Source organism: Theropithecus gelada, chromosome 7b (assembly GCF_003255815.1).
Source record: "Theropithecus gelada isolate Dixy chromosome 7b, Tgel_1.0, whole genome shotgun sequence".
In the NCBI taxonomy this organism is placed as follows: domain Eukaryota; kingdom Metazoa; phylum Chordata; class Mammalia; order Primates; family Cercopithecidae; genus Theropithecus; species Theropithecus gelada.
In genome coordinates this window covers 20487719-20559807 of record NC_037675.1, presented here as the reverse complement: position 1 = coordinate 20559807, position 72089 = coordinate 20487719, and the positions used below count along the sequence as shown (strand labels likewise).

Below are 72089 nucleotides of genomic sequence, written 5' to 3'. Positions count from 1 at the left end.
CTTTCAAAACTGCTACTTTCTCAACCACAGTGTTTTCAAAACTGGAAACATCAATCATTCCAGTAGGCTGATCTAATTGAAACCATGAATTGAGTCTTACTCATTTCTGTATCTCTAGCAGCTCATATAATTCCTGACACACAGAAGCTGCTCAATAAATATTTATTAGATAATTAACTTTTCCCTTTCTCTTGCTTCTCACATACAACTGACTCTTGATTTCTGCATATTATTCCCCTCTCAAAAATCTCTACATCTATTGAGCTAATATCCCTCTTCCAGACAGTATCTACTGTATAGTCATTCCTTCTATACCTGTGTATGGATTTAAATATTTGTCATTCCAATCTCAGGATCCTTCCGATTTCCCATTTTATCAGATGTTTTGGGCTCATTTCCTTTCCTACGGTTTGAACCACACGGTAGGTCAATCAAACTCCATTATTACCTTCGAGTCTATTTTTTCACTGATCATACAAAATAGGCAATCCTACATTTCAGGTATATGCTCCCACATGTAGCCACTGAGCCTGACTAGGAAATAATAGCAATCCATACACATGTGGTTTCTCATCTCAGTTGGGCCCTTAACAATGATCAAGAATAGTTTTCTTTGCAGTTGGCCCGCTGTTCATTTTACTCAGAAGCTGAGATATGCTGCTACTTTTTTGCACATCCCTCCCCTGCCTTTCTTGTTCAATAGATGGCCACCTGTACTAATGCTTTCAGAAATGTGAGGCTACTGGACACGAAAGCCATCAGCTCCTCCAAACTCAATCACCCACAAATTGCTAATTGAATATATGATAGTACTGCTTTTCCTTCCATTTTGAAAGGTGAGGTCGGTTCACTGGCAACCTCTCCTATATATTGTATATATATACATATATGTATGTGTGTGTATATATGTATATGTGTATATATAGTTTGCTCACTGCAACCTCTGCCTCCCAGTTCAAGCAATTCCCCTGCTTCAGCCTCCTGAGTAGCTAGGATTACAGGTGTGCATCACCACGCCCGGCTATTTTTTATATTTTTTGTAGAGATGGGGTTTCATCATGTTGGCCAGGCAGGTCTCAAACTCGTGACCTCAAGTGATCATCCCACCTCGGCCTCCCAAAGTGCTGGGATTACAGGCATGAGCCACCACGCCTGGCCTCCATTATATTTTTAATCCTTCCCACTCCCACAAATCCTCTTGCACTTTGTCAGTCATTTGTCTCTCCTGAGTCTTTAATGTCTCTTGTTCTAATGATGTTTTCCTCTTAGATCAAGTCATACTCAACATTCTCTGTCTGTCTCCCTTACTAAATCTACTGTGCTTAAGCCTTAAATACAAAGTGTTCCCAGATTTTCATCTTGTCTAATCTCTCCACACTTTAATTAGGTGATCTTGTCCCTCACCTACAACTCTCAAATCTTTATCTCCAGCTCTGACAATACCCATGAATCCCAGGGGCGTATACCTGATTGCCTGCTGGATAGTCACCCAAAGTTAAAAAAAAAAAAAAAAAAAAAGAATATTTATAATCGAAATTATTCCCACTCTTCTTTCATCCCACCCAAAACATGTGCATTTTCTTTGTTCCTTCTCCCTAGGACCATCTCCACTCTACAGCCGACAACTGAAGTCAGACGTTAGGGCACCATGGCTGACCGCTATCATTTTCTCATTGTCAATATCCTGAAAACCCTAAGTTCTGCTCAGTTAACTTCATAAGCCTTTCTCAAGTTCATCTTCCCATTTTATGTTACTACATAATCTTAGTTTATGCCTTTATTATTTCTTCCTAGGCTCTTGCCAGGGCGTCCTAATTGTCCTCCCTGCCATCTGTGTTTTTTTCCTGAACACAAGGTATTTCTGATAGGAATGTCTCTGCTTATGCAGTCCTACCTTATTACCTACGCCAAACTTCCAATGCCATTTGCACTATTCTAACACCTACTCATTGAAGATCAAGTTTCTATCACGTTTTTGGAATAACTCTCTGGGGCCTTACCTCCATCTCTCCACATCTTTTTGCTGCCTCTGTACTGTTGTAACATGTTCTACACACCTCTGCTATAGATGTAGTCTAATATATTAACATTATTACCTTGTGCCTTTGTCACTCTCATTACACTTTGAACTATTTGCAACCACACGCTTGTTTTATTTATTTTTATTCCTTATCTTTAAAGCGTTTCATAAACTGCTAGGAGCTCAATAATTGTTTTTTTGTAACACAAATAAGTATATTTTCAATGAAACGTTTTCAATAATAAAGTTAGTAAATATTCACAGGAACATAGTTGCTGATTTCATAACTTCTTATTTTTTTCTCTCTCCATTTTATCCTAAATCAGTAATTATAGAATGTCCTTATCTAAAGTGTTCATTTGGAAATATGGTTTGGATATCTGTCACCTCCAAGTCTCATGTTGAAATATGATCCACAATGTTGGACATGGTGCCTGGTGGGAGGTGTGTGGGTCACACAGGCAGAGCCCTCATGGTTGGTTTGGTGCCATCCCCTAAGCAATGAGTGTTTTCTCACTCTATGAGTTCGTGTGAGAGCTGATTGTTAAAAAGAGCCTGGGACATCCTCCCCTCCTTCTTGCTTGCTCTCACACCATGTGACATGCCTACTCCCACTTCGCCTTCCACCACGATTGCAGACTCCCTGAGTCCTCACCAGAAGCAGATGCCAGTGCCATGCTACTTGCACAGTCTGCAAGGGTGTGAGCCAAAATTAATCTCTTTTCTTTATAAGTTAACCAACCTCTGGTATTCCTTTATTGCAATGCAAAACAGACTAACACAGTTGCATATCTATTCTTTATTTATAACAAGGATCAGGACATCTATTTATTCAAGTGACTACTGGGTATAGAGGTATAGAGCTATCTGGAACAAATGTGAGAGAAAAAAATTATTGTGATGTGGTCAGATTGTTCCTTCTACTTTAGGAGGACTGAAATTCTCGGGATCACGTAGACCTGATACTCTTATGGATGAACCCCTATGCAGTTGGGCTTTTGAGCTGTTTTGGAACAGCTCAGAACAGTCTTCACAGAATGTTGTAAGCTTCCTGAAACCACCACAACTGAACCAGGAGCCAATATTCACTTTAAAAGACTTCTAAAGGATTCTAATATTACTGTTTTTCTTAGTACCATTCTTATCTACTATTTTTGAAGAATCCTATATCCTGGTACTATTGGAGAGTAAAAACATTTTGACATATACATTTAAAAATGATGCCTAAAAATAATTGACTTGTATTTTCTTTTACATCCTAGTAATCTTCTGAACATTATGGGTCCTGGACTGGCTGCATACCTCACTCTATGGCATAGTCTTCTTTGGTACTATTTACTGCAGACTTAAGTAAGTGTCTTGTGTGGTGAGTCTACATTATATTTTCATATCCACTCAAGTTTCCCATTTCCTAATCCTAGGGTGTCTTCCTGTATATGTTATGTAGCAAGGAAGAGTGAGACAACCTACGAGAAGAAACAGTTCGATTGATAACACAAACGAAATGAGCCTGCACACACAAAACTAAAATCTAGGCCATTTTTCCATCAACATTAATGGATGATATTGTGAATAGAGTCTTATTTGACAGGACGGTAACTTGTGGCCTGAATGAATAATTTTAATATGAAAATAACAGAATATTCAGTAAAATATTAATTTAATCAATAGGCTGCTACTACCCTTATAAAACAAAAGATTGATTAAAATATAAATCTTAAATAGGGTCATTAATAGTTCCTATGTGTACTTTTGGCAAATGAAGTGCTGTATTTTAGATATACATCAATCCAAAGTTATTTCAAGTTGAATTAAGTGTCTTAAAATTCCCTGAATGTATTTTACCAAACTCAGACTATTTTTAAATTTCATGTTCACTATTTTAAATCAAACATGCACTATCTCTGAATTGCCTGTGTCCATGAGCACAAACATTCACACATATAGTCATAAGTACACTTGGTTGACCAAAATAATGACGTTTCAATCTGTGTTCGTTTTCATTCCTGTGTAATCAATGCCTAGTGTTAACCTTTACTTTGCATATATATCCCTCCCCATAGATGGCCCATGACTCAGTTATCTTTTCAGACATTTCAAACTTTGTCTTTGTAAAGCCTTCGTTCACACCATATTTCCCACAGGATGTCAGTACTTTGTAAAATTCTCCAATGGGTGTATTTTGTTCTTATTGTCCAAAATAGAATCATCTTTTATCTCTAACAAAAGTTTCTGTTTCTTTCTGATATTTTCAATATTTTTAGGCTTTTCAGACCTTTTGAAAAACGTTCCTTAGAAGTTATATCATTTGAATCCCTCTTCTCCCAGACTGTCAGAATGCATTTATTTTTATATTTAAAATATTCATCCCCTTTTGGTCTTTATTCGTTTTCTATATTTGCTATTGAAGTAAGTCACAATAAAAAATAAGGGGATACTATAATATATATCATTTAACTTTCTCAAATTTCATCTGGACTGCTGGGTGCAGTGGCTCACACCAGTGTAATCCCAGCCCTTTGGGATGCCGAGGTGGGCAGATTACCTCAGGTCAGGAGTTTGAGACTAGCCTGGTCAACATGGCAAAACTCCATCTCTAATAAAAATACAAAAATTAGCTGTGTGTGGTGTCACACACATGTAGTCCCAGCTACGGGGGAGGATGAGACAGTAGAATCACTTGAACCAGGGAGGGAGAGGTTTCAGTGAGCAGAGATCGTGCCACTGCACTCCAGCCTGGGTGACAGAGCAAGACTATGTCTCAGAAAATTTACTTAGACAAATTAAATTAGTTTAATGGTTATATTGCTAGCAAACCATATTGTGTCTGTTATATAGTGAATATGATCTCCGTGAAGGATAATACAATAGGTCCCTCTGTGGAAACCCAGCTCTGTTCCTGTCTTGGATTAACCAAGTGTGACCTTTAGTAAGGTATTTAACACCTCTGGGCAATAGTTTTATCATTTCTAAATAAGGGGCTTGATAGTCTTAGAGATTTCTCTTAGCTTTAAATTTTTGTCACCCTGCAAAGGTATATAACCTTCAAGATATTTTTTTAACTTGTATAGTATCATATTTAAACCAAAATGAGATTATTTAAAGCACCATTATTTCCTGATATTACCAGATGTAATAAACTTGTAGAATCATTAAAGAAAAGGTCATCTTGAATATAAGCCATTTTTCCAGTTTTTTTTCCATTATGTATGTATTTTTCTCTTTACTAAGGTAGGTATGTTTTTAATCTTCTAGTGCATATGACCATAATTGACTGATAAAAACCTTTTCCTGAAGAAAAAGCATTCCATTGCAATGGGACTTGAAAAAGTATTTCATTACTTCCTCTGCTTTACCTCTTCTCGGTTCAAGTCATTTTTTTTCTTGAATGACTCAAGAAAAAAATTCATTTCTTAGTGGATGTTATGGTGATCTAAATTGTTTTTATCTGCCAGTGCTAACTTTAGGCTTACACATTAGACAGGTGTTGCCCGCTATGAGTAACCATGCTATAGTTATTACGCATTAAAAGTAGAACATTTACTAGTGCAGCAATGATGTCAACATTTCTTTCAATGAGGGCGAGGTCTACGTTCCCTGCCTTTGAATTTGGTTTGGCCTGAGACTACAGCATAGTGATGCTAACTGTACTCATTTTTTTAATCATAATTTCCAGAATTTTTCTCAACATTACTAGACAGAAGTACTACACATCCCTTTTCATTTTTCTCCAGTTTTCCAAGTTGTCTGTTTCATCCCTTTACCTTTCTCTTCAAATTTATGCTTGGCTGATCTTGAGAATCCTAATCATGTAAAGCTTGTTTTTGGAGGCACATCTTATCCTCCTTAGGACCTAGAGGTAGGTGTCACTGTTTGCTGCATCCAAACCATTTCTTTCTCCTACTTTTTCCAAACTCTGCCACTTTCTGAACACATAGTAACAGGCTTTTTCTCCTTTTTAATACAACCTACTCACCTCTTAGTCAGTTGTTTATGATTCACGTATTGATTGCATCTGTTTAGTTGATTTCTCCACTACTGTGCCTGTATTATTATTGGAGGCATAACATTCATATAAATAATTCACCTAGCACCTTGATCTCTGAGCTGCTTGACATCCTCTGTCTTCTCCTCCATACAACGTGAATCATGAACTCTTATCTCCAATTACAACACTAGCTCTGCCATTAGGATTTCAAGCATTTCACTCTCAGATCAATAATTCCTATTGTTCCATCTGACCCACTATAATATTCCCACGTTTCACATCTCATCAGAACCTTCAACCTATTGATGCTACCCCACTGTTCCGCTCGTAGGTGATAACTCTACTTCCTAATTCATAATCATATAAAACAACCTCCTCTTTTGTCTACCAAACTCATCCACGTAGCTATCTCTGTATCTAGATAGTCTGCCTTCTTCTCAGGCTACAATGAAGAACGTAACCTGATCTTCATCTGTGCTTCAAATCTCATCCTTTCTCACCTTCTCAGTGTCTTCATTTTTGCAGATATTCTATTTTTTTCTCCTGCATCATACATTCCTCCCATTCCTTGCTTCATTTCCATCAGCACATAAACATTCTTAGTATTAACTATCTTAAAACATTATCCCTTGTCTACTCATTCTCCTTCAACAACTGCTTAACTTCCCTTTATTCATCACAGTACATTTCGCAAAATAACAGTCCTTTGCTTTTTTTTTGTTTTTTTGTTTGTTTGTTTGTTTTTGAGATGGAGTCTGACTCTGTCGCCCAGACTGGAGTGCAATGGCTCAATCTCAGCTCACTGCAACCTCCCTCTCCCAGGTTCAAGCAATTCTCCTGCCTCAGCCTTCTGAGTAGCTGGGATTACCGGCACCTGCCACCACGCCCAGCTAATTTTTGTATTTTTAGTAGAGATGTGATTTCACCATGTTAGCCAGGCTGGTCTTGAACTCCTGACCTAGTGATCCACCCACCTTGGCCTCCCAAAATGCTGGGATTACAGGCATGAGCCACCACGCCCGGCCTATTCTATATCCACTTTCTCTAATAAGCTTACCTGGTTGCAAGTTTTAAACATCACCATCATACTAATGACTGCCAAATATTTATCTTTTTTCAGAGGATACTTCTAATCCCTGCAGAAGGGAAGGGAAGGGAAGGGAAGGGAAGGGAAGGGAAGGGAAGGGAAGGGAAGGGAAGGGAAGGGAAGNTCGCCCAGACTGGAGTGCAATGGCTCAATCTCAGCTCACTGCAACCTCCCTCTCCCAGGTTCAAGCAATTCTCCTGCCTCAGCCTTCTGAGTAGCTGGGATTACCGGCACCTGCCACCACGCCCAGCTAATTTTTGTATTTTTAGTAGAGATGTGATTTCACCATGTTAGCCAGGCTGGTCTTGAACTCCTGACCTAGTGATCCACCCACCTTGGCCTCCCAAAATGCTGGGATTACAGGCATGAGCCACCACGCCCGGCCTATTCTATATCCACTTTCTCTAATAAGCTTACCTGGTTGCAAGTTTTAAACATCACCATCATACTAATGACTGCCAAATATTTATCTTTTTTCAGAGGATACTTCTAATCCCTGCAGAAGGGAAGTGAAGGGAAGGGAAGGGGAGGGGAGGGGAGGGGAGGGGAGGGGACCCCATCTCTAAATACAATCACATTGGGGCTTTAACATGTACATTGTGAGAAAGACACAATTCAGCCCATTGCACCAAGTATGTATCCTTGATTCCTTCATTTTTGACAACTTCCTACAGTCTGCCAGCACTACTTACAAATGCATCACTGACACTATTTACAAATGTACTTTTCATCAACTCTTACCTCATCAGCAGTTCAAGCCACATAAATTATTTTATCTAGGACCCAGAAACAGCCTTTTAAACAGTCTTCCTTCTCCCTTCTATTTGAACAATAGTCCACTTCCAACTCACAGTCAGAGTGATCTGCTTGATCACTCTCATCAAGATCATGTTATCGTGTTAGCATGTTATTCCTCTGTTTAAACCTCTCCCATGGCTTTCCCGCAAGCTCTGCTCCTCACCATGGCTTCTGTCGTCTTCGCTCAATCTATTTCATCCCACCTCCATCTCCTTTACACCAACTTTGCTTCTAAATATTAATTATGCCAATGTTTTTCATATTTCAGAGCCTCTTCATTTGTTATTTAATCTTCCTGAAGTGCTTTTCCTATAGAGCCTTTTTGGTTACCTCAACTATGTAACCTAAATGTTACTTCTTCACAGAGACTTTTCTGATCACCACTTTAGCTTAAAAAATTCATATATTTAATGTCTCACGTTTAGCCATGTTGTCCTTTGTTATTTAGGTGTTACTTTCTTCTTTGTAATAATCATCACCTCAAATTATCTTTTATTTTATTTATTTATTTTTGTGCTTACCATTTGTGTTCAACTATTTGAAACTTTCTTGAGAGCAGGGAATGTTGTGTTTCTTGCTCATCATTTCATATCTAACACCTAGAAATGTGTCTGCACATAGGAAGTGGTTAATGTTTGTTGACTGATTGACACTTTGTGGTTTCCTTATGTTAGGATCATCTAAGATGCGGAATCTTAAAATATCAGTAGAATAATTGGTTTGGGAAAGAGAATAAAAATATATCTAAATTCCACATTTACCAGACAACTATTGCATAGTGCTCATCAGCATCAAAGATTACTAATCTAGAAATATTTACTGTGTCTGATGGTTTACTTCCCATGTTAGAAGTTACTATTTACTAGCAGATATAATTTTTGCATTTATATCATTGAAAAAACAAATGTAAAGCCATATAGTTTATCTGTGGTGATTTTTCTTTGCAAGCTTAATGCGGTTTACTGCTGGTGACTCCTTTTCACTCTTGTAACTTTGGTTCCCATTCTCCTTCATACACTTGTATTCTCTTTCATAAAGTTTGCTACACCAATTTACTAGCTATTTTCAGCAGACTTTTAAGAAACTTCTTTAAAAAGCCACCATTTCTGCTTTTCAAATTTTTCTGAATTTTGATTATCTTCCTAACCCAGTGATTCTCTACCTGTGACGTGGGCACTAATCATCTGGGAAGTCTAGCGAAGAGGCACAAAAATGTGATAAAAATGTAGATGCTGCTCTTGCGATAGTTTGCTGAGAATGATGGTTTCCAGCTGCATCCATGTCCCTACAAAGGACACGAATTCATCCTTTTTTATGGCTGCATAGTATTCCATGGTGTGCATGTGCCACATTTTCTTAATCCAGTCTGTCACTGATGGACATTTGGGTTGATTCCAAGTCTTTGCTATCGTGAATAGTGCCGCAATAAACATACGTGTGCATGTGTCTTTATAGCAGCATGATTTATAATCCTTTGGGTATATACCCAGTAATGGGATGGCTGGGTCAAATGGTATTTCTAGTTCTAGATCCTTGAGGAATTGCCACACTGTCTTCCACAATGGTTGAACTAGTTTTCAGTCCCACCAACAGTGTAAAAGTGTTCCTATTTCTCCACATCCTCTCTAGCACCTGTTGTTTCCTGACTTTTTAATGAATGCCGTTCTAACTGGTGTGAGATGGTATCTCATTGTGGTTTTGATGATGAGTTAATGGGTGCAGCACACCAACATGGCATATGTATACATATGTAACAAACCTGCACATTGTGCACATGTACCCTAGAACTTAAAGTATAATAAAAATAAATAAATAAATAAAGTTGTGAATAACAGTGAAAAAAAAAATGTAGATGCTGGCCCACTCCCACCCTGGCTCAGATATGTCTATTTCAAGTAAACACTTTAGATGATTCAGATGCAGGTGAGGCTGCATTTAATTCTCAAATAAGGTCATTGAGATTGACGTTGAAGAGCTTCCTTAGAACAACAATGTTTAAAAATAATGTTTCCGGCCGGGCGCGGTGGCTCAAGCCTGTAATCCCAGCACTTTGGGAGGCCGAGACGGGTGGATCACGAGGTCAGGAGATCGAGACCATCCTGGCTAATACGGTGAAACCCCGTCTCTATTAAGAAATACAAAAAACTAGCCGGGCGAGGTGGCGGGCGCCTGTAGTCCCAGCTACTCCGGAGGCTGAGGCAGGAGAATGGCGTGAACCCGGGAGGCGGAGCTTGCAGTGAGCTGAGATCTGGCCACTGCACTCCAGCCTGGGCGACAGAGCGAGACTCCGTCTCAAAAAAAAATAATAAATAATAATAATAATAATAATGTTTCCTCCAATACTGCAAGGAATGCATTATTTTGTTTTGAAAATTTGAGAAGTACCAAACAAATAGCTGATAAATATCACTTATAATCCTATGGCCTTCAGTGAAAACTATTAACTTTCACACATATACATTTCTTACTAGTTTTTTTCCCCCATTTTTCTAAATATGTGTTACATGCTGAGCATTCTAAACAGGATAGGTAAATGAGCAAGATAGAAAATATCCTCTTCTCAGGAAGCTATATAAGTACATTTTTTTCTTTATTGTTTTTTTCTAAAGTTTTTAATTGACTAAAAGTTGTATCTGTTTATTATGTACAACATGCTGTTCTGAAATAGTTACACATTGTGAAATGGCTAAATCAATCTAAATAATGTATGCATTACCTCACTACTTATCATTTCTTGTGATGGCAATACTTAAAATCTACTCTCTTAGCAATTTTCAAGCATATGATATCTTGTTATTAAATAGTCACTATGTTGTACAATAGATCTTTTAAATTTATTCATGCTGTCTAACTGAAGGTTCATATTCTTTGACCAACATCTCTTTGTAAAAAAAAAAAAAAAAAGAAATTAGTACTATGCCCCCAGTAATTCTTAATGATTACAAAATATTTCATTGCATAGCTAGACCTTAACTTTCTTACCTATCCATCTAGTGTTCAACATTTAGAATGTATAATACACATCTTTGCAAATAAATATACTTCTAAATTCTAGATTTTTTTAATATAACTTCTGAAAAGTAAAATTTCCAGAGAGGTTGATAGAAAACAAACAGCAAATGATTTGTAAAAATGGTGCTGACCATTTTTGCTTCAAGAAGCAATGATTTGGCAAGTTTCTTTTCCCTTTGGGGACAAGTAAATATTTAAATAAAGAAAATCTTTTGTGATTATAAAATGTGGATTTTATAAAAATCGAATGTATTATGTGGAAAAATATTTTTAAATTATTTGAAAATTAGTTTTAAATTAGTGATCTTAAGTACTTACAGTTAATATTTTATGCATTATTATTTCCATTTTCTACATCTGAGTAGTCATAAGAAGGTGCCAATATGCTTCCTGGAATATGAAACTTGAAGACTCTCTTCCATCTACTTTTTACTACTTGGGGAGGAAGTTAATGATTCTCTTTATAACATGGATAAAATATCACAATTATTTTAATTTTGAGTGGTTTTTCATGGAAGATATTTGTATATGAATTATTCTGTCAACATTTTAATTTTAATTTTGTCCCATAAATACTATAGATAGGAAGTGTTATCTTTTATGGTGAAAACCATATATTTAAATTCTCTTTTGACTTTAATTTTTCAACTCTTTTTTTTTTTTTTTTTTTTTTTTTGAGACGGAGTCTTGCTCTGTCACCCAGGCTGGAGTGCAGTGGCCGGATCTCAGCTCACTGCAAGCTCCGCCTCCCGGGTTCACGCCATTCTCCTGTCTCAGCCTCCCGAGTATATTTCAGTAGAGACGGGGTTTCATCGTGTTAGCCAGGATGGTCTCGATCTCCTGACCTCGTGATCCGCCCGTCTCGGCCTCCCAAAGTGCTGGGATTACAGGCTTGAGCCACCGCGCCCGGCAATTTTTCAACTCTTTTAATTTATGTAAGATATATTTGTTGTAATGCATGAAATTAATATCTAAAGTATTTTGTCCCCCAGCGCTAGCCAATAGTCCCTAAATCATTTATTTGCATTCCTGATTTATTCTTGCCTCACAGATTTAATATACAGTAAGCTTTTACATGTGGAGGGAAATTGTTTCTTCATCATTTCTTGAAGCCAAAGGTTTGCCAGACTTCTCCAAATATGTATATTTTTGTTTAATAGCATGATTTTACATTCAAAACGTGAATCGGTATGATTGATTAGTAATGGTTGGCCCTACAGACGCATTCTTAAATTCTACCCTGGAGTTTGGAATGAATAAAGTAGGTGTCAAGCCTTGTGCATGAGTTTTCCTATGGAAAACTCGTTTGGGCACACTTGGCATAAAATATACTCTGAACTAGAAAGAACTCTAAGCTGTTGTTACCAACTGATCATTGGTGTGCTTTGATGTTTCTTGTTATTCGAACTTAGTTTCTCTGAGTAAGACATATTTGAGCCAACAATGATCAGACACTCACTCGTCTGACTAGGTGCTTGCAGAAAATAAGCCAGTAAGAAAACTCACTGTCCTGAAAAATATGGACCAATCAGAAGCAAGCTGGCATCTGGATAATGAGGATTTATGGGTGGATACTATAAAAGGGCCAAGGTTCAGGAAGGAAGTGACTATAACACAGAGTAGGTCTTATTTGCTCACATGATGCTTTCAGAGCTAATTCAATTTGAATGATTTTCTTTGTCAAAGTGAAACAACCAAATGAAGATGCAGCTCAACTCAGCCAGGATATCATCAAAGACAGGAGAGTCTTATGATGACATCAGCACAGCCACATCCATTCTGATAGAGACCAGATGTCTGCCATAGGTTGGGGGCCAGGAATGAAGATATAAAGAGAAGATATTTGGAATCACTCCTATGTATTTATATATTTGTTGACCACAGTAGTAATAGTAATAGGACTCTTTCTCTTTTTTGTTGATTAATACTCAATAAAACATTTTGCTGACAATAATCAATAAAACATGCAAGTGGGAAACAAAAAATGATACAGGCTGTCCAAAAACTACTCAATAAGTCCATATTATTATTTTGTCTTGAACGTTGACTTAAATTTTTCCATCTATGTTTTGCTAAAACAATACAAATATATTTTAGTTACTTTTTGGTAAACACTTCTTCCTTACTTAATCTGCCATAAGTAGCATTTGTTAGCAACTAAGGAGCTAAATCAAAGTGAATTACTATCACTAATTTCGATCTTTGCATTTATTTTACGAATACTTCTAAAAGTAATTGGGCTAGGCATGCACATCAGGTTAATCAACTTCAAAGTATATCTCACAAGATTTCTTGATTCAGTGGAATCATCAGAAAAAGTAATATTCTTAAAGACATCCAGCAACAATTTCTTTAATGAATACTTCCTGAGCCTTGACCAGCCCTAAAAATATAAGAAGTTTAATCCTGTTGTTAGACATTTTTCTACAATTACTGTCAGAGACAATAGAGTCACCTGGCATGTTTTTATTCAAACTGCTGTCAAGCATCTTGTTCACTCTCTCCCTGTTCCTTCAATGCAGAGCCATTTGAGAATTTATATCCAAGCTAAGTTCCAATAACTATTATTATCCTCCTGAGGAATCTGTGCATTTCTTTTACTGGAAAATAAGATCATATAATGAATCATGTATCATTTTCCTGGGAGAGCTAGTTATCGCATATGTTATTTACCAGTCAACTGCAATACAATGGAGACCCAATTTGCAGAGGAGTTAGGTTTTAAAAACAGCACAAAAGCACAATACATAGTCAGATTCATCCCTGAAAATCTCCTTTTTAGCTTCCAACTTAGAAATCAACCTACTACATTCTGATAAATCAAACACAACCAGTGTCTTCTCCAATATTGAAAATGATTGTTCTTCCTTGGGTAAGCACTAGGTGAAATTGTTTTTTCAATAAATATTCAGACTTCACTTTCACACTCTTTAGAGCAAGACGTTCTTAACAGAAATAGGCAGCCAGGAAATGAGTGAGCCTATGTTATGGCCAGAAGAACAGATTCATCTCTCATCACAAGCCCATTATAGAAACTGATGGCTCAATTTCCTGCATGATTTAACTAGTTCTTTCTGTTTCTCCTTGTTCTCACAGGTCTATAGTTTAATACTCTACAGTGAGGAAGATAAGTCTATTGCACTTTTACGTGTTTATAACCTATGCTCTCTATGCATCCATGTTCTATTTTTTACTACTTTTTGCCCTCTATCCTCCTTTTGTAGTTTCTTAATTTTTAATTTTCATTTTTTTATTTGTATATAAAATTTTATGTAATCAAAGTGTAAGAGCTATACTGAGTAAAGCTAAACATATAAACAAATACATAAAAATAAGCCAGAAGAACCCTATAAAAAGGGAAAGATTCTCATTGCTCTTTTTCTTCCAATGAATGCTTTGATTATGATTTTGTTTTAAAATAAATATAATTTTACATCATAAAACTTATCCATGAAATTTTATCTAGTCTCCCATCTAAGGGTATATGGAACTTATAAAGAGACTGAAAAAAAGATGAGCACTATTTGAGAAATATTTTTCAAAATATGGAAAGCTGATTGAAATTTCTGAGAAAACCAGTACAGCAGAGGAGGTCACTGTCATAGAAAGTTGGCCAATCTTTTTTGTAGGATCTGCAAAGAGCAGGCTCAGAGTTGACTGCAGAAAGAGTAAGAATGAGAATCAAGATTCAACAGGGGTATTCACCATGGGTTATAACATAGAGAGACTTTCAGTGCTCTGTCCCACCTATACATATAGGACTGATGACCAGAGATACAATCATGGATATGGGGGAAGGAGAAGAGGGGTATTATCTAAATAAAATGAACAAACTCTGGGGAGAACTGAAGGTTCCATTGTGAGTCTTGGTATGTCAAAGTAAAGCCTTCCTAAATGTGGAATCCCAGAGGCCTTCAGTGTTTGGTGTTGTATTGTTTGTAACAGAAAAGTAGAATAAACCTAAATATCCATCAACAGATGAATGGTTAAATGTATGTTGATCTAATTTTAGAGAGCTATTAACAATACCAACACAACTGCAAATGTGCAAATATAATGATATTAGAAATAGTTTTAGATGAAAAAGCAAGGCATAGAATAGTTTGCATAACATACTAGTGTTTGAGTAAACTTAAAATGAAGATAATATATAAACTACAAAATAGCTTAAAAATATATATGTATTTGGAAGGGAGAAGCAGTGAACATGGGTGTCAGGGAAATGAACTGAACAATTATCTTTCCTAGTGAGGAGCCAACAGGCATTGTCTAAAGTTGATTAAAAAATAATAAAGGAATATTGCTTAGGATTATGGGTATAACCAAAAGAAGGAAGCCCAAAGATAATTTACTCTTACAAAGGTTGAACAGGAGAAGAGTGAAGGAAGGACATAGGCTGTGGAATCTGACTCTGCATTTAAAACTGGACAGCCACTCCTTAGCTGTTTAATTTTATCAAGTCACTTGTTTCCTCAGCTCTAAAGGGGTGATAAAAATAGAGTCTTTGTCAAAGGACTGTCATGGTGAATTTTTTTTTCAGATAAGGAATAAAAAGTCCTTAGTATAGTACCTGGCACATAGAAACCAATCAATAAATGTTAGAAACATTAGCTATTATTTTTATATAGGGTAGAGGTGGGAGGGGGTAGAGGTGGGAGAGGGTAGAGGTGGGAGAGGGTAGAGGTGGGAGATGGTAAACTTTTGCTATATCTAGAAACTATTTATATTTAACTTACCTATTTACATTTATATTTAACTTACATATTTTTCCAATCACGATTTACTAAGATACATATTTTAAAACATGTCTTTTATAAATAAAGATCTTTTACAGAGTGAGTTGTCCTGATACAAAGGAATAGAGAATTGAATAAAAAGGCATAAATGGAGATTGATTGATGGGCAACATGGGAAGGGCGGAGTCAGTAAATGAAATGTGAGAAACCAGAAACAGGAAATAACAACAAACAAAAATAGAAAACGCTGGTTGGAGACGCACTTTAGTGTAACAAAAGGCATCATTTTAGATGTGTTAAGCATGAGAAGATGTCAGCCTATCCAGACAGAAATACTCAACATCTACTTGCCCTTTGAAGCAGGAACTATGTCTTATTGATCTTTGAATCCCCACCACTTAGTTCAGGTGTCTGGTATATAGTCAGACTTAGTACATGTTGACTGAATGAATGAATGAATGAATGAATGAATGAATGAATGAATAGGTGGAGAGATGAATATTGATTTTGTGTCAACTACAGAAATGACAGTGAAGCCATCGGAGTATGTAAGCAAAGAAAGAGGAAGCAAGTCTTGAGGAATATTCATTTCTAAAATAAAAGTAATCAAAAAAAGTGAGACTAGTGAAAGAGAGACCCACGGAGTCAAAAATAAATACAGAGATCAAGTCATAAAGCTATGGAAGAACAGATGTAACTTATTAATAATACTGAAGTGTATTTGTGTGCTTTCTTCGCTTAAGAATATGATGAACCTTGCCTTTGAAAAGACAAATTGAACAGAAAATGTCTGTGTACCCAAAAAGATACACAGACATTTTGTTTCTAGAATAAAGATGAGGATACTTAAAATTCTTTGTTAATGATTTTAAAAATAAATAAATATTGTCTGTCATATTGAATGTTTATTTGTACATAGCTATCAAATAAATATTAATTGGATTAAATTAAATATCTTTGCTCAAAGGTAATAAAATAAATTATCTTTTAAAATACTACACGTTAATTAAAACAATTTTAAAAATATAGAAAATTGGAAAGAAGAATAAATACTTGGTTTTATTGTAATGTTTTGATTACTTTTGAGTTTCTATAGTTGTTATATTGCATTCATTTCTTAAGAAGCAATACCCCTAGAGGAATTTTCATATCATAGAAGAAATTTTAATTTGTTAAAGGCATGATCATTTCTAGGTTATATTAGGAAACACTCATACATTTCTCAAGGGAAAGGGCATTTGGTACATTTTAGTTTTTCATGTTTCAAATACTCTTCATCTTACACAAAACTTATTGATTGTTTTTACTAATTACACAATAATGCAGAGATATTAATTTGATATTTTACAACATGCTACACATGGAAATGTTCCCTTGGATATTCTGAATTAATGGTGGATGAATTTTTGTCTGTCTAATGCAGCTCTGATACTGTGTCTGGATAGTATGCATTAAATGCATACTGTCTGAGCAATCTTCTAGCAGCCAGTAATAGATCCTCAGGACATACCATTAACTCTTCTCTGGTTATACAATCAAACATGTAATTTCACTGCTAATGGTGCTCCTTAGGCTACAGAGATGTGAAATGGGTATTTTCAAAGTGAAGTTGCTAGGTAACATTAAGAAAATTGCTATGAAAGCAAAGTTAATGATCTCAGCCAGTACCATTTAGCTAAGGCATTTAAACTAATAGCAGCATCGGGGTGAATTTACTGTACATCTCCAGCTCCTTTTCTATGCTTTGCTGGAGATATCTTTATTCTCCAAACAACAATTAACAGTTAGTGATTTCATTCTTCCAATTGATTAATGAAATTAACAAATTAATACAACAGGCAGTTGTGGAATGGTTATTTTTCCCATTTCACTATTAGCAAAATAATAAGCAAAAAATATTATTTGATGGAAAATAAGAAATTAAACAAATTAGGAGAAACAGTCAAACACTGCAATTTGTTGATATTAGCAAGACAGTACCCCTAGCTCTGCTTCAAAAATTGTTTGCTATGCATACCTAATACTCAAGAAATTTTAAAAATATTTTCTCATTCTGAATTATATGTTTCCATTAGTGTTGCAGTGGACTGAATATTTGTTTCCCCAACAAATTCATGTGTTGAGACCGAATCTTCAATGTGATGGCATTTGGAGATAAGGCCTTTGGGAGATGATTAGCTCATGAGGGGTATTCATGAAGCACACCCCTCATGAATACATTAGTGCATTTATAAAGGAAACCTTAGAGAGCCCCTAGTCCTCTTTCTACTACACAGAAAATAGTCGTCTATGAACCAGCAAGCAGGACCTCGCTCTACACTCAATGTACTGGCACCTTCATCTTGGGCTTCTCTGCCTTCAGAACTGCAAGAAATAAATTGCTGTTGTTTATAAGCTGTCTAGTCTATAACATTTTGTTATAACAGCCTAAAGGAATGATGAAAGAATAATTAATGCAAAATAGAGAATTCTCAAAATAGAAGTAGGTGACCCAGCCCCGTTAACTAGCTTTGATGATATGACTCATGTTGTTGCCATGTGGCAAATTTTTTTAAAGTAATCAAATAGCTTGTGTAAAATACCATTTGGTCTTAGAAATTATTTTTTTAAATGGCCACTTTTTTTTTCCTCTAGAATTAGTGCCTGCAGTCACTGGGGTTGTCACTTTTCTGGAGGGTTCACTAAAAGACTAGTGAGAACCAGCCTTATATGTAGAATCCACCCTTGCCTAATACGGGAAGAAGACAGGTGAACAGTGGGGAGAACCAAGACAGCATAAGAAAGGCTAATCTGACCTCGGGTCATGACTATGATGGGGCAATACTTTTCTTTAAGAGTGTGTGTGTGTGTGTGTGTGTGTGTGTGTGTGTGTGTGGTGATGGGTGGTGCTTACAGAAAGATCTCATAAAATTTGAGGGTACAGGTCACACTGTAGGAAATTGACCTCTTGTTTTGGACTGGAAGCCTGCTGAGCCACAGAAGCCACAGGTTCACCCTGGTGCAGAAAGATCTTGGAAGAATATTCTGAAAACATTTGCCTAAAGTATATTTTACTTACTTAGAGTACATCTTCCATTAAGAAGGAAAGAGGGAGACATTTTACATTAATCCCCTGAGGTTTATAGGGGTCTTTTAGACAAACTAAAGTTCTCTTCAGTTTTAGACTTCTGAAGGCAGGAGTATTTGGAATGGTGTATTTGGAAGGGAAGCAGGGCTTGAAAAAATGGTGGTAGGATTTGTTTGGGAAGGATATTAAGCAATATCTAGTCTGTGTCCCAGAATCTCCACAGCCTTGCAGAGACAAATAAATGCATCTCCTCACTTAGTTTTACAGTTCCAGTGATGATGCCTGGAGTACTGGGTTAGTAGAGTGGCGGAAAGTGTGTGGCCTCCAGGAAGTCAAATACTGAGAAGGGTCTGAGATATGTATTCCAAGCTGGACCAAGAGAGACAGTGCTGTTCTCGTGATAGCATTCTTACTAGATCTGGTTGTTTAAAAGTGTATAGCACCTGCCCCACTCACCTTCCTCCTGCTCTGCCCGTATGAAGATGTTGGCTCCGGCTTTGCCTTCCGCTATGATAAAAGCTCCCTGAGGCCTCCTCAGCCATGCTTCCAGCAGAGCCATGAGCCAATTAAACATATTTTCTTTATAAATTATCCAGTCTCCGGCATTTCTTTATAGCAATGTGAGAATGAATTAATACAGTGTCTCTCTTTCTCCTGCCTGATCGACGACACAGAGTCACAGTCTATGTTCCCTTTTCTCCACTCCAAGCAGTCAGCACCACAGCTTGGGAGAAGCAAGAGGTACATTTTGAATTGCTTGTTGTGACGTCTTTAATACCAACAGTACTCTATCTTATATTTAGAAAAGAGATTGTGCTCTAAAATAGAAGAGCCAAGTTATGGAACTTGGCAATGATGTCATTAAAGCATATACTTCATAGAATAAAAAATAAATTTGATTGTACAGATGAAATGAATGGGGAAAACTATCAAACCATGTCTTGTTTATACGTTAGTGGTTTGGGACTTTTCACTAAACTGGTATCGTTCTATTTGTGGTTAGTTACCATCCTTTAGCAATGAGGAAATAAAAAGCTAGTGTTGCAGCACTATTCACAATAGCCAAAATTTGGAAACAACTTAAGTGTCCATCAACAAATGAATGGATAAAGAAAATGTAGTATATATATACAATGAAGTACTATTCAGTCATAAAAAACGAATGAAATCCTGTCATTTCCAACAACATGGATAGACCTGGAGGTCATTATGCTAAGTGAAATAAGTCAGACACAGAAAGACAAACATCTCATGTTCTCACCTATTTGTGGGATCTAAAAATCAAAATAATTGAATTCATGGAAATAGAGACTAGAAGGATGGTTACCAGAGGCTGAGAAGGGTAGTAAGGGGGTGAGAGGGAGGGAGGGATGGTTAATGGATAAAAAAAAAAATACAGTTTGAGAGAATGAATAAGAGCTAGTATTTGATAGCACAACAGGGTGACTATAGTCAATAATAATTCAATTGTATATTTTAATATAGCTAAAAGAGTATAATTGGATTATTTCTAACACAAAGGATAAATGCTTGAGGGGATGGACACCTCATTTTGCAAGACGTGATTATTATGCATTGAATGCCTGTATCAAAACATCTCATGTACCCTGTAAAAATATACACCTACTATGTACCTATAAAAATTAAAATTAAAAATTAAAAAAAGAAAGAAAATTTCCAACATAATATTCTATAAGAAATTATCTTAGAAAAATATTTAAAATAATATTACCTATGTTTAGGTTGGATACTGAGTATACTTTGGCTTGAATGAATCAAAAATAATTTTGTGCTAAACAATGACATTTTCAGCAGAAAATAATACATTGATTTATAAAGTGTTATTTATAGGGTATATATCTAGAAGAACTTAAAATAGTTTAGCTAATAGACATTTGACTCCTAAGCCTCTGACTGGATTGGAGGAAATAGGTCAATAAGGGATGTAGATTTGAGGCTTGGAAACAAATTGAAGACAGATCATGCCCTGATTGAAAAGAACGAGGTGGAGAGAGGTGCGAAAAGAACTATACAAAGGTTTGAGTTTTGACGGGAGGTCAAAGGTAGAGCTTCGGGCTATTCATCCATCCCATTCAGACAATGACCTAGGGTGCAAAATGCTTTTAAAGGAGCCATGACCTTCCTGAAGGAAAGAATGCTCTGACCACCCAAAATAGAAGATTGGGAGATGGAGAAGAAAGAAAATGCGTGGGATCCCTTAGTTTTTCTTAAACTCAATACATTAATCTTCCCCTTTGAGTTATTTATGTGAAGAAGGGTTTATAAATGTTAAACCATGCTGGTGGGCTACGGAGAAATTTCAGTATGCTAGTCTAGAAACCATTTCCAATAATTGTCAAATATTGTCAGAATCAAATGACTATTTTTTTGAGTTCTGGTCAGAGAGTTTACGTACATAATATGAAATGTCAAGACAAACGTGAGTTCGACAGTATTCAATTCACTCTTCACTGAGGAAACTGTAGCTCAGAAATGACATTTAATAATATTTAACATTGGTCATTTCACCTAGAGTGTGAACACAGGATCACGATTAATCTGAAATTCTTACTCTGGTGATTTACCTTTTTCTGCTCTACAGAGTATTCCAGGAAGAAAGCACCATTTAAGAGAGAGTGAAGCATTATGAAAGGGAGAAAAAAATCACTTGCTATGGCCAGAATGAGCAATGCTGAAAAGTTTCTCAGCTGAAAAATACCGCTAGACTGTAGCTGTGGTCTAATGAAGGATGCAGCTTCTGTCTCATTGTCATGAAAGATTTGTCTTCCCACAGCGGTGACGGTCCCTTCGATGACCCAGGTGGCAGTCTTAATGATTTTTATGAGTAAACGAATTGCTGCAGCTTATATGCATAACTAGCCTTAAATGCTTCCCTGAGTGAAATTGACAGTTCATTTTATTTGGTTTGCACAGTCTTCTTGTCCCTTGCACAACTTTTAAGCAAAGTGAGAAGAAATTGATTAATTACTATTTACATTAGACAGGCAATGTTTACTCTCCAGGGCTGCAGATAGGCTCTGTTGAAGAGGTGGTAAGGTGGGTTGATATTTTCCTAGCAATCGTCTTATACTTTCTTCGGGCAAAAGTACTGTAGATAAACTTCTTTCCAACACCTATTTTTCTACCTGTTTCTCAAAATATTTCTGGTAACTCCCCTTTCTTCCTGTTCATCATACAAAAGCTGAACATGAAAGCAAAGTGATTAAAAGTTTAATTTTGATTTGCCCAATTTCCTTGCACACAAAACAATTACTGAGAGACTCAGACTAGAATGTACTTGGTTAGTCTTACCTAAATTTTAACATTATGCCATCAAACTAAAGATAATATTTTAAGACAAAAATTCATGAATATATATTATAACCCTGAACTTACAGAATATATAGTTTACACATTTAGGAATTTGATCGAGTTAGTGTTCTCAGAATCTCTAGTCTTTGTCCTTTCACTATATTGCATCTCTCCATTAACAAGCCCTCCCTTCCCTGTGAAGATTATTTAAAATCAACTCATTCTCCTTTTCCCTAAACTAGCTATTCCAAATCTTGTTAAGCCTCAATAATATGATCTCCCACCTCTGTGCTATCAACAAATAATCTGCTTTCTTTTTAAAAAATATAAGAGCTTTGTTAGAATATTATTCATATACCACATAATTCACACAATTAAAGTATTCGGTGATTTCCAGTAGCCTCACAAAGTTGTACAAGCACCACCACAATCAATGTTAGCATATTTTTTAACCCCAAAAAGAAATCCCATGCCCATTAGCAGTCACTCCTCATCTTTCCCACACCCCATCTATCCATTCCTGGCTTCTGGAAATCACCAGTCTATTTTCTTTCTCTATAAGTTCACCTATTCTAAAAATGTATATAAATAGAATCATACATTTGACCTTTTCTGTCTTTTTAACTTAGCATAATGTTTTCAAGGTTCATCCACGTTTAGCATGTATCTGTACTTTACCCATTTTTATGGTAGAATAATATTCCATTGTATGATTATATTACATTTTCTTTAGACATTCATTGCCTGATAGACATTTGGAGATTTTCTTCTATTGAGACCGGGTCTCACTCTGTCGCCCAAGCTAGAGTGCAGTGGTGCAATTTCAGCTAACTGCACCCTCGACCTACCAAGCTTATGAGATCCTCCCACGTCAGCCTCCCGAATAGCTGGGACTACAGGCATGCGCCACCACATCAGGCTAATTTTTGTATTTTTGGGGGGTGGGGGCAGGTAGAGATGGGATTTCTCCGTGTTGTCCAGGCTGGCCTCGAAATCCCAGGCTCAAGAGATCCAACCGCCTGTGCCTCCCAAAGTGGTGGGACTATAGCCATGAGCCACCATGCCAGCCTGGAATTTTTCTACCTGTTTAGCAATTACAAATAATGTTGCTATGAACATTTGTGCACAAGTTTTTGTATGAATATACACTTTAATTTTTGAGGCATATATACCTAGGAGTGGAATTGCTGGTGATATAACTTTAATGTTTTGAGGAACTACAAGACTGTTTTCCAAAAAAGCTACACCATTTTATATTTCCACCAGCAGTGTATGGAGGTTCTAATTTCCCTACATCCTCTCCCACACTTTATTATCTATCTTTTTTATTATAGTAACTTTAATCTATGTGAAGTGGTATCTCATCAGGGTGTTAATTTGCATTTCACTGACAGCTAATGATGTTGAACATATTTTCAAGTGTTTATTGGCCATTTGAGTATCATTTTTTGGAAAAATGTCTATTCAGGTCCTTTGCCTATGCAGATGGTCTGCAACTTAATTATAGTTTGACTTAAGATTTTTTGACTTTACTATGGTGCAAAAGTGATATGCATTCAGTGCACTCCTTGACTTACAATGGCATGACTTGCATGAAGTGTTCTTACTTAAATAGGGTTAAATACAGTGGAGTGTACCTACTGAAATGGGGTTATGTCCCAATAAACCATCATAAGTTGAAAATATCATAAGTCAAAGTGCATTTTTGACTTATAGTAACCGAAGTTTACGTCTGTATTTACATCTGTATGTAAATGCATCTGTATTTTTAATGGATTATTATTTTCTATTATTGATGTGTATAATTTCTTTGTATGTCCTACATATGAGTTTCTTATCAGATATATGTTTTAGAAATATTTTCTCCCACATTGTGAGTTGTTTTTTCACTCTTTTGATGGTATCTTTTGAAGCACAAAATTTTGGATTTTGATTAAGTCTAATTTCTCTATTTTTCATTTTGGAATTTGTGCTTTTGATGTCATATCTAATAAGGCTATGCCTAATCCTAAATTACAAACACTTATTCCTATATTTTTTCTAAGAGTTTAAAAGGTTTAGATATGACTTTATGTTTATGATACATCCTGGATTAATTTTTTGTATATGGTGTGACGTAGGGATTCAACTTAATCCTTTTGTATGTAAATATTCAGTTGTCCCAGCACCATTTGTTGAAAAGACTATTGTATCTCCACTGCTTTGTCTTATTTTATACAGCAAATTGAAGCATCAATTCTCACTATCAAATCTGCACAAGTTGGTAGAATGGCCTCTACCTACTTTGTTTTGACCTCATTCTAACACACTAACATGCCTCTTCCAATCTGTTTTCCAGATCCCTTCTTATACCTTAAACTATCCCTTCTTTCTTCAACATTGTAGGATGACCACGTATCATCTAAACCCACACACTCTGTGATGGGAAAAGTCATCATAAATAAGTTGGCAGTAACACCAGATGTCAGTCTAAATTTTTACACAAAACTAGGATATGATGCTATTTTAGTGAGGCTCCAACCACTTCTCTATTGAATGCCTCTTAGCAGTATTCAAATATATGTCTTCCAATATCTTCCATCTTAAAATGTTCCAAAGCTAAAATTACCTCCTTCAGTGTCACCACTTATCAAAATTCCTTTTCCTCACACAGCTACATTTCTTTAAAAAGCCATCTATATTTGTTTTCTTCATGTCTTCATCTGTAATTTATGCTTAAATGTGTCTTCAATCTGCATCCTTCCATAGAAATGTGTCTGGCAAATTCTCCAAAAACCTTCATGTCACTAAACCTAAGAGGTGTTTTTTCCGTGGTCATTTGCATGAACCCTCATCAGCATTTAAAATTGGTTCATCTTTCTTGATATGATCAAAGCCCCTCAGGGCATGCACCTAGATAGGTTCTCATCATCCAGTCTGTTCTGTGTAACTCACTACAATGGCTTATATTATCAGTCCTCTGCTATTACTTCTTACTTATTTGCCTCCAGTTGAGACCTTCCTCTCAGCATCAGACTCATATCTAATTGAAGACTCACTCTATATCCTGGCCTAGATATCCCACAGACACTTCAAGCTCAATATTTCAGAATGCTACTCATAATATTACCTGCAAAATCCTACTCCTCAGCCAGTGTTCTCTCTCAGTCAAGAGCGAATTCATGCATCCAGTCATAGAAGCTAGAATCGTTCCTACACTCCTTCAATTCCCATATCCAGTTTTGGACTAGATACATACAACTGTATTTTCTAAACATACCTCACACCTATCTACTTTTTCTTCGCTTGCCCATTGCTCCTTTATTTTAGCCTCCATTGGACCACATTAATTATTTTCTAACTGGTCTTTCACATGAATTCAAGGCTTCCTCCAATTCACTCCACTCTCTGGAGTGTTCCACTAAAAATCCTTTAAAAATAATGCTTCTGTTTAAAATCAATTAACTGAAGCTGCCAGAAAGATAAAACATATTAAATCATGAACATGTTTTCAAAGAGTATAGTCTCACTCCTGCCCAGCTCCCCAGCTTTATGTTTCTCCCCTCTCCCCCTTGCTACTCCACATTCCAGCTTCTCTTTCTTCCATTTCCTTCGGTTATTTGAACAGGTGCACTCTTCCTCTCCCAGCCTGAGAGCTTGTTTAAATATTTCTTTTTCTGATACATGCCAGCCCCATTTAGAAAGAAATCCCTTGATATGGTGTGAATGTCTATATCCCCCAAAATTTATATGTTGGAACTTAATCCCCAATGTGATAAGGATTACATGGGGCCTTGGGAGGTGACAAGGTCATAAGGGAAGAGGATTTACAAATGGGATTAAGAGGTCCCACACCCATTCCACCAAGTAGGACACAACTAGAAGGCATCATCTATGAACCAGAATGTGGGCCCTCAGTGGACATGAATCTACCACTGCCTTAACCTTGGACTTCCCAGCCTCCAGAATTGTCAGAAATAAATTTTTGTTGTTTATAAGTTGCTCAGTCTAAGGTAGTTTGTTATAACAACCCAAACAAACTCAGACACCCTTACTCATCTTGGATTTCTTAGCCTAAAAATTACACCCTGAAGCATCTGTCCCTGACTAGATCAATTCCCTGTTATATGCTCTCAAAGTACTCTGTACTTCTCCTTCATAAAAGTTTGATTTTTTTTTTTTTTTTTTGTTTGAGACAGAGTCTAGCTCTGTTGCCCAGGCTGGAGTACAGTGGCACAATCTTGGCTCACTGCAACCTCCGCCTCTCGGGTTCAAGTAATTCTCATGTCTCAGCCTCCTGAGTAGCTGGGATTACAGGCATGCGCCACCATGCCCAACTAATTTTTGTATTTTTAGTAGAGATGGGGTTTCACCATGTTTGCCAGGCTGGTCTTGAACTCCTGACCTCAGGCGATCAGCCCTCCTCAGCCTCCCAAAGTGCTGGGATTACAGGCGTGAGCCACTGTGCCCAGCCTGAAGAATTTAACTGGATGATTATGTAATAAGTGGTTTACTATCTGTCTCTGCAATAAAATGTGAGCTTAATGAGGAAAATGACCCTGACGGTCTATATTACTGCATTCTCCGATTAGCAAAGCATCTGACCTAATAAAAAGTACTTGAGAAATATTTTTGAATGAATGAGTAACCCTCTGATTCACTAATCATTTGATTTAACTTATAACTCCTAGTTATAGAATAAAATATGAAAAATTAGAAACAGAGTTAGAAAAACAGGATCATGAAAAATCAAAAATGGAAAATTTTGGTAGATTATATCATCCTTAGAACACACATAATAACAAACATATTTAATGCTTCTTAAAAATGAGGAGCCCTAAGTGTTCATCCTATTCTTTAAACTCTCGAATAAGCCTCATCTCAGCCTCCCTTCTCATCCTGCTTTTGCAAAGATAAACCTTCATGGACCTTGGATTACCTATACCCTTTACCTTGAAACAGCCTGTTTATCTGAGTTCTCTATTTTTATCTGAGCTCACAGCTCACTTTTCTCTGTGGTTATCAAAGCTGCAGTCCTTGATAAAGTCAATTCTGTTTTCCCTACCCTTGATCTTCATTTTGGTTAAACTTACAACCTCTTATCTGTCCCACTATTCTCTCACTCATTCCATCAATTCGTTCTAAAATTTGTTTTACAAAAATGAATGGTGAGTAACTGATATCCCTGAGTAAACATAAAAAAGCTTAGATGGAGTTTGATTTTTATCAAGCGTACACGTTGTTCATATGATAAAAGCAGTCTAAATCATTAAGTAGGGAACATGCCCATTTACAGAAACTGGCCAATAAAATAATCTTCATTTATTCATTTCATTCTGGATTTAGATGGTATTTCACACTATTTCAACCCAAATTGCTGATAACACTTAAATTTCAATGTTGCTTAATTGCTTAGCAGTGTTAAGGAGCTGTAAAACCAATGCTCAGTGTAATGCGTGGCTTAGAGTTAACTCTAGGGTAGAAGGAATAGCACTGGATTTAAAGTAAAGAGACCGAAATTTAATCAAGGTTCAACCACCCACCAGGTTTGCTCTGATCTTGGGCAAGTCACTCAAACCACCTGCATCTTTGTCTATAAAATGGAAATAGAAATACCTATTTCAGTGGGTTGCTTTGAGAACTTAGATAGTGTAGCCAAAGCATTTGGCACATAGGAATTCTATTATTGTTATTTCAATGCAAATCAAATTTTAATTCTGCATTTATCTGACAGTAATGTGTCTATTAATGAAGATACTTAGGAGATTTGACAGGCTGTCTTTAGGTTTCTTACCACCAACCACCCCAATGTTTAAATTTTAATTTGAAAAAGCTTTTAGCAAAATAATGTATCAATGAACTGAGATCTAAATATTAATGTAACTATCTATATAAACACATTAATATTTCGGTGGAGAGGTAAAGTATTACTAAGTTATTTAACTCAGGGGTTGGCAAACTTGTTTTGTAAAGGGCTAGAGAGTAAATAATTCAGGCTTTCCAGATCATATGGTCTGTTTCTCTCTCAACTACTCAACTCTTCTGTTGCACTGCAAAATCAGTTATAAACAATGCTTAAACCAATGGTCATGGCTGTTTCAACAAAACTTTATTTATGGAGACAGGAATTTTAATTTCACATAATTACCACATCACACAATCTTGTGAAGTTTTCCAACTGTTTAAGAATGTTAAAAAAAAAAAAAAAAAAAAAAACTTAGCTCAAGGGCCACACAGACACCAGTGGCAAGCCTGCCTTGGTCCACAGGTACTAGTTTCCTACTGAACACGCCATATCATTTACTGAATTGTTATGTTTATTTTTGTTGATCCTCCATACTTCCTAAAACATAAGATCCTCAAGTATAGGGTTCTTTGTCTGTTTTGCTCACTGATATATTCTGAATTCCTTGAACAGTGACTAGTGTAAGGTGACCTAGCCTCAGGTAGACAGTAAATATTTGTGAAAGAATGAATGAATACAATGTTCTTTTCTGCCGCGAACTTTTTAAAATAGGAATTTCTAGTACTGCAAGCATTTTGAAGTGTTTTTTTTTTCACATATTCTCAGTCTTAGAGGATTAAAGATGTCAAAAGGTAAATTTTGACTTAATGATTATTACTCCAAACTAGGGTGATAATTTGAATCATGGTAAGAAGAGAACCATATGTCAAAGGTTAATAATGTATTTGTGTGTGGGCGTAGAGAGTGTGCAATCATGGATAGCTACATAGAGATAGATATTTAGATTGGTGCAAAAGTAATTGTGATCTTGCCATTACTTTCAATACTTGTAATGGCTAAAATCGCAATTACTTTTACATCATCCTAATAGAAAGATAACAGTAGATAGATAAAAATATGCATAACTATTTTATAGACATACACAAGCTCTATTTTGATACCTATATTTGGCAGAGATAATTTATTATGGATTTATATACATCATTATGCACATATAAAGTAGTTCTTTGAGTATGATACTTGTTTAATTAGGGAAGCTAAATTGTAATGACACCAATTAATCAAAAACTGAAAAATTGTTAACTTTAGAAAAACTAACACTATTAAAATTACAGAGGTTGGGCTGGGCACAGTGGTTCACGCCTGTAATCCCAGCACTTTGGGAGGCCAAGGCTGGCGGATCACGAGGTCAGGAGATCGAGACCATCCTGGCTACCACAGTGAAACCCCATCTCCACTAAAAATACAAAAGATTAGCCAGGCGTGGTGGCAGGTGCCTGTAGTCCCAGCTACTCAGGAGGCTAAACAGGAGAATGGCATGAACCCGGGAGGCAGAACTTGCAGTGAGCTGAGATTGAGCCACTGCACTCCAGCCTGGGGGACAGAGCGAGACTCCATCTCAAAAAAAAAAAAAAAAAAAAAAAATTACAGAGATTAATTGGTTTTCTTTTAAAAGCACACATATTAGACCTAAAACCATAAAAACCCTAGAAGAAAACCAAGGCAATACCATTCAGGACATAGGCATGGGCAAGGACTTCATGTCTAAAACACCAAAAGCAATGGCAACAAAAGCCAAAATTGACAAATGGGATCTGATTAAAATAAAGAGCTTTTGCACAGCAAAAGAAACTACCATCAGAGTGAACAGGCAACCTACAGAATGGGAGAAAATTTTTGCAATCTACTCATCTGACAAAAGGCTAATATCCAGAACCTACAAAGAACTCAAACAAATTTACAAGAAAAAAACAGACAACTCCATCAAAAAGTGGGCAAAGGATATGAACAGACACTTCTCAAAAGAAGACATTTATGCAGCCAACAGACACATGAAAAAATGCTCATCATCACTGGCCATCAGAGAAATGCAAATCAAAACCACAATGAGATACCATCTCACACCAGTTAGAATGGCGATCATTAAAAAGTCAGGAAACAACAGGTGCTAGAGAGGATGTGGAGAAATAGGAACACTTTTACACTGTTGGTGGGACTGTAAACTAGTTCAACCATTGTGGAAGACAGTGTGGTGATTCCTCTAGGATCTAGAACTAGAAATACCATTTGATCCAGCCATCCCATTACTGGGTATATACCCAAAGGATTATAAATCATGCTGCTATAAAGACACATGCACACGTATGTTTATTGTGGCACTATTCACAATAGCAAAGACTTGGAACCAACCCAAATGTCCATCAATGACAGACTGGATTAAGGAAATGTGGCACATATACACCGTGGAATACTATGCAGCCATAAAAAAGGATGAGTTTGTGTCCTTTGTAGGGACATGGATGCAGCTGGAAACCATCATTCTCAGCAAACTATCACGAGAACAGAAAACCAAACACCACATGTTCTCACTCATAGGTGGGAATTGAACAATGAGAACACTTGGACACAGGAAGGGGAACATCACACACCAGGGCCTGTAGTGGGGTCGGGGGAGAGGGGAGGGATAACATTAGGAGATATACCTAATGTAATTGATGAGTTAATGGGTGCAGCACACCAACATGGCACATGTATACGTATGTAACAAACCTGCATGTTGTGCACATGTACCCTAGAACTTAAAGTATAATAAAAAAGAAAAATAAAATAAAATATCAAAAAAAAAAAAAAAAACCACACACATTGCAACATGATTATCTTAGGACAATGTCAAGTGTCCTGTTGAATCTATGTTTGTCCTTAATAAACATAAGGTCCAAATCATTTACCATAAATCAAAATTCCCATTGGTGGCAGAAAGGAAGAAAGTATGTTTCTTCACAATAATATTTACATGGAACAATTCCCAGTAAAATATAACAAAATATATAACAAAATATAACAAAATATATTTGTGAAGTTAGTCTTTACATTTTAACAAGTAATATTGTCTACAAATATTTTTGAATGGATATTTTCTATTATACATTATCATGCATAATGTTAGAGAAAACTTAGCATAATATCCCTATCTCAAGTATCCCAAGTAATCTGTGTTTTGTTTTTGTTTTGTTTTGTTTTTTTTGAGACAGAGTCTCACTATCTCGCCCAGGCTGGAGTGCAGTGGCGCTATCTGCAACCTCCGCCTCCCGAGTACAACCAATTCTCCTGCCTCAGCCTCCCAAGTAGCTAGGACTACAGGCACGCACCACCATGCCTCGCTAATTTTTGTATTTTCTTAGTAAAGGCAGGGTTTCACCATATTGGCCACACTGGTCTCAAACTCCTGACTTCAAGTGATCCATCTGTGTCAGCCTCCCAAAGTGCTGGGATTACAGGCATGAGACACCGTACCTGACCTCAAGTAATCTTTTGATAAGGATAGATGGAATATATTCTGCTGTCAGAACTGTAGCTCATCTTTAATAAATTCAGTACTAGAAAAAATAATAAGCAGTTCTTAAAATTATTATGCAATGGAGTCATTGCTGTGAGATTTATTTAAAGAGTATTAGCAAAACTCATAATTTAGAAGTTGCAAATCTACTGTTAGAGTTGCATGCTTGAGGAGAACAATGTAACCTTTTAACTCAAGTTAATTAAAATGATTTTATATTATATGCAACAAAAATCTTATGAACATTTTTGCACTCCTTTTGCATCACAACAGCTCTCAATCTTCGTCTTTTTGTGTTTCTGTTATCACAGCTAGAGAGCTTAGAAAATTCAGTACTTGTTTTTCCTTTGAACTGGAAAAAGGCATTAAGATGAATGGGTTAAATAAAGAAAATTATGTGCAATGCTTTGAACATATTTAAATGTAACATCTAGTTCCCTTACTGGTAGTAATGTTATCCTCAAATAAGTGAACAGGATAAGAATACCTGAGTCACACCAGGCATGCCTAGTAAATGGCACCTGCAAGTTAGGCAACAGATTGAAGTAATGCATGTAGATTAATTATTCCAAGGTTTACATTTTGAATCATAGAATCAGGGAGTATCTGTTCCCTTGGATACTGCACTACCTTTCATGGAGCCATTGTTAGATTATTGTCCAGCCCAAAAATGAATATGTTTGGGCCAGCAGCTATACAATACAGAAACCCTCTACATTGCTTCTCTGTACCTTTTATCCACTGGTGCTTATTTTGGCCTGAGCATTATACTGCAATGTTCTGAAAAAACATCAGTTATTAAAGAAAAAGTGTGTGTGTTCAACTAATACATGAATAATTATCGCAATATATTAAATAATATGAAATATGTCAAGGTAACTGGGAAGGCCCCTCTCTTCATGCATGCACAGGCACGTGCGTGCATACACACACACACACCCCTTATGTTTACATAAAAAGGAATGTACTTTGTGGATTCTTTCTTGTCTTTTCCTCCTCCTTAAAATCGTATCTTGACAGTTGCTCTGTGGCAGTATTTAAAGCTCTGTAGCATTTATTTTAAAGGCTGCACCATAAATGTATCTTAATTTATTAAAATATGTCCTTACTGATGGGAAATTAGGTTGTTTTCCATTTCATAGTATAGATAGTACAGAATGAACAATCCTGCAGTGAACATCTTGTGCTTACACCCTGGTTGTAATGTGTGACTGTTGCTCTAGGATAGATTCTTGGAAACAAAATCCTAGGTCAAAGGGGATGCACATATGAAATCTGAAAATAGGGCTAAATTTTCCTTCAAAAGTGCTTTAATTATACATTTTCTGCATGTTTCTATTTTATGCATTCTCCTTCACAACAGATACTAATCTTTTTGATGATGGTCAGTTATACAGATTAAAATGACACATTAGTGCATATTGAAGTTCTTTGAATATTAGTGTGGCATAGCACCTTTTCTTATAATTCTTGGAAAATTCTGTAATTCTTGCTCACTGAACTACCAACTACCAATTCTATTTATTTATTTATTTATTTATTTTTATTTTTTTGAGACGGAGTCTCGCTCTGTCGCCCAGACTAGAGTGCAGTGGCCTGATCTGCAACCTCCACCTCCCGGCTTCAAGCCATCCTCCTGCCTCAGCCTCCCAAGCAGCTGGGACCACAGGTGCCCGCCACCACGCCCGGCTAATTTTTTGTATTTTTAGTAGAGACGGGTTTTCACCGTGTTAGCCAGGATGGTCTTGATCTCCTGACCTCGTAATCCGCCCACCTCGGCCTCCCAAAGTGCTGAGATTATAGGTATGAGCCACTACGCCTGGCCCCAACTATCAATTCTTAATCTTCATTCATTTTTTCATTGGGTTTCTGCCATAGTTACCTTGGTAATGATTCTATGTCTACTGTATTTATTAAAAATATTTTCTTTTAATTGTTCTTTGTATCTTTATAATTACATTTTAGCATTGAAGGATATTTAATTTTTCTTTAATCAAATCTGTCAATATTGCCATTAAGGCTTCTGGGGTTTCATTCTTACCTAGAACGATCTTCCCTATCAAATATTATAAAATGATTTTCCACTAATATTTCTTATTTAATTTTAACTCTTGACAATCTGAAATGTACATATGATTCTATACTGTGTGAATGCGTGTAGTATAAGAAAAGGGTTGAAGTTTATTAAAATTATTTATTAATATTTCACTTAATTTATAAAGAGTATTCAAAACATCATTTATTGAACAAAACTTTGATAGTAATATTCCAGTTTTATCACAAGTTATATACCTGATGAAGACTGTTTGGTAATCTAACGTGTATTCCATAGATCCATTATTTTCATTCATGTATATGGCACACTGTTTCTTTTATTGCAGGTTAACATACTTCGGGGGGATTTTATAAGAGAATACCATCATCATTGTACTGGTTTTCAAAACTACCTTGGTTATTCTTTCATATATTTTTATCCATATGAAATATGCAATCAGTTCATATTTCATAAAAAATCTTTTGGCTGTTGATTGGTATCGCATTGAACATATAGAAAAACATGTGTGTGTGTTTATTTGTATATATAAATATACAGAAGGTGAACAGCAGGAGGTAAAACACTTTACCAGATGCCAATCACTTATTCGCTAGGCCTAAGATGCCATCCTGTCATTGCACAAATATAGATTGAATACAGAGACTTACTTAGAGATGACTTAAATATATAAAACATAATGCTAGTATTTTAAACTTCTCATGGAAAGGATAATTGAGTGAGTTAAGTCCTATTGTCTTCTACATATTATATTGTCTTAATATGTCGTAACAAGCTACAGGGGAACACAAATTGTAATAAAAAAGTTGATTGAGCATGAAATAAGAAGAAAGAAAGTCCATTACTTAATTCAAATATTTAATGGCATAATGGATCCAGCTACTCAATGGAAATTGACAAACCACTTGGCTTGGACAGATAAAGTCCCTGTGCCAAGTTACCCTCTCCTGTGAGAATTCTTGGAGGCCTGTTAACAATATTTAACTTTTTTCACTCTTGTATTTCTAAATGAGTGGACACAAGTTTTCTTATAGATATTTTGCAGCCGTGAAGAATGTGATTGACTCTGAGTAACTGAAATCCTGATGAAGAGCAGCATCAATGGCTACATAGTGAATGCAGCTAAGAGGAAAATAGCTAGAAATAGGCACAGCACCACCTAGCCCACAATATCTGCCACATAGGTTCATGGCTCATCAGGTAATAGTAAATCTCACCAGCCTGGAGGTCACCTCCTGGCTAAGATAACTGGGAATATCAATTCTATAGTGTTAAATGTTATTATGTCTAATCTACATTATTCCCAGGTTCTTGAGAAGGACTTCATTAGTTTTCTCATGGCATAGATATGTACTTATACTTTTTTCTTTCAAATTAGACTTCTTCAATTAATTAAAAAATAATTATCATATCTCCCATGGTATTATTTTATGTTTTGTGCACTTGTGTGTTTTTCAAATATTTTGATACATGATATGATGTCCAGACACACCTAGTTACTCTCTTTGGCTTGAACTTAAACAAGTTAGTGGACATCAAAAGCATGGAGTCCATAACTAGATACAGTGTCCCTAGTTAGCTAGTGTATTATTCTGTTTTCACACTGCTATAAAGAGCTCCCTAAGACTAGGTAATTTATAAAGAAAAGAGGTTTAATTGACTCTTAGTTCCACATGCCTGGAGAGGCCTCAGGAAAGTTACAATCACGGCAGAAGGCAAAGGAGAAGCAAGTACCTTCTTTACAAGGCAGCAGTAGAGAGAGAGAATGAGGGTGGAACTGCCTCACACTTTTAAACTACCAGATCTCATGAGAACTCGCTCACTATTATGTGAAGAGCATGGGGGAAACGACCCCCATGATCCAATCTCCTCCCACCAGGTTGCTCCCTCAACACATGTGGATTACAATTTGAGATGAGATTTGGATGGGGACACAAAGCCAAACCATACCAGCTAGAAGCGAGCTTGGTGTTAGTTAGCCAGCATGGGTCCCTACCCTTTACTTTGTCCACTCTATGCCCAGCCTATTCTCCTTTCTTTGACATAGTATGAAAAGAGCCCTGAAGCAAAACTTGGCTGGTATTGTTTGGGCCTAAATGTTCTTGTTCCTCCTAAATAATCCCATTGGCTGGTTATAGCTGAGTACACTGGTGAACACCTGGCTCAGGACACTTGCCTTAGAGAAATTAATTTCATGAATCCAAATTTATCCAAATTAAATTCATGAATCCAAACTTATCCAAATAGATTATTTTCAGAAATTTGGAGTTGAAAACTAAAAAGGCAGAGACAATTTGATTAATTCAATGGTAGAAATGAAACATCTTATAAAACTAGGCCTAGACAAAGTCACATTGATATGGTTTGGCTCGGTGTCCCCACTCAAATCTCATCTCAAATTGTAATCCCCACATGTGGAGGGAGGAGACTGGATCATGGGGGTGGTTTCCCCTTTGCTGTTCTTGTAATAATGAGTGAATTTTCACAAGATTGAGCTGTTTACTAAGTGTCCAGCACCTCCCCCACTCTCCTGCCACCATGTAAGACATGCCTTGTTCCCCCTTTGCCATCCACCATGATTGTAAGTTTCCTGAGGCCTCTCCAGCCATGCAGAACTGTGACTCAATTAAACTTGTTTGTTTTATAAATTACTGAGTCTCAGAGAGTATCTTTATAGCAGTGTGAGAACAAACTAATACACACATGTAATTCAAAGCTCTGGCTCTATGAAAAAGCCAAAGAAGGGAACAGAGTGGTTCTTCAGAGAAAAGCTGGAGAAGGAAAGAGACTTGAAGAAAGAGGAGCTATCTGCCTCTGAGGGCTGTGAGGTAGAGATGGAGCCTTGACTCCTGCCTTTTCATTTGGCCATGGACTAAAAGTATTTTGTGGCTTGGATAAAATGCAAATGTTTCGGGTTTTGTCCATGGAAAGCTACAAGCTTTGCCTTTGCCCCATCAATAAAATCCCTTCTTATTTGAACTGCCTTGATAGGACCTTTCTTCTTTATAATCACATTCTGAGTATATAAGTCAGGCATTATGAAAGTAGAGAAGGTAGCCACTGATTTTGCTTTGGAATATCACAGAATATTTCATTGAGAAATTAGCATTTGTACTGGTTCTTGAAGAGTAACACAAATTGATAAAACCATGAACGGAATAATTCCATGCAGGGAGAAATAATGAAAAACTCTGGAATAACTAGAGATTGGTAAAGAAAGAGCTGATCACATTAGTTTCCTTAGATAGCCAAAGCCAGTTAAATTCCTACTAGCATTGGACAATGAACATGAGGTTTTGTTCAAAGACCAGAAAAAATAAGGGTACAAGGCATATGGATATCTAGAGAAAAGCCCTCTAGCTACAGCGAATAGTATGAAGAGAGCCCTGAGGCAGAACTTGGCTGCTATGATTTGAGAACTACCAGAAATCGAGTGAACAGGGGGAAGCATGGTTGAAAATGAGATCAGACAGAGCCTGATAGCCAGAGCATATCAGTTCTGTAGTCCAGCCTAAGAACCTGGGCTTTATGATGATAAACTCAAGAAACCATGGAGAATTTTTGAGCAGAGAAATGATAGGATATGAATTTTAACAGAATAATTTTAAAATGCTCTTCAATGAATCATGAAATCATAATGACTACTTTAAATTTACCAAAGGCAGCTCCAAGTGTGTAATAATGATGCAATCTTACCATCTGGCTTAGCTGACACACAAGCTGCTGAATAATGAGATCAGTGGACATACTGGGTATCCTTCAAGGAATCCACATCCCTTTCTCTGTATAAAAATTTTAGTATCAATTTAGTAGCAAATAATATGACATTATATTCTATAGCAAAGACCTAAAGCAAAGAAAAAAATATGTATTTTTCAGATTAAGTAAAATCTAACACAAGTGAATCAAAGAATACAAGATAGACTGCCAGCCACAAAAAATGTACAAAATAATGCCTGTCTTATTATTATTAATGTAAAATATGAGCAAATTCATATATTTTGATAATAAAGCTACAGGTAAAGGATCACACTGATATTCTATTTTAAAAGGGCAGGAAGGTCGCCGAAGGCCAGGAGTTCAAGGTTACAGCATGCTACATTTGCATGACTGTATTCCAACCTAGGTGACAGAGTCAGACCTTGTTTCAAAAAATAAAATATTTAATTCTGTTTTCAGTTCTTAGTTCATATGTTTGTGTTTTACTGTTATTTGGTATAATAGGTATTAAATATTTAAATTAGGACATTAATTGCCACCATGTATGGTCTCTACACAGAAGGAGCAGACATCCTTTCAGAAATCAGTCAGACATGCACATTGACTCCAATTTTATTTTTCCAAAAATGATTACAAGCAAAATTCCCCCACTAAATAGCAATGAATTTATTTTTAGGGATGGCCATGTAGTTTAGTAAAAGCATCTTCATATAAAGTTTTGAAATTATTGTTTAGAAATTAGAATAATTAAGTAAAGGTTTAATATGTTTCTCTGAAAAATCATAAACAGAACAGAATCAAAAACTGAAGGACCTTCTTGTTTATCCAGCCAAGTTTATTTCATTTTATATAGCAGGGAATGAAAGCCTATAGAATCAAATGAATTGTGCACCTTCACAACGCATTACATAGAAAGGCATTTTTGCATTTTCTAAAGGGAACAGAAGAGTTCAAGATGTAAAGAAATAATTTTTCATCTCAGCATGTCCATAAAGTAAGCATATTTATAATTTACTCTCTGTGCCAGAATTCTGGGGGGAACTTAAATAAGGGCATTTCTAATAATAAAGCTCTGGGCAGATTCTTTAACTTGGTAGTGTTATTAAATCCTTCATCTGGTTTTCAATGTAAGCAATCATGTTAATATTCAAGACAATAATTAAGTTCAATTAATTATGAACCACATCAAGTGCTTTGCTAAGATCCATGAACATTACATTTGGGCTTTCTCTTTATAGACCAATCTTTTACTCACCTAAAATAAATTGATTGAAGTTAATTTTTTTCCTAAACTTCTATTACTTTTCAATAGTTATTATCTTTATCTTGTTCATTCATAGTTGCCTCTTTAAATTTATTATATAATAAAATCAGACTAATCAAATAATCATTACTGACATTTTTTATGTCTTCATGTTTTCTATCAGATTTCTCTCTACTTTTCCTCAAGTCTTTAAAAGAATTTTGTTTGAGAATAATTTGCATTTCCCAAATGCAGAGCAATGCTATGTACCAATTTGTGTAGCTACATGTTAGAAAAATGAGACATTATTTATTCAATTTTGTTGATGAATAATAGAGAAAAAGTTATTATGACACCTGTCTCAAGAAGTAGTACCAAAGGTTGTATCAAGAGAATAAACTCAGAAATTCTTACTATAAACTTGGATTTAGTACCTAAAAAGGAAATAAATAATGACTGTACATGAAATAATGACCTCTTTAATTTAACTTAGGAGTAGCTGGATTAATATCTCAAACACAAAATCACATTAGAAAACTATAGAGAATATCTTGTCAAGGCTACCAATGGGCCATTTTATCAATTAGTGATTAAAAACAACTTTGTTGGCTTCTCCTTTAAGGAAAGGAATGAAGTTATTCAAAGAGTTAAGTCATTAAAAGTAGTTTTATGATAAATCTTCCTCTTTCACACATAATTTGGATAGTATATCTTTAATAAATTTTTACTCTTGTATATCAGCCTAGAAACAGATGAAAGAAATGTTGATGAATTCAATTTTCTATGTCTCCCTGTTTCAAAGTGAGTCAAGAAAGAGCTGATTTAGCATCACACTCTCAGAAAAATAGCTTAATTCAGTTGCTTTGGGATATTTACCCATAAACTAAAATTGTATCTTATAGAGAATTTCAAGAGCATAATTTTTGCTCTTCAAATTTATTATTCAAACCCTAACTAGAAAATGGGCAGTGGAAGTTAATACTAATTAGATTTTTTAAAAATCTGCAAAGAGATGAATAATATTATAGCCAGTAAATGGTTCTCAGTGTCCAGTAATTGAGAAGTTGTCTCTATTAAAATTGTATTCTTCAAGAATATTTATCAGGAGACAGGAGGGTGAACTCTCTCCAATATGTGGCTGAATTTTATATTCACCTGACTGCTTATCATATTGAGTACTCTGAAATTTGTATGGCTTTATGTAGTGAGAATTATTAAGATACTTGTCTCTGAGATAAGAAAACACACAATTGACTGGGAAAACTATGACTTCGTTTGCTCATATACTTTTGAGTAAACATGATATGAGTTAACTCATACACTTTTATGCTGTGAGGGGGTCTCTTTGTGTTAGATTTTCCAACCAACTGACCTATCCAAATAACCAATTCCCACCCAAATGACCCACACACAGTGGAGCAGAGTACCTGGTTCATACTAAGTACACAAAGATCTTCATGAACTGTGAGACTCGGTGTCTTTGTTTTCCCAGTTGTAAAATGATCTCCAAGTTGATAGAGCTCCACATATATTTTGGCAGTGGAAGAAAAATTTCTCACTGCTCTAATAAATATAAAAAGGGTTGAAACAGGAAATTTAGGGGGAATTAATGATTTAGCATGACATTGTTTTGAAATAGATTAGGTAATGGGATTCAAAATTGGAGTTTCGCAAAAAATAGCAATGAATGCAAAGTTTAACTGTACATGCATCTCTCTTGGTGATTGCCTTGATTACAATGATCTTTTTCATCTTAATTATATACAATTAAAAAGACACCTTTATATGAAACAAAATCAAATTTATGGTAGAATAATTCACAGGCAAGTTAGTTCCCATTTGGGAAATGTAAAGTGGATTTGCATGGCATCAGTGCAGAACACAAAGGGTGAACAATAGGTTAAATAGAAATAATGAACTTACATATACAAATACTTCCTAAGTAAAGAGACCTGGTATATACTTTAGTCATAATCTATATAAATCTGTCTATTCTCTATCAATCTATTTTGTGTGTACACACTTAATTCCATCTGTTCTCTCTGACACTTGGAAGGATACCACAGAAGAATAAGGGAAGATAGGTCAAATCTAAAACACCAGAAATTTCCAGCCACCTTCCTTTTAACTATTTGCGCCCAACTTTCCAATAAATGTGTGATTACAAAGGGCATGTAAATGTAGACTCTTTTTTCGCAGTGGTTTAATAGACTTTATAAATACTTGACAGAGATATGAGAGTCTAGAGATTTTAAACACTAGTTTCATATTACTAATTTAATATCCCTATGAAAGATATGTATATATCTTTATATATATTATATATCTTATATATAATATATAAGATGTAATATGGAATATTAGGAGCTTTAAATACTTGCACAAGGACAAGATAGCTTTGAAAAGAATTCACTCTTTTTAATTTAAATCTAAATTTCACTTACCTGACTTTGCAGACTCAATGTTCACATTAAGGAAGATATGAAAATTCTGCATATTAAAAATGGGTTCTATCTTTACACTTACATGTACAGCAAGTCCTCCAATAGGGATGTTTCATTCAATGTTATTCAGTTATAACGATGATGACAAAAAAATGTTGATTCCCAGTTGGGTCCACTGCCTATGTTGTTTGCACTTCTCCCCATGTTTGCACGGGTTTTCTACATGTACTCTGGTTTCCTCCCACATTCCCACATTCCAAAGATGTGCACTTTAAGTTAATTAGTGTGTCTACATTGTCCCAGTTGTAGCGAGTGGAGGGAGTGTGTGAGTGTGCCCTCCGATGGATGGCATCCTCTCCAGGATTGTTTTTCACTTTGTGTCCTGAGCTGCTGGGATAGGCTCTGGCCACCCATGCGCCTGAACTGGATGGAATTAGCAGGTAAATAATTGTCTTGTTTTTATTATTCTTTCTTAAATGCATGTGTAGCTCACATTTATTTCAATGTTTAATTTTAGAAGTGTTTTGGTCTTTATTTAGAAGTGTAGTTATATTTTTGTAACCAGAAATATGCCATAGGAACTTAATTTGCCTATGGCAAAATCAGTTTCGTTATACATTGTTTTGCTTAAACTCCCAGTTTCCAAGAACCTATTGACAATGTTAAGTGAGGACTGCCTATACATTTACAGTATATTATCTACGATGTACTTTTAATGTACCACCTTAATAAAGAATTTAAGATGATCATACTTAGAGGTAATATATTTATCCCTATTCAGATAGCTTCTGTTGAGCTATCTTGGGGAAATGTTGGTTTAGTAGAAAAAACACCAGACTCTGTCAAAGATTGGGTTCAATTCCCAGTTCCAGTATGCCAAGACCCTGGGAAAGACATTCAGTTTAGGCCTCAGTTACTTTCTGTAAATTAGGAATAAGAATGTAATCCATTACCCAGTTGCTGTGAATGATTATTTATTAACCGAATATTTGTTCAAGGTCTTAATTCATATTGGAATTTAAAAATTAATAATTTTTTATTGTATAAATACAAGGAATATTATGCATTCCATTTGTGCAAGGCATTCTGCTGGGTACAGAGCTCAATTATCTTGCTTTTGTCCAATTTTGTTTGTGAAAATGAGCTTTGAATCATTGGGCAGATGGTCCTAAGACATTCTTCCTTCAATCGTTTTTCAGCAACTTTTTATTGAGCACTTCTGTGCTTGGCACTGTTTCTAGTTTCTGGTGACACAGAGGTCAACATGACTAACAATTTCCATGCTCTCAGGAACCCATTTATCTTTAATTGTTTGAAATTAACACTAAAACAATCAGAAAACATGAGTATAAATCAGAAGGCAAAAAATAAGATAACTAAAATAGGAGGATAAAGGGGGAAATATTAGCTATTCTGAAAACATATTTTCTGTTTAACTTCCTTTTTAGTAATTTCTAGTTGAAATCACTCACACTTCAAATATAAAGCAATTTATAGAACATTATGAATATAGGACAAGTTAATAACACAGTTAAATGAATAAACGTTTATTTGGAAAACACATATGTAATACCATACTGCTAACTAATTTGTTTTTGACCAACAGAGTTTCATATACCCTTTATTATTAAAAGAAAAATAAATATTTTTCCCAACAGAGAAAGTTGCTAATATATGTATTTGTGCTTGTTTCTTTTGAAGAAATTATTAGCTCTGTGAATAGTCCCTTTATCATTCAGCAAAATAATGTAAAATCAGCAATAATAAGAATGTTTATGATATCTCTATTAGCATTTGCATTATACTTTTACAGTTTATTGATAGGAATCTACATCTTCTCTTCTATTTACTCATTAAGAAGAAATGAATAAATATTGTATAATCATGTAACAATGACTCTAGAATGCCTTAACAAGGAGGTCCCCAACCTTTTTGGCACCAGGGACCAGTTTCACAGAAGACAATTTCTCCACAGACCATGTTGGGGGATGGTTTTGGGATAAAACTCTTCCACCTCAGATCACCAGGCATTAGTTAGATTCTCATAAGGAGCACACAACCTAGATCCCTCACATGCGCAGTTCACAATAGGGTTCGTGTTCCCATGAGAATCTAATGCCACTGCTGATCTGATAGGAGGCAAAGCTCAGGCAGTAATACTGGCTGGCTGCTTACCTCCTACCACGCGGATCAGTTCCTAACAGGCCATGGGCCACGGACCAGTTCCAGTTGTTGACCATGGCTTGGGGACCACTGGTTTAACATGCTAATGGGTTGCAAGTTGCTTTTATAGTACTTAATGCATAGTTTGAAAAACTACATATGTTTTAAATTACTTTAAGGTAGTTCATATAGCCATTAAATCCTTAAACATCCACCATTAATATTTCAGTGATTCAATACCATTTTTTTAGGCATCTTGTCTTAAACTTTGCAAACTTAATAGCATAGAAATGTGCTAGGCAAAGTTGAATATGAGAATATAGCACAGCACTTCTACATTGAAATAGAAAATTTGAGTCATAGCTACCATTGTCTATTGATTTGAAAATAATGAGTTAAAATTTGACATACTTAACATTCTCAGGTAATCATTCAAAAGATTTGAGAAGGCATGAGTAAATTATTCTTTAGAGAAAAACAAGCAGAGCTATGCTGCTGCAATGAGGAATAAATCTCAAAACTTGCATTAAGTTGAGTGGAGGAAAAGCATGAAGAGAGCTTCTATTCATCCTATGAGTCATCTGTGGCACAACTAAGATATTCCAAATGATCACAATTAACCCAAGGATAGATTTTAATTGACTTCAAAATTCTTACAGATTTCTCAAGAGCTTCTAACTGACTTTCACAAGAAGCTTTTTGGCTTCCACTTTGACTCAACCAGAAGCCTAACCAAATAGAAAATACAAAGACAAGCAAACACACACAAAAACAATAAGCTTTTATATTCTTGGATATTATACTGACAATCCTAAGGTACAAAAGGGTCAAGATCATAAAGAAAACAAAAAGCCAAAAATGTATATTACCATTATGTTATAAAATACTAATGTGGCTCAAAAATCTCTCAGAAACCTGTAGACTAGAAATGTGAAGAATGCTTAGATTCACATGTTGATTGCTTTGTAGAAAGAAAAAAAAAGGTTGTATCTCACTGCTTATTTACAAGTTTGTAATTATTGTTAGAAAACAATAAAAGTCAAGTGTATGCACGCTATTTAGTGATTTTGTTTGTCCAAACTGGCTGCTATTAATAAGTGATTGTTGATTTCAGTATTAAGGAGGTAGAATACAAATAAAATAATATTATCTAATACTGGCTAATTTAAATTCTGGCTACAGTCATATCTAGTCAAACAATTATGCTCACCAACTTCACATTTACTCAACAAAGTAGAAGGGGGATGTTATTCCCAGAAAAAAAGGATTAACTAGTTCAACTGCTTTCAATAGGGGCCTTCTGATGGCTTAGCAAAAGCGGTTAGATACTATTAAGAACTCTTTTTCTTTTAGCAAACAGAGCGTTCAAATTATTCTTCCTACAAACCTAGGGAGCCTGCCATTGTAAACCAAGCAAGATGTTATTTTAAACCATTTACTCTTGACACAGGAGGAGAGTATACAACCAGAGGTCAGTAGTTCAAGACTAGCCTGCCCAACATGGTGAAACCCCATCTCTACAAAATAGCTGGGATTACAGGCACCCACTACCATGTCTGGCTATTTTTTGTATTTTTAGTAGAGATGGGGTTTCACCATGTTGGGCAGGCTAGTCTTGAACTACTGACCTCAGGTGATCCGCCCACCTTGGCCTCCCAAAGTGCTGGGATTACAGGCATGAGCCACCATGCCTGGACTATTTAAGCTGATTCTTTAAGGGTGAGTACAAGTTTTTTCCAGGTGAATAAAACCTTGAAACATTACTCCAAGCAGAGGCCAGCAGGTGCAAAGACGCAGGGATATAGAGATGTTGAAGTTTACTAAACACTACTAGATTAAAAAAACAAAAAGGAAACAATCAAAATAAAAAATTGAAAATAAAAATCACCTGAAAAAAAAACAACTATAAATGGGCTTAGCAAGAGGTCACGTTGCAATTAACTATGACCACAGACTCTCAGTAATGGATGGAAATTTTAGGGAAAAAACATAACATTCTCAGGTTGTTGGCAGAGTGTCTAAAACAATTTAGAAATACAGGTATTGAATTCTGGGAATAATTACACTGTAGTGAAATCATTTCCTTCTCTGTGTATGAAGCATGTATGAAGCATGAACAGCACACTGTTCAAGGTGCTGAAAATCAGACTCTTCTCAAGGAGCTCATGAGCAATCAAGGGAGATGGATGGGTGAGCAACTGATTATCATGTGACAAGTGAGGTAATACAGATATGACTAAAATGATATCTAAAGAAGAGCAAAGGAATTATTCGTAACATAAGGAGCGCTGGGGAAAGATTTCTGAAATGAAGCCAGCCGGGCATGATGGCTCACACTTGTAATACCAGCACTTGGGGAGGTGGAAATGGGAGGATCCAGGAGGATCTAGGAGTTCAAGACCAGGCTGGTCAACAGAGCAAGACCCTGCCATCTCTATATTTGAAAAATAAATAAATAATTTTTTTTTTAATGAAGTGATATTTGAGCACTCTGGAGCACCATGCAAATATAGGACAGACTGAAGGAATTTATGCAGCTTAATTTAACGTTTTTTGAAAATTTATATTGCAGAAGTAGTACATATTTACTGTTGTGAAATTAGAAAGAATTGATAGGCAAGGAGCGTGGTCTACAAAGCACTCCATAGATCCACCATACTGAGACAATGCTTAATGCTTTGATAGATTTATTTATTTTATACTTTCTATACATATGCATGTATTGCATACATACATGCACATGGTTAAATAGAAATGGTTCTCCTTGGTATTCTGTTTATTCATTTATTGTTATGAAGTAAATCCCCAAAGAGTACATTTGCTTTGCCCGAGGGAGTCTTTTGCTACATGCTGCTGTACATAATGAAAACTAAAAAAGGGGCTAACTTTTCAGCCTTGCGACCTTGTGGTGATTCAAACAGAGGCTTCATGAAAGGCAGATTCAGAAATGAACTTGGTGTGTGTGGGTGGTTATGTTTGGCATTATTGTTTGTAATAGTATGATAGGGACGATTTCAGAGTCCGCCAACTGGGAACTGGTTAAGTAAAGGGTGGTACATCCAAACGATGCATGCTGTGAAGCTGAAAAGAAGAATGAGAAAGACCTCTGTAGTCATGCAGAAGAACTTGAACCTATAGTATGTGTTTTTTAAAAGGGAGAAGGAATGGTATCGTATGTATGGTGTGCTACTTTTTGTGTTGAGAGAGAAGAGTAGAATAAGAATATACATGTGTATTTGCAAAGATAAATTCTGAAAAGATATATAAGAAACCAATTAAAAGTGTTTGGCTGTGGAAGGAGAATAAGACTGTGAATGGAATTTTGCCACATACTTTTATAGTTAGATTTACAAATTTTCTGAACTTTGTATTTGTACACATGACCCTTTTAAAAATAAGTGAATGAAGGAATGAAGTAGGATTATGAGAAAGAGATAAGAAAAAAGGATCTAAGGGGCTGCCCATCTTTTTAGTACCCGGTGAATATTAATACACAACAATAGCAGCAAATATTGGAAGAGTACCCCTAGAAGGGTAGGGAGTCAGCCTTTCCTTTGTCTTTTCCTCAGTTTCATATATTTAAAAATATATATTCTGAGAACAATAAAACAATTTGAAATAAAAATGTCTCCAGATCTCTTAAAATGAAAGGAAGATGGAGCAGCTTTATGTAGTGCACTTCCCAAAAATGGACTGATTTCCCTCAAGAGACAGGGATTCTAGCCTACATGGGATACATATGGGAGAAAAAATAAGAAAAAGAAAAGAGATTTAAATATAAATGAAAATAACACTTCTCCCTGATTATAAAGGAAATCACATTCTTTTTATAATAATTTGGATGACAAATATTAAGAAAAATCTTTAATTTGTCACTCAAAACATTCTGGTTTGTTGCTTTGTATACTTTTTTATGCATGTAAACATTTTAAAAAGTGGAATCATAATAGGTAGTCTTTTGTCACTTACTATATTTTGGGCATATTTCTGTGGCAGTAAATATATCCTGGCATTATCATTTTTAATAGCTGGATGTATATTAAGTTAATCATTGTCACCCCAGAGGTGAATTTTCTTATATATATATTTTAATGGACTCGAGCAAGCATTTTTGGACTGAATTCACAGAAGTAGAATTTCTGGAGGGTAATAATTTTTAGAGTCTTTAATAGAAATTTTCAAATTATCCTCCAGGAAAAGTGGCTTAGTTTATATTCCCACCAAGAGGGACAGAGCTCCAGGTTCCCCCTTCCATTTTTCACCTTTGCTGCCTTTATACAGAAAATATCAGTGTTTTCATGACATTGCCTTGATTTCTAGTGCATTGAATCTTTTTTATAGATCTATGGGCCATTTTTATTTTTGTGAGAAGTGCCTGTTTCTCCATTGCGCATTTTCTGCTGCAAATCATTTGTTTTTTTTCTAAGTAATTTTAAAGATTTCTTTATAGGCTAAGGATACAAACCTTTTGTCATTGAGGTTTCAAAAACTTTTTCCCAGTAAGTGTTTGTTATTTCATTTTATTTTTTCTTTTCTTTCTTCCTTCCCTTCTCTTTCCTTCCCTTTCCTTTCCTTTTTTCCTTTCCTTTCTTTTTCTTTCCTTTCCTTTCTTTTCTTCTTTCTTTCTTTCCTTCCTTTTTTCCTTCCTTTCCTTCCTTTCTTTCCTTTTCCTTTCTTCCTTCCTTCTTCCTTCTTCCTTTCTTTTCCTTTTCCTTTTCCCCTTCCTTCCTTCCCTCCCTCCCTCTTCTCCTTCCTTCCTTTCTTCCTTCCTTCTCATTCCAAACTCCAAAGTCACATTTCACTTAATTTTTATCCTGCCAAATTTGAAAGCATTTTAACTTAGTGATTTTCGTGTAAACAGGAGCAGGAGAGAATGTCATTATCTAGGTCTTGCTCTGTCACCCAGACTGGAGTGCAGTGCCATAATCATAGCTACTGCAGCCTCAAACTCCTAGGCAGAAGCAATTTTCCTACCTCAGCCTGCTGAGTAGCTAGGACTACAGGTGTGTGCAACCACACCCAGCTATTTTTTAAATTTTTTTGTGGAGATGTGAATTCACTATGCTGCTGAGGCTACTCTTGAACTCCTGACTTCAAGTAATTCTCCCACCTTGGCTTGTCAAAGTCCTGGGATTACAGGTTTGAACTACTGCTCCCAGCCGAGAGTTTAGTTTTGTTTGCTAGTGGTGTTCTTGGTATCTTTTCATGCTTGAGGCTTTGGTGCTAGTGCTGAAATATTACACTCACCATCCAAGGTTTACAGGACTTTTGTTTTAACATGGAACAGATGGAACAGTTTAGTTCTGCATCTTTGCAGGTATACAAAATGTGCCTACCAGGACTCTGCCTATATCCATTGAAAGCAAGAAGTAATACAGTAAAACTGCCTGGCTAGAGGCTTTGAAGGAATGGAGTGTTCTGGTTGAATCCTATTAACTTGGAAGCATGAAGGTGAAAAAATTCAGAACTTAATTTTCCTTTCAATGCAATTTAGAAATATAGCCAGTGATTCCACTTTTCTTCTCTAGTAAGTTTGGACATTCTGATCTACTTGGTGTTTTATTATAGAACTCCTAGTGTGCCTGAGACTTACATTGTGAAGATAATTTTATAAAACTTTAGCTATAAGAGGATGTAAATAGTCTTGTATGATATCAGGCTGGATGAGAACTAATACTTGTAAATATACTTTTTAGACTAAACTTCTGATTGCCACTTGTTTTCTTATTGAACTCATAAAAATAAAACACATTGGATGGAGGGTGGGAATAGGAAGGAGAGTTATGTGTTTTAATTGTATGTCATTGTTTCATATCGAGATAGAACATATAGTAGCCTTGGCTTTGGACCTACAGAAGGAAACACATTTTTCTACCTGCTATATGGCAGACACTCTTAAATACCTGGAGGGATGACTGCAGCACAGATTGCTGAGCCCTACTCCAGAGTTTCTGATTCACCAGGTCCAGGCTAGGGCCTGAGAATTTGCACTAAAAAGTTCTCAGGTGCTTCTGGTGCTGCTAGTCCAGAGACTACATTACTGAGAACCACTCTTGTCTACTAACTGTAAATTGTAGAACTCTAGACAAAAGCTTAGTTTGGTCTGGGATAAGAAGCACACAGGTTATGGAGCAAATCATGAGAGTTTCAACCCTTGATCCCAGCTTTGTGTGAAATTCAAGTAACAAGCAGACAGTGACATAACACAATTCTTAGTTTTTATGATTGCAAGTCATAGCCAAGTATCAAGTGAGAAATTTAGTTTCATTTGCAAGGCTTAGAGAGGACAGGTGATGCTAGAAAAACGGGCCTTGTATTTGTTTTAAACCGGTAAAGAGCTTTGAGTGCTTATTAAATTGAAAGCTTTTAAAATTTATTTTGTATTTTATTTTATTTATTTTGAGATGGAGTCTCATGCTGTCTCCCAGACTGGAGTGCAGTGGCATGACCTTGGCTCACTGCAACCTCCATGTTCCAGGTTCAAGTGATTCTCCTGCCTCGGCTTCCTGAATAGCTGGGATTACAGACACCCACCACCATGCCTGGCTAGTTTTGTATTTTTGGTAGAGACAGGATTTCACCATGTTGGCCAGGCTGGTCTCAAACTCCTGACCTCAGGTGATCCACCTGCCTTAGGCTTGCAAAATGCTGGGATTACAGGCATGAGTCACCACATCTGGCCCAAAAGCTTTGTGTTTTTACAGATATTAGACATATTTCTTGTTTAAGAAAAAAAATCTTAACAATAACCTAGGAGAATAAGAGAAACATTTTTCTAAAAAAGAGAAATCATTGTGATTACTTTGTCTTATTAGAATATTAGATAATATAGTCTACTTCATTAATCATCAAGCATGCTATGGATTTTCCATTTTTATAGGATCTGTGTCTCAGTTAAGGTAATACTGGTAATTTTTGTGCTGTATTTGAAGATGAAAAATATAGGCCAAAATCATAGACCTTGCATAGAAGCTGGGTAATGAAGACAGTTCTGGAGGCACACATAGATACACACACAGAGACACACATATAGAGAGAGAAAGTATACATACATAAATTTTTTTAAGTTTTAAAGGTTTTAAAGCAAAAGCTGGCCCTTCCCCTCTCCCAGAGTGGGCGGGGACAGCGGTTGCATGGGTAGCTTTCCTTGTGAGCCACAGGTCCCTCTGGACACACTGTTGCCTGGCCACGCCCCCTTTCCCTTTCATCTTTCTCATTGATCAATGGGCTTGGAGCATTAAGGCCACGCCCCTATTCTGCATTCTACTGGGGCCCTGGTTACGCCTCCCCTGGCTCAGTCCCACAGCTGCCTGTTAGGCGACTGGAGGTGTTGATCAGTGCTCACTGGGATTTCACTGACGTGGCCCCAACCCTGCCTCCCTCTCCACCCAGCGGTGGCAGAAGAAACTCGAAAGAGCAGATTGGCTGCAGCAAAGGAAAAGGTAAAAATGCACCAGGTCATGGCCCCCCAACCCAGCCACAGATCCCCTCTGACGACCAGACTGCCAGGATCCATACCACTCCTGAGGCACACTGGACTGAGCCCCCCAACCCCGGCGCCTCTGGGATCCCCCCACCAAAGTCTTGTCAGTCAGCCCCACCCTTCAGCAAGCAGCCCAGTCCCTGACCTCGCGAATCACTCTATGGTGACTTTGAGTGGGTGACTCCTGGGGCTTCCTGCTCCATTACTGGGCCCTCACCTCCTGCTGCCCCAAACTCGACCTCCCTGGGCTCTTTGGGCTCACGTCTCCAAGGACCTGGGTTCCACAGCCCCAGGCCCCACTCTGGCCAGTTGTCCCTGGGAGACTTTGGGCTGGTGACTCCTGGGGCTCCCTACTGCAGACTCTGCCTTCCACTCCTGCTGCCTCAAGGTCGACCTCCCTGGGCTCTTTGCAGTGGCATCTCCAAGGACCTGGGTCCCAACCCGGTGTTTCCCTCCCCCATCGTAGAGTGGCAATGCGGACATCGTGCTGATGTGGTCCCTAACCCCGACCAGGAGGAGTGGAATGTAATGAGGTCACAATCTGCCTAGGAACTGTCATTACTGCAAGACCAGCCTTTGATCTTACAATCCAGTTCCCTAAGCGTTGTCACCCCATTTCTGGTTCCTCTGGTCACAGCACAAATTTCCAGCTGGAAGGGGAATGGAGACTATGGGACCCAGGAGCAAGAGGTTTCAGGCTGCCTCACTCCCTTCACATAGACACTGACAATGGGGAAAGCCTACACTTCCCCCGTGAGTGCAAAACATTAACAGTATCTCTGGGTGGCAATGGGGGATGGGTTTGGTTTGGTTTTTCTCCCAGGCTTCTACTTTCCAGGCTTCTACTTCTATTTTTTTCTGAGTTCTCCACCTCATATTCTGATTCTCCATGGTTCTGGGACCAGACTGCCTTTCATTCAGTGGTCTCTGAAGTGAGATTTGCTCATCTTCTGTGGAATAGATCTTGGGAAACTGAACTTGACAGCTGGAATCTTCCTCATATTATCTGAACCTGGGGTACTCTGAGTGCCACAGGATAAATGTGGGACATCTTTCTGAAGCATCAGTTTCCCTTGATTCTCTTGAGATCAAGAGAAAAAACATTAAGGTATTTAGGGATGACAGTCACATAGGTTTCTAAGAGTATACCAGACTTCTCTCTGAAATGAGGTTTAGGTTGTCTTCTTTCTGATAAATTCCCAGATTTAACAGAAAGGCTGCCTTCTGCCATGAGGACACATTGATATAAAAGTTTGAGGGGTACTGTCACACTTCTCCACACTAACAGACATGTGAGGATGTATGACTCTAAACCACATGACATACAATTCATGCCACTTAATGTTTACTTTTCTGCCTCTGCCTCTGGTTTTGGTCCCTGGCGGTTGCTGATTCTTGGCAAAACCCCAGAGCTTAGAGTCAGAAGACTTGAGTTTCAAAGTTTCACTATCGCCTTTTTCTTTTTTGTTTTTTTCTAGCCATGATACCAATCCCTCTCGGTCACTAAATGATTGTGACAACACCTTGTACAGTTGTTGGTGTCATTAAATCAGATGGTATATAAGAGTATTTTGTAAAAACTGTAAAGGAAGATGTGGCCGTAGGGGCTGATAGTTCTCATGAGTATTATTGCTCTTCTTTCCCACAGTTAAAAGAATATTGGCAGAGAAACAACCCTGGTGTTCCAGCAGGAACAAAGAGGAACAGGAAACAAATGGCAGTGGCCCTGAGACAGCCACTTCTGGTGGTTGCCACTCACCTGGGAATGGAGTCTTGGCTGGCCAGGCTCCTGGGGACAGGGGGCCCAAGGGGCAGTACAGGGTAATTGTTAAGATTGTGGATGGACTGTTGGGTACTGGTTAAGAATTCTGGGTTTGGCTGGGCATGATCGGCCACGCCTGTAATCCCACGACTTTGGGAGACCGAGGCAGGAGGATCATGAGGTCAGGAGATAGAGACCATCCTGGCTAACAAGGTGAAACCCCTTCTCTACTAAAAAATACAAAAAAAAGTTAGCTGGGCGTGGTGGTGGGCACCTGTAGTCCCAGCTACTCAGGAGGCTGAGGCAGGAGAATGACGTGAACCTGGGAGGTGGAGCTTGCAGTGAGCCGAGATTGCGCCACCACACTCCAGCCTGGGAGAAAAAGCAAGACTCTATCTTAAAAAAAAAAAAAAAAAAAAAGGAATTCTGGGTTTGAATCCTGCCTCTCCGACTGCTAGGGATATGATTTAGGGCAAGTTGCTTGAACTCTTTGGGTCTCTCTTTTTACATCTGTATAATAGAGGTGGTATTTTTTTACTTCCATTTGTGAAGTTTAAATGAGATTTGTTATTGTTGTTTTTATGTTAATCCATAGTACATGGCCTGCTGTAAACACCCAGGACACCCAGGATATGGTCATTGCTGTTTGATTTTCCCCATGCCCAGTCTCAAGGGGAAGCCAGGACAATGAGAACAGCCACTTGCCATCAGGACTCACTGAAAGGGTCCCAGGGTGGGATGGTGGGAGATAAGAACCATGAGAGAAGTTTGCACAAGAGTTATGGGACAAAGGGCCCAAGATAGGCAGAAAAGAAAATGTTGCCAGTTGATGGGGAAGAAAGGAAGTCAGAGGGCTTAGACATTGAGGGGGACAGAACATCTCCATGTGCACTCTCATCTCTTGCAGTCAGCAAGAGGTATCCACAGGGAGGGCCCTACATCATCTGCTACCCTGAAGGATCTGGAGGTAAGTGGCTCTGGGCAGAGGTGCAGTGACCCTGCAGGCCAGCCCTCCAGCCTCCTCCCTCTGCCAGCTGAGACAGCCCACACACACCCCAGCCCTAATGATTGTTCTATCTCTCCCCCCACTCCTCCTCCACCTCCTCCTCATTGCATGTGCCTCAGAGCCTGTGCCAAGAACTAGCAGTAGTCCTGGGCTCGAGGTCCGTAAAAATCAGTTAACTGAATAACACCATCAAATCTTTGGTAAGAATACAGTGGGGTCCCCTGATTCCACACTGCCAATCCTGGGCTCGTTTCCCCTTGGGGTCCTGAAGAAAGGGGCTGGGGGACCCTGGTTCCAAGTACAAAATGGGAACTGGGGCACCCAGGCCTCACCTAGAGGGACCCCAGAGCATGCAGCACGGCTCTTCTTTTACTGTCCTCTTTGCCGACTCTCTCCTCTCCAGACACCCCTGCTCCAGTCCTTGCTACACACGCCCTGGGGTTTTTGCCTCTCGGGGAAGTGCTGGCCTGACTGGTTGTCAGGGGCCCCATATTTCTGCTGTGACTTGGTCCCTAATTTGCTGTTTGATTCTGGACAAGCCACCTCTCCTTTTTGGGTTCGTGTTTCCAGAGGAGGTAGTGAGTATCAAAGGTCTCTGTTAACTCTGACAGCCTGAGATTTAAAGGCCCCCTTCAATGGAAATCTCAGCACCAAGGGCTCCTGTCTGTCCTTTTTCATCCTATATGTGCTGTGAAGAACCGTACCTGGTCCGTACGTGCTCAGTAAATGTTTATTGAATGAACGCACTTTTCTAAATCACAAGCTGGCAGAAGGGGCAGCCTTTCTCAAACTCCATCTCTAGAGGCTTATGTTACTCTCCTCTCAAGAGATTCCAGATTCAGACTGAGTTCTGTGGCTGTGGGCAAAAACCAACAAAGACCCAAATCCTCTGTCCTTGGGAGTTTCAGGAGAGCTTACTAGTTCGTGTTCCCATTATGTCTGAGAACTTTGCCTTTAAAATCCATTGCTGGCCCCTGCCTACTCTTCCTGGTCTGAGGAATAGAGCTGAGGGGGCCACCCTTCATCACCTTAATTTGACTCTCCCCAAAGAAACAACAGAAGAAACAAGTGGAACATCAGCTGGAAGTAGTAACGTGATGTCTTTGTTTCCTCGTGACATGACTGCTGGGTTTAGGGGGCACTCAGATGTAGAGGCCCCAGTCTCGTATCACCCACTCCCAGCCTGGGGAAGAAGGCTCACCCCTCAGATTCCACCCCATCCCCACAGGGTCCCTGATAACCTGGTTCCATGGGTGGGCCTGTCCTGGGGCATTGGTGGCATTCTGGGGGCATGTCTCTTGCTGTGCCATCTCTGCCTCCCCCTGGTAAGAGCTCTGTCTTCCTCTTCATGTAGGAAAAGAAGGCAAACAATGAGAAACAAAGCTGAACGGGAGCTAGAGGTGAGTGGAGGCTGTGCAGTTTCCTCCTGTCCTCCGGAGAATGTTTCTTTCCTTCTTTTTCAGCACTTGCTCGGCTTTTCTCCCAAAGGTTCAAATCCAGAGATTGAACATACAGAAAGGGAAACTAAATACAGACCTGTATCACATGAAACGTTCTCTCAGATACTATGAAGGTAGGAATCTGGGCACCCTGTCATCCTTCAATCTGGTACTTTGACATGTCTTTAGCGGGAGTCCTTTGGGCCCCATCTCAACTCTCTCATTACAGATGAGTCCAAGGATGTGGCCGGCTGCCTGCAACATTCATTGCAGCGTATAGCAGAGTTAGAGCAGGCTCTCTGCTGTCACCACCACACAGGAGAAGAAGGAGATCAGTGTGAGTTCAACCATTTGCCCTGTCCCCTGAGAGCCTGGCTTCGCAGATGGAGGAGTGAGCCTAAAGCTCCCTTTTGCAGGATGGAGTGTCCTGCCCAGAACGCAGCATGGCCTTTTCCCACTGCTTTTGTGTGTGGTTGTTAGAGACAGCCTGGGGCTGAGTCAGCTGCTATGGGTGAGTTGAGAGGCACTGTGGGGACTGAGCACTGGACGCAGAGCTTGGAGGCCAAGCTCTTACCCGGCTGTGGTCTTGGCCAAGTCCTAGATGGGGTATTGGGTACTTGTACTACAAAAGTACAGAAGAGTATCTTTAATATGTTACTATTTCTGTAGAGAGAGGAAACGTGTGTGTGTGTATGTGTGTGTGTGTGTGTACACACTATGATAATATACATAACACATGTCTGCAAGGGTTCATAAAAAATTCAGGAGAGAGCAACAGTGTGGCTGGGAGATACTTCCGTTCTGTACCTTCTGAGTTTTGGGCTATGCGAATGTATCATCCTTTCAAAAAGTGGACAAAAGATTAATCTTCCCCTTCCTTTCTGTGCCACCACCTCCAGCAAGAAAAATGGGCTTAGAGAATCAGATAGACCTGGGTGTTCAAATCCCAGCTCTGCCTAAGTGATCTTAGACAAGCACTTAACCTCAAATACTCCATGTTTTTTTCATCTACACAATAGAGGTAACCATAGTAACTGTCTCCTATGTTGGTTGCAAGGATTAAATGGGATTGCTAGCATGGTACCTGGTGAAGCACGCCATAAAGGTTCAAACAGTGGTAATAATAACAGTAATAACAATAGCAATATTATCTGATCTCTCTGGGCCTCCGTTAGCCAGTTGTAAATTCGATCTCTTTCCCTGTCCCTTCCAACTTGACTGAGTTCTTTGAAAAACCAGACCATGGGCTTGGAAATGTCTTGATCTTTACTGACCAAGTTGTATATTGAGCCTAGCCCTAGCCCTTTTTAGGGGGCAGTGTGTGGAATGGCCCAGGCTCCCCAGATCGAAACTTCTCACTCTTCACCATCCAGTTCTCGAGCCTCAGTAAAGCACTTATTGAGTGGCAGTTAAAGCAGTCCATACAGGAGAAGGCACGGTTGAAAGCACACCTGACATGGGTGAGGTTTTGCAGAGGGAGGGATGTGGAAGGAAGATAACCCCAGGTGGTGAGGAGCAGGTGAGGACCAGTGACAGCCCTTCTTAACTTCTCTGCCCATTCTTGCAGTTGAAGGAGTCGCTTAAACAAGTCCAGCTAGAGAGAGATGAATATGCTCAACATATAAAAGGAGAGCAGTGGCAGCAGAGGATGAGGAAAATGTCGCAGGAGGTGAGATCTGACCCTTCAGCTCCCCACCCTCCACCTTAGATAGGTCACTGGATCTTTCTGGGCATCTGTAAAGTGGGAATAGTACAGCCAGAGGTGGTCATGGGTCTGGGCTTTGTGGAGGTGGGGGCAGAGAGGGAGATGGTAGCCTGTCCAGCCACCAGCCCCTCTCTCCAGGGCCATTTTCCACTGTGCTTTGGGCAGGTTTGCACATTGAAGAAGGAGAAGAAGCATGATACATGTCCGGTAGAGAAGCGGGAGAGGAGCTTGTCCAAACTCAAAAACCAGAGGGGTAAGATGGGGCTGGAATGACCTAGGAGCAGGCCTGTCATCAGAGGGCCCTGGGGGTGGCTTAGAGTGCCCCAGGGAGGTGGGTGGATGGAAGGGCTTTGAGGCAGAGGGAAAGAGGTCTGTGCCAGGGGATGGCAAGTCTTGTCATCTCCATGAGCCTCAATGTCCCCATCAGCAAAGAGGGCCCAGTGTCAGCCACCCACAGTGCTCTGTATCTGAAAGTGGCTTGGAAGATTGGCTACCATCTGGGTGCAGGGAATCATTCACAGTGAGTCCAAGTTTGGGGAGCCTGAGAGGAGCTATGCACCAAGAGGAGGGTTTTTTGTTTTTTTGTTTTTTTTTTGGCAGGGGGGAGTCCAGAGTCCCTTATTGTCTGCTTCCTTTCTCAGCTGAACCCCTGCTCCCAGATCCCCCAGCAGTGCCCTCCGAGGTGGAGCTGCAGAACCTCAGGAAGCAACTGGAGAGAATGGCAGGAGAACTCCAAGCCCAGTTGGAAAACAATCAGCGCATAAGTGTCCTGAACTGGTGGCAAAAAGAGAGGTTTCAGGAGCAGGAGAAGAGGCTTCAGCAGCTGGCCGAGCCACAGAGTGGCTTCGAGGAGCTGGTGCATTGCCCCACCTGGGGAGCTTGCCCTCCTCCCTAGCCCTCCAGGCCTTTGTTTCCCCACCTGTAAAATGGGGCAGTGTAGCCCTCATGTGAAATGTTACTTCTAAAGGCACCTGTGAGCCAGAGCTCTGCTCTGGTGGTTGTGGGAGAGAGGAAATGATTTTTCTCACCTGCCTCCACCCTTCCCGGTGCCATGGGAGGCAGACACCAAGTTCTGGGGTCTCCAGCTGCAGTGGGTGGCTGCTGATTGCTTCTCTCTGTCCAGAACAATGAGAACAAGAGCACACTGCAGTTGGAGCAGCAGGTAAAGGAGCTGCAGGAGAAGCTGGGTGAGGTGAAGGAAACAGTAACCTCTGCCCCATCCAAGAAGGGCTGGGAAGCAAGCACCAGCCTCTGGGGAGGGGAGGTGCCAGGCCAGAGGCAGCTCCAGCCTGGGGGCAGGTGACGCCAGCACCCTCGAGGGCAGTCCTGTGACTGTTTCTTGCTTCCTGCCTTCTGACTTTTAGAGGTGGGTAGCCCTGGGCTCCTCCCAGGTCTGGACATCATCATCCCAGCTAGAGGCATGGAGCCCCCCAATCACAGGGGAAGAGACAGTGGTATAAGAGGCTCCTTATGCCAGACACGGTTGCTCGTGCCTATAATCCCAGCACTTTGGGAGGCTGAGGCAGAAGAATCACTTGAGGTCGGGAGTTTGAGATCAGCCAGGCCAACCTGGTAAAACCTCATCTCTACTAAAATTACAAAGAAAAAATAGCCGGGCGTAGTGGTGCATGCCTGTAATCCCACCTACTCAGGAGGCTGAGGCAAGAGAATCACCTGAGCCCAGGAGGTGGAGGTTGCAGTGAGCTGAGATTGCACCACTGCACTCCAGCCTGGGCCACAGAGTGACACTCTGTCTCCAAACAAAACAGAAAGACTCCTTAGATTAAAACTGGATTCCAGCCTTGGTTCCACTGGTCACCATTCAAGTACTTTGCATCTCTAAGTCTCTGTTTCTTTAACTTCGAAAGGAAGTTAGCATTCTCCTTACAGAGGTGCTGAGGATTAAATGACATAATACATGGCAAACACTAGGGATGTAGCACACTTAGCAGATGGTGGTTGGCTCCCACTGCTTTTCCACCAGTCTGTGGCCTACAGTTTAAATGGTGAGAAGAGGGTATGAGATTCGAGGCTGGGGAAGGAGGCATGGGGTTCTAGGAAAGGGAGGCCGTCACTTAGGCCTGGAGCAAGGGGCCAGGGGCCTGGGCAGGCGATAGAGCCCCAGGGTCCTCGCTACCCTATTAATGGGCCCAGAATCTGGAAGCCAGCCACCACATGCCCTCATGCCCAGGGTCTTCCTGCAGGTGGAGCTGAAGAGCCAAGAGGCTCAGAGTCTGCGGCAGCAGCCAGACCATTACCTGGGTCACCTGCAGCAGTACGTGGCCACCTATCAGCAGCAGGTGTCCGCCTATCAGCAGCAGACCTCTGAGAAGGAGGTGCTGCACAGGCAGTTACTGCAGTAGACCCAGCTAATGAACTACCTGCAGCAGCAGGAAGCTTGGGGCAAAGTGGTGGCCGAGACAGCCCACCAAAAGTTGCAGGACACCCAGGGCAGGGAGCTGCTGAGGACGGGCAGTGAGGGGGATGACCTGGCAAACTCCGTGCCTTCTCACTCTTTCCTGGGCCCTTAGGAGAATCTAGAAGCTGCTAGGCTGCAGAACCAGCAGCTAAAGGCCCAGTTGAGCCTCATGAGGGCTCTCCCTGGGGGAAGGCATGGGAGATTGCTCAGAGGAAGAGAAGAGAGCCCCAGGAGGAAGGGGGGACTGTTAGCAGCATAGGATTGAGGAGTTGGAAAAGACCTTTAGAACAGCTGGTCCTTATGCCGACTGGGTGCCCACACTAAGTTCGGCATCAATATGGTGACCACCTGGGAGCGGGGTCCACCAAGTTGCCTAAGGATGGCTGAACTGGCCCAGGTCAGAAAGGGAGCAGGTCAGAACTCCCACACCAACCAGTAGTGGGACTGTGCCTGGGCAGCATAGCAAGATCTTGGTTCTTTGAAGTAAGAGTAAAGAACAGCAGCTTATTCCTCTCTGGGTAGGGACTGGCTCAGGGTTACACAGTGATGGTGGAGGTAGAGGTGGGCCCACAGTACCTCCCTTGTTGGGTTGTCTGAGGACCCCTCTGGCCACCCCCCACAGGAGATGGAGGAGGACATCTGGACAGTGAGGAGGAGGAGGCACCTCAGCCCATGCCGACCGTCCCGGAGGACCTGGAGAGCTGGGAGGCCATGGTGAGCCTGACTCCCCCTGCACCCATTTTGCCATCTTCTTCTGTGGTCCCTCCAAGACCCCTTTATGCTCTTGGTTTCCCTGCCTTCTGATTTTTCCGGACCCTCACCCCTTCTGGGAGCCAGTGGTCAGACACCATTTCACCTGTGACCAACAGGTGCACTTTCTGAGGCCCCAAGGGAAGGGGCTGCGCTCCACCTCTCTGCCCGTTTGTTCTATGTATGCCCCTACAAGAATGCTCACCTCTTGCCCTCAGGTGGCATTTTTCAAGTCCGCTGGAGCCAGTGCCCAGGAGGAGCAGGCACAGTTTCGAGAGCAGGTGAAAGAGCACAGAGTGTGCTGCCAGTGCCTGGCTCACCTGGTGGCCTCTGCCCAGCAGGAGCCAGAAGCAGTGATCCCAGCCCCAGTGACTGGTGGCGAGTCTGTGAGTGGGGAAATCCACCAGGCCCTGCAGGAGGTCATGGAGAAGCTGGAGGTGAGTGAGTCCTGGCATGGGCCAAGAAGGGCAGGGGTGGGGCAGGTCGCTGCCAAGATGTGACACCATTATTTTGGCTCCAGAGCGGCTTTATGGACCTCCTGGAGGAGAAGACGGACCTGAGTGAGCTGGGGGAGAAACAAGAACTTCGATTCATCTAGTACTGGAAAGACAGACACCGTCAGTGAGCAGGAGGCCAGGGCATGGCAGGGGGAGCTGCAGGGCCATCAGAGGGGCCTCAGCGTCTGAGCCCTGTCCTCCCACAGGAAAGTTCATCATCTTATAATAGAGCCAGGGGGTAGTGCCAAAGATGCGGCACCGGGAGGAGGACTTCATCAGGCTGGCCCAGGACAGCAAGGAGATGAAGGTAGGGTGTGCAACATCTCTGCGGGGGTGGGGGTTGGGGGTGGATGTGAGGGTGGGCACCGGCAGCAGCATGACAGCTGAGGACCCCTCCCTCCAGGTGAAGCTGCTGGAGCTGCAGGAGATGATGCTGTGGCTTGTGGTGACTACAACGAGGAGCACAGCAAATTCCTGGCCACTGCCCAGAACCCTGCTGATGAGCCCAGTCCAGGAGCCCCAGCCCCCCAGGAGCTTGGGGCTGCCAACAAGCATGGTGGTGAGTAGAGTCCTCAGGCAGGATGGGCAGGCAGGGGCAGGGGAGGCTCACACTGTGCTCAGATCCCCGCCTCCCTCTCCCCAAAGATCTTTGTGAGGTGAGCCTCACCGACAGCGTGGAGCCTGCGCAAGGAGAGGCCAGGGACATTTCTCCCCATGGCAACCGTACTTCACAGCCAATCGTGCAGGACCACCAGGAGCACCCAGGCTTGGGCTTTTGCTGGACTTGGCTGCTGAGAAGAAGGAGATAAACATCACCATCATCAAAGAGCTGGTCAAGAAATTTTACAAAAGGAAACAAAGTTATGGGGTTAATTCCCTATACCATTCATTTACTTCATTTGAATGTTAGAGACACTCATGATTATTTGTGTTTCTAATTTATAGTTTAAGTTTATTTGTAAAAAGTTAAAGGAGAGTGGGTCTCAGTGGCTTTCACTGATGTTCACTCTGGCATCCTTTAGCATTTTTCTTTTTTAATTTCATAATTGTAGGTCATTAGCATGCATATCGAGTTTGCCCTTACATGGTGGGAGGTCAAACACACAAAGACCCACTGTTTGCACAAAACTATTGTTGCTGGTTTGGAATAGCCTGCCATGCTTTTTTAATGTTATTGCAGCACGTATATTCATTACAGAATTTAATTTGCTTATGTTCTGCTATTGTTTGACCTAATCTTAGTCACAGTGAGCCCTTCATTAGCTCAATATGTGGTTTGCCCTCAAGTGTGCACTGTTTATTACTTTGTAATATGCCACTGTGAGTACTGACATTTAGAGTTGTTTAAAGGCTGAGAACTGGAAACAGCCTTTCCCCCATTTTCTGTGTATTGATGATGGGAGTAATAACATTTTGGGGGAGCTTTTTAAATCTCACAGAAGAGGAAAGTGGCCTGCTCTGGCAGGTGTGTGCAGGATAGAGTGCATTTCATTTGTTCCGGTGCCAAGAATGAGCGCTGTACTATGGTAGTTCCCTCAGGATTTGTATGTGCTCTGGGCTCATGAAGATATTGCACCATGAGCTGCAGCAGTTGTACTCTTTCTCGATGACCTAAAAAGAGATTATTTCTGAGGAATGAAAGACTCCCATCATTGACTGTGGATGTGGAAAACCTTTCCTAGCTTAGAGCATTTGTATCTATAATACATTTAAAAGAGTTCATGTTACCTGTTTTAATCACATGACTACATGTCCCAGTACACAAAAGGGCATTGGTTGGCATTCGTCTTAATGTATTTAGTAAAGATCATAAGAAATCCTTTGAGAGTTTAAATGTCCCTGGAACAGGTATACAGACTCTAGTCAAGGATGAATTAGAGTGAAGGAAAGCTGTGTGACACCTGGCATTCCTCTCTGTTCACGGAGCGTCTTTGAGGCTTGAAGATTGATTTTACCATCTAGATCTCTCTGGCTAATACTTATTCTTCAACCACCTTGGTTACTCTGACATAGGAATTTACTTCTTTTCCTTTAGTGGAAAACACTTTAAAAAATAATAACAAACATTATTATAAACTAATATGTGTGAGAGTACTTAGTTAAAACAAAAAGAAGTTTTAATAGACAGTATTATACTATCTTTGAAAGTCAAGGAGAAGTTTATGCAACTTAAAATGTTTACAAACTGCAGTGCAATCTACTGTTTGTGAATGTCAATGTATTATCAGGAAACATGTCTATACAATCACAGAGTTATATTTCCTCACAAACTTCTTTACGAAGGGTGAACTATGTCCTGTTCTTGACTTTTATTTTCTGAAGTTGCCACTTTTGCCTTCTTTGAGTTCAGTTTAAAGACAGTTACTTTAAGTCCATTTTAAACCCTCGGACTGGAATTGTACCACTGTTAATTAGCCACATTATTTGGTCTAATGTTTTTTCTTTATCATTCTGAAACTGGCTTTATCCAATACATTGATAAATTATTTCAAAGGTACTTTTATCATTGAAATCACTTCACTTTTACCCTGATAAATATCAATGACTAGGAATGACCTTCAGATAGCATTTAGCATCTGTAACCAATCTGACAATAATGTGTTCATCAGCTGCCTATGGATTAAATCACATACTGGCATATTTAAGCTGAATGTCAGTCTGGAAAATAAATTTACCATATTAACTGAAATACCACTCTTTGTGTAGGCATTTGTCGTATATTTAAGAGAAAGCTAAAAGCAATGGAAATCGTATGACAATAACCTAAGTCTTTCTTCAAAGTGCATGCAGTCTTTTGTGATACCTCATTCAGCCAAGTATTTGTGCTCTACCTCATTCAGTATAAGGTCACTTTTGATTTGCTTAGAAGGCAACATTGGAAGGTTAGAGTTTATCAGAAACATAGAATTTTTAAATGTGAGTTCAACAGAATAAATTTGAATTTCTGTAGGAAGAATCAAAACACCTATTTAAAGATTGCAATATATAATAATTATTTTTAAAGTATTTGAAAATACCTGCGAGGTTTTCCAGAAATGGAAAAAAAAAAATAGTTCTAAAAGCAAAGATGATTTTTAGAAAATTTGAAAATGTAAATCAGCCCTATCCATAATATAGTTTCTCTAAAACTTTATCTTAGTCATTTAAAAAAATATAACTATTAAAAAAGTAACTGCTATCTTAACGTTCTGAAATAAGTTGAAACATTTTAAAATATGAATGCTATAATTTAAAAGAAACAGTGGGAAGGAAAAGTAGAGAAAGAAGTGCCATTCCAGTCCAAAGCTTTAGTTGCCAAGTTTTCTTAGAATAAATTTTACCAATTTATGAATTATTGTAAACAGAATGTATAATGGAAATACTGAAAAACTTTTGCCTAAAGTGGCATTATTGACTGCTGGTGTGATGCTACTTTAATGTAATAAGCTATTAAATTGTTGCAAAGTGCTGTTTTTGCCTTAAAATTTTATTTTGTGTGTCTTGAAAACTATAGTATTAAACGTATTGATATTGAGCAAATACTGGCCATGCTTGGCATGAGATACCCTTTCATTTTTGCAAAACTGTAATATAATTATGCAAGTGTTTATTAAAAGAACACAAAAAAGTTATGGGATTAAAAAAGTTATGGGGTAAAAAAGTTATGGGATTAAAAAGTGTTAAAAAGTTGTGGCAAAAAAAGTAGAAAATGTTTTATGAAAAGTTACAAAAAAAGTTATGAAAAAGAAGTCACGGGATTTTTGAAAAAGTCATGGGATAAAAATAAAAATTAAAAGCAGGCCCCTGTCAGCAAAGCCTGGAGAAGTGGGGCTGGAGTCTCCACCGCCACCATGTCCCTACCACCCCTTCCCAGTCACCCTGTTACAATTAGGGTAGCAACACACGACCTCTGTCTAATGGGGAAAGACAAACAGACCCTTTGCCACCTTGACCAGGGTTGAGTCCTTAAATTTCTGAATGATGATGATTGTTATTTAAGAGCCAGAGGCTGGTGGAGTTGGTTTGTTCGGAGGAAGCCTGATGGCCTCCTTACTCTCACCATAGCAAGTTTTCCCTCAGGGGGTCTCTCATCTTCCTATTCAGAGAGGTAGCTGAGGCAGAACAGTGGGGCAAACTGTGGACCAAGTGAGGGCACAGGCTGCTGGGGTGGCCCCCTTCCCCGATGTACATATTGTGTCTGCATAATGTTTTGTATATTCCAGAGGGTAGGGCCACCCCTGTATCGTACCTAGCAGAGGTTGGAGCTGGCACATGGGGAGGGGGGTCTAATAATTATTTGCGGCTAGAAAACTTATTTATTGCTGGCATAGGACAGAGGAAGGAGGCGGGAAGGGGGTCGTGGCTCCCTGGTGATTCGACTCCTGTTTACTTTGCTTTTTATTTGGAATAAATGGATTTAGTCATACCGCTCGGCCTGGTGTGTTCCCATTTCCCTCACTGGGTCCTGGAGTTTGTGCCACTGAAGGAGTCCCAGTGTCTGAACATGTCCAGCTGGGCTGTTGTGGACCTTTCAGGTGTGTTACCTGTATGCTGCCTGGTGTCACCTAGGGGATTTCACCGGGACTACCATGGCACCTAGGGGGCGCAGTCCGGCCCTGACAGACAACAGGCTCAGAAGCCTGATCTAGCCATGGCCGGGAAGACAGGTACCAGCACCTAAGGGCACTGACCTCCACCCACCCCAGGCATCTTCCGTTCCATCCCCTCGCCTCCCTCGCCTGTCTGCACCTGGTGGCCTGTTCCATCTGTCCCTCCAGAGTGTCCGCTGGCTGCCTCACAGGCTCCCTCCAGGCTGAGTTCATGGCCCTGCCACCTGTTGGCCAGAGCCGGCTTCACAGGATAAGAGCCAGCTAAGCTCCAGGGGCTTTCCAGGAAGTGTCCCTTAAGGGTATGGCCTTTTCACCGCTCCCAAAAGCACCCTAGAAATGGCTTGGCCTTTCCCTTCCTCTGAGCTCCACAGAGAATGCAGTCAGCAGAGGACACATTTCCCCGTCGTCCAGAAATGGGTTTGATTCTCAGCCGAGGGACAGCAGGACTGGTAGAGACTGTCAAGCCACACAGCTGCCTGCACAGGGAGGGATGGCAGGGGCTGGCTGTCCATAGGTCGGGCAGGACAGGGAGGTTCTCTGGAGGTGGTGCACTTTGGAGGGGCAATGTCAGGGGAAAGCTTTCTCTTGTTGGGCCACAAGAGTCCAAAAGGACAGCACGGTGACTGATTCCCAGCACTAGAGGCGAGATGGTCAGTCACATGTAGGTGTACGTGTGTGTGTGTGTGTGTGTATGTGTGTGTGTGTATATATATATTTATATTATAGGTATTTATACATATTTATATAGGGGTGTGTGTGTGTGTGTGTGTGTGTGTATATATATATATAGGTATTTATAGATATTTATAGACCAGGGCAGGGGCGTACCACAGAGTGGGCACAAGTTTTCAGCAATGGTCACACCTGGATGTGTCCACTCACCACTACAACAGACTAAGTCACAGATGTAGGGGGCTGGCTTTGGGGCTGGGGGAGCCACTGTCGAGTCACAGAACAGCCACTCAGGCTGAGAAGAGGAGGGATCTGTTTAGAGGTCAAAGGGGTGCCTGGGCTCTGAGGATGGGATGGACTTGCCGGACCCGATCGGCTGGCAGTTGGAGAGAAAGCAGAGAGAAAACAGGAGAGAGAAAAGTGAGCAGAGAGCTGGTGAGGTAAGTGCACAGCACAAGTGTGCCACAGCAGCTGTGGGAGGGTTGGGGAGGGGAGGGCGCAGGTGCAGGTGTGGCAAGGTTCCTGGAAAAGAGGGGCTGAAGGGGAGAGGGGAGGAAGATGGAGGGAGGAGCCGGAGCTTCACAGGTAGTGCCTGGGAGCTGCAGCGGCCCTCCCCACCCCACGCATGCTGGCCTCTTCCACAGCACCCAGGCAGTGCACCCACCGTTCAGACCAGTGCTCAGCCCATCGGCCTTCCCGCTTCTCTGGTCACCCTGTCTTCCAACCCACTGGCCCTGGGCCACCTCTCACGTTTGGGAGCCCAACGCAGCAGCCACAAGGCCTGATAGAGAAGGAACACTGCTTGCACCAGGACTATGAAGCTAAAAGGGATGGATGGCTGGGGTGATCGCTGGAGCCCCCTCTGAGCAGTCAGAAAGCCCAGGACCCTCTGAAAGGACCCTGGGGAAGGCAGGGAGGGCAGGCAGCCGGATGCCACTGGCTATAGACTTATAAGGCTAAGAGAGGAGCCTCAGCTTGTTGGGGGTTGCAGGTTGCATAAGTGAGGCTGGGCCCTTCCTGCTGGGAAAAGCAGAAGAGGGAGATTCCATGGCAAGGGAGGTGGGCGGGCTTGCTGGGCGGAGCTCAGCCGGGCCAGCAGGCACTGTGGTCCCCTTGGCTGAATAGCAGAGGCAACCTCTAGGAGCAACAGGCCAAGGTGCGTGACTCTGCTGGCTGGCGGTAGTGCATCAGAGGGGGCCAGGGACCCTGCATTCAGTCACAAGCTAGCAGCTATGATGGTACCTGAGAGGGAGAGAAGAGGGCTGTGTGTCCCTGCCTGGCCTGTGAGGTGTGTTGTGGGTTGATCATGTGTATGGGACTCTCGAGGTTTTATCCTCAATCACCACTGAATTGCCGACAGATAGAAGAGGTGAGACCCTGACTATCACCCCTGCTCTGCAGTGGATTTGGCTCTCAGCACTCCCAGGCTGGGAGCTGGATGCCCTGCCCTGGCAGCATGACTCAGACTGCACAACAAGTACGGTGTGCCCAGGATGACATTCCTAGGCCTCTGGCCACCTCAGAGTACAACCCCACACACAAGCCTCTCCAAGCTCTCAGCCCTTACACCATAAACCACGAGCTCTCTGATGGCTCCAGAGAACACCCATGTCTGCCAGCTTGGGCACAGAGCCTGTTCCCAGAGCCAGCAGGCTCAGCCATGGAGGTTGGGGAGTTTTGGGGCCGTGGGAGCCAGCCCTGGTACCTGCATCTGGCAATGATGCTCTGCACCTGCAGCCAGGAGTCGTCCACAGGCCCCCGTGGGTGTGCTAATGGTGGTCGCATTGACGTAGTTGATGATGCTGACCTCCTCCTTCAGCACATGGTGCATGTGCAGCATCTCATTGCGCCGCTGTGCCTGCTCTGCTGACTCCTCCATCAGCATGTTCTGGTCCCCACGCGAGTACAGGTGGGACAGCAGCTCCGAGAAGATGAACTCTTCCATCTGAGAGTGGGCAAAGAGGGAAGGAGTTTGGGACCTGATGCCTGTGCTGCCCTGGCCTCCCGCCGGTCCCTGCTGGGACTGTGCCCTGAGTATGCCTCTTCAGATGCGGCTTTTACGCCACTTGGACTGAAAGATCTGCCTCCCCACTGCCCTTTTCTCACTCAGATAGGGACACTGAGGTCCAGAGGAAAAGTCACTTGTCCAAGGTCACAGATCTGGGAGGGGACCCTGGACCTATCATGCCACCATGACACCTGTCTACTTAGTTTTGTTGTTGTTGTTGTTGTTGATTTTTTTTTGGAAATAGGATCTCGCTCTGTTGCTAGGCTGGAGTACAGTGGGCAAAATCACCGCTCACTGCAGCCTCAATCTCTTGGGCTCAAAGTGATCCTCCAATGTCAGCCTGTCGAGTAGCTAGGACTATAGGCACGTGCCACCACCAAGCCCAGCTATTTTTAAAATTTTTGTGTAGAGACCAGGTCTCACTATGTTGCCCAGGCTGGTCTTGAACTCCAGGGCTCAAGCTATCCTCCCGCCATGGCCTCCCAAAGTGCTGGGATTACAGGCATGGGCCACTGACCTCAGTCCCATGTTATATTTCTATAAGACAGCTCTGGTCTGGACCATGCCTCCCTCCCTGAACCTGGTCCCATAGGGCTGGTCGGCATCTCCCCCAGGCCAACATGGCCACCAGCATCTCCAGTGCCACAGGAGGCCCCAGGGGGCAGTGCATGCACATTGTTGATTATGACGTGCATGATGGTCTTGGGCATGACATCAACCATGAGGTCCCATACAGTCTTGTTGACAATGGCCATGTAGGAGTCCACCAGGTTCTGGGTATTTTCCATTTGCCGCTCCAGTTGTGGGTCCATGGAGTGCATGAAGCTGTTGGAGCCATTTTTCTTGGCCTTGCTGTCCTGTCATGGAGAACACAAGGGCATCAAGGTGGCCAGGCCATGCAGCCAGGCTCCAGGAATCTCTAGGATCTCAGCCCCTCCAGGGTACCTGGAACATTGAGGCACAGAGAGAAGCAACTGGCCTGAACACACACCCAGCTCCCCACATGCTGTAGACAGTTTCAGGACTCTACTTCTCAGGACCCCAGACTCCCCCTAATTCAAGTGTCCTCTTAGTTGTGACTCTAGTGCCCAGAATTTGCCTCAAGTTACCAATCCATAAATTTGAAAAGAACATCTCCAGGTCCCTTGCTTGAAGACCTGGTCAGAGCTTGTGCCAGGCTGCAGACGCCTGGCAGGAGGCAAGAAAAGGGCATACTCACTTTCCCCTTGTCCTGGGAGGCCCACACACCAACACTGCCACCCCCGCTGCCACCAGGGAACACAGCAAAGTAGACACACACAGCGAGAAAAATGGGAAGTGTTGGGTGAACCTGGGACACTGCACCCCAACTTTAATGTGTTTTTGAATTCAATTAGCTAATATTCTGTTGAGGATTTTTGCATCAATATTCATCAGTGATACTGGCCTGTAGTTTTCTTTTTTGGATGTATCTTTGGTTTTGGTATCAGGATAATACTAGCCTTGTAGAATGAGTTTGGAAGTATTCCCTCTTTCTCTATTTTTGGAATCGTTTGGGTAAGGTTGGTATTAGTTCTTCTTTAAATGTTTGCTAGAATTCAGCAGTGAATCATTAGGTCCCAGGTATTTCTTTGCTGGGAGACTTTTTATTACTGCTTCGATCCCATTACTTGTTATTGATCTGTTCAGGTTTTGGATTTCATCCTGGTTCAATCTTGGTAGTCTGGATGTGTCCAGAAATTTACCCATTTTTAGTAGGTTTTCCTATTTCTTTACATATGGTTGCTGGTAATAGCCACTAGTGATCTTTGAGGGTTTTTTTTGGTTTTTGTTTTGTTTTGTTTTGTTTTGTTTTGCTGTTGTTTTGTTTTGTTTTGTTTTGAGACTCACTCTATCACCCAGGCTGGAGTGCAGTGGCATGATCTCAGCTCACTGCAAGCTCCACCCCCCAGGTTCATGCCGTTCTCCTGCCTCAGCCTCCTAAGTAGCTGGGATTACAGGCGTGCACCAGCACGCCCAGCTAATTTTTGTATTTTTAGTAGAGATGTCATTTCACCATGTTGATCAGGCTGGTCTTGAACTCCTGACCTCGTGAGCTGCCCATCTCGGCCCCCCAAAGTGCTGGGATTACAGGCGTAAGACACCGCTCCCGGCCCATATTTTGTTTTTAAATTTTACTTATTTATTTATTTATTTATTTATTTATTTAGAGACAGGATCTCATTCTGTTGCCCAGGCTGGAGTACAGCAGTGCAATCATGATTCACTGTAACCTTAAACACCTAAACTCAAGAGATCCTCCCACCTCAGCCTCATGAGTAGCTGGGACTACAAGCCTGCACCACCACATCTGGCTAATTTTTCTAGTTTTTGTAGAGACAGGGTTTTGCTATGTTGCTGAGGCTGGTCTTGAACTCCTGGCCTCAAGCAATCCTCCTACCTTGGCCTCCCAAAGTGCCGGGAGTACAGGCATGTGCCACCATGCCTGGCCTATATACACATTTTCTTTTCCAAGTTATATAAAGTATGCTGTATGCATCCTTCTGGAATTTGTTTTCTTCACTTAATATTATATTGCTAAAATTCTTATTGTTGTTTATAGCCGGCGTTCATTCTTTTTGACTGCTTGTGACCTCACCAGAAGATAGAGATCCTGAGATCTCTTAAGAACTGCTGCTGGGAGTATACACTGGTACGACCACCTTGGAAAACAGTTTGGCTCCCTCTCATAAGGTTAAATATTCACACTCCTCCCAGCCCATCAATTCTACTCTATATCCAAGAGAAATTCTTGCCTATATAAAACAGGGTATGTGGACAAGGGATGTTCCTAACAGCTCTGTTCAAAATAACAAAAACCTATTGCCCATCAACTGGAGAGTAGGTGACTAAATTTTGCTTTTTATTCCCTTTGATTTCCTGTAGTCTTATAATGCAAGTGGCTTTCCCATGGCTAGCTTGGGGAGGGGGATACTCTTGGCAATCTGTCGTGGCAGTCCTGCTTAGCCCTAGGGCCATCGGTGCCGACCAAACCAAGAGTAAATAGAACAAGGTGCCCCACTGAGCCAATGCCTTGGGTCCCTGGAGGTACAGGCTTGTACTTGTAGGAAATAGCCATCATACACATCAGTCTTTTCAAATGCTTCTGTCACTGGGCTGAGTCCAAAGGACACTCTCTCCCAAAACATTACAAAGCTTATTGGGGCTACCATTTATTGAGCATTTATCATGTGCCTGATCATGTACTAGTGTACTAATTGCATGCATTATTTTATTATTTTATTTTTTTATTTACTTATTCATTTATTTGAGATAGGTTCTCTCTCTGTTGCCTGGACAGTTGTACGATCACAGCTCACTGCAGCCTCAAACTCCTGGGCTCAAGTGGTCTCACCTCAGCCTCCCGAGTAGCTGGGACTACAGGCCTAAGCCACCAAGTCCGGCTAATTTTTAAAGAAACATTTTCATAGAAATGAGGTCTGGCTTTGTTGCCCAGGCTAGTCTCGAACTACTGGCTTCAAGCGATCCTCCTCCTTCAGCCTTACTATTGCATTTAATCTTCACCATCACCCTATAAGACTGCCTGGGGGTAGGTGCTCCACACAGTAGCAATGTAGCAACCTCCACTCATAGGAGACAACAAGACTCAGTGTAGTCAAGCAACTTCTCAAAGGTCACACAACTGGAGGGTGGCTGAGCCAGGATGAAGATCTAGGTAGGACTCTAAAGCTGGTGCACCTGTAAATGAGAAAATCTCTGGGGGTTCAGGATAGCTTCCTCCCAAGAAATCTTTCTCCAAAAGTTCTAAAAACAATGACAGATACATCTTTCATAAAGCTAAAAAAAACTAGTGCCCCTTCATTTTGGGGGGGGGGGGTAAAGGTTAGCTAAGTTCCAGGGCATCCCATTTTAATCCTACATATTTATAAGGCAACTGCCAGGACAGCACCCCAAACCTAAAGAACCATGCACTGCTATCTCTGTGGGCATGGCGTGTCCATGGATGTAAAGATTTTCCAATGTGTGGTTACAGGCCAGTGGCATTATCCTCAGTCACAGCATAAAGGGCAGCTAGGCCTGGCCTGCTAGGCACCACCGTGAGAATCTGCTGAGCTTTCCAACTAGTTTATCTGTTGTTTCCAATGAAAGATGCCCTGAAAAGAAGGTGTGTGGGTGGAAGGGTTCTGATTTGAGGTCCCCTGATCCGGGCACGATCTCCTTCCCCAGTCGCAGGAATCAGGAGACTCCATCTGTAAACACAGGCTCAAGCTATGTCCCCCAGCCCCCTCTTTCAACCAGGTGCCACCCTCTGCTTCTCTTCCATAGACAGCCTAGAGCTGCCAGCATTCCCTTAGGATCTGTGCCCTCGGGCCTGGCTTAATTTTTTCCTCTCCAAAGAGCCATCTGTAGGGCCAGAGGCTGGCAAAGCCTAACTCATTACTGGATGCCAGTTCCTTTGCCTGACTTTCAGTGATTCCTACCTTACCCTGGGGTTTTATGTTTCTTGTCTCAACTCTAACAGTTCTCATTCCTCACAAGTTGAATTGCTCACTCCAGCCAACTGAAGCATGCTCTTGACACAGTTAGCTCTAGGCACATGGTTGGTGCAAAAAAAAAAAAAGAGAGAGCATTATGTCAATTTTATTGATCAACAAAAGTGATGGCTCCACTGCAAAGTCAAGTTGATAATGCCTGGGCCTCTGAGTTCAAGAACCTTCTAGTCAAAAGGCTCTGAGCTGAAACATGAGCATGCACACATGCATCTCTCTCAGTCTGGTGAGATAATTTGGATACTTGGTTGATATTCTTGAGCATTTTCCTGACTCATAAATGCACATGTAGCCAACACAATAATA

General features: G+C 40.0%; 2 pseudogenes; one reads left to right on the top strand and one right to left on the bottom strand.

Moving 5' to 3' along the window:
* The first annotated feature begins 36080 nt into the window (after positions 1-36080).
* LOC112628338 lies at positions 36081-60794 on the top strand (annotated as a pseudogene).
* Positions 60795-67061: 6267 nt separating this feature from the next.
* On the bottom strand, positions 67062-71803 carry LOC112628337 (annotated as a pseudogene).
* Positions 71804-72089: the final 286 nt, after the last annotated feature.